Source organism: Culex pipiens, chromosome 3 (genome assembly GCF_016801865.2).
Source record: "Culex pipiens pallens isolate TS chromosome 3, TS_CPP_V2, whole genome shotgun sequence".
Lineage (NCBI taxonomy): Eukaryota > Metazoa > Arthropoda > Insecta > Diptera > Culicidae > Culex > Culex pipiens.
Genome location: NC_068939.1, coordinates 165556308 through 165628396, shown reverse-complemented (window position 1 = coordinate 165628396; position 72089 = coordinate 165556308). Strand labels below are relative to the sequence as shown.

General features: G+C 35.3%; 1 protein-coding gene across 2 annotated transcripts; it reads left to right on the top strand.

Annotated features, from left to right (window-relative positions):
• Window positions 1-16124: 16124 nt before the first annotated feature.
• LOC120419259 (uncharacterized) lies at window positions 16125-58337 on the top strand. 2 transcript variants are annotated; one of them, XM_039581917.2, is made up of 3 exons: window positions 16125-16280; window positions 40633-42287; window positions 58213-58337. In XM_039581917.2, exons 2-3 carry the CDS (start codon window positions 40815-40817, stop codon window positions 58237-58239), a joined length of 1500 nt encoding a protein of 499 aa, XP_039437851.1. In that variant the 5' UTR covers window positions 16125-16280; window positions 40633-40814; the 3' UTR covers window positions 58240-58337. The 2 variants fall into 2 exon arrangements, with proteins under 2 accessions (XP_039437851.1, XP_039437860.1); XM_039581926.2 differs by lacking the exon at window positions 58213-58337 and adding an exon at window positions 45266-45638.
• Window positions 58338-72089: the final 13752 nt, after the last annotated feature.

The following is a 72089-nucleotide window of genomic DNA, read 5'->3' as shown; positions in this document are numbered from 1 at the left end:
ACACTTTGATTTTTCTTCATTAAACTTTTCAAAATCTATGGAAATCTTTAAAAACATGAATTGGAAGTGATTTTGGCATATTTATTGAGTTTGAACTTCATTTAACCAAAAATATAAAGTTATTTGGTAAAATATATAGATTTTACAAAATTTAAATACTTTTTAGTATAATTTTTGTTAATTGAATTTTCGTGTTGACAAAATTGCTTGAAAATGTTCTAAGCAAGTCAATGGAACAATATAAAAACATGATGTTTTACTTGAAAAGTATTGATTTTTGTAGAGTGTCTCATTGTTCCCCAGCTGTCTCATTGTTCCTGCCAAGTGCGTCTACAATGAGACAGTTGAATAACTCTGGCTGTAGACGTCAGATCGATCTCATATTTTGGTCAATGTTAGATCAAGCTAAAAGAAAGAAAATGCAACAAAAAGCTCTTCAAAACATGCTTATGAAAAAAATACAAAAATCGTGGAAGTTTAACCCTCTACAACCCAACCCCGCCTTTAGACGGGCTTCGATTTAAAAAATCGCCCAAAATCAATTTTTCAACCAATTTTTGATCTTTAAAAAGTGTGTTTAGCAGTGTTTTTTACTAACATTTCATATATTTTAAGTAAAAAGAAGTATGCAGTAATTTTTCTAGTGCCCCATACTATGCCTCTATGCATTTATTTACAATTTAAATGATAATGGTGCCATTTTATAGCAAAAAAGGTGAAAAACATGCAAAAAATTGAAAAAGTTACTGTAAAAGTACGGTATGCTGATCGGAAGGAACGCGGTCAAGAAATGTTGCGTGTTCTTTTCGTGACCCCCCCAAGAAAAGTTGACAGCTCGGTTGACAGTTCGGTATGAGCGCGATTGACGGTGTGCGCGATTGAGGTTCTTTCGAGGAAAAAATAAAAAGATTAAAAATATTCAAAACTTAAAATTAAATAGATTAAAAATGTTTATTCAAAAACATTTAACAACAATTATAAACAAAATTAAGAAATCAATAAATAAAAGAAAATTTAGAAATTCTTATATTCTAAAACAAGAAAAACTGAAATAAAAAAAATGTAATTATGAAATAAGGAAATTAAAAAACTATGAAATTATGAAATAAGGAAATTAATATGTTAGGAAATTAGGAAACCAGGGAATTAGGAAATTTGGAAATTATGATAATAGCAAATTAGTAAAATAAAGAAAATAAGAAAATTAGGAAATTATGAAATTATGAAACAAGGAAATTAAGAAATTAGGAAATTAGAAAATTAATATGTAAGGAAATTAGAATGTTAGGAAGTTAGGAAATTAGGAAATGAGGAAATTAGGAAATGAGGAAATGAGGAAATTAGGAAATTAGGAAATTAGGAAGTAAGGAAATTAGAAAATTAGGAAATAAGGAAATAAAGAAATTTTTAAAATTAGGAAACAAGGAAATTAGGAAGTAAGGAAATTGGGAAATTACCATATCAGGAAACTAGGAAATTAGGAAGTTAGGATATTAGGAAAATTATAAATTAGGAAATTAGGAAACTAGGAAATTAGGAGTTTAGGAAGTTAGGAAGTTAAAAATTATGAAATTAATATGTTGGGAAATTAGGAAGCTAGGAAATTAGGAAATTATGAAATAAGGAAAAAAGGAAATTCAGAAATTAGAAAATCGTGAAATAAGGAAAATAATACGTTAGGAAATAAGGAAGTTAGGAAATTATAAAATTAGGAAGTTAGGATGTTAGGAAATTAAATTATGAAATCAGAAAATTAGGAAGTTAGGATGTTAGGAAATTAAATTATGAAATTAGAAAATTAGTAAGTTAGGATGTTAGGAAATTAAATTATGAAATTAGAATATTAGGAAGTGTGGAAGTTAGGAAGTTTGGAAATTGGGAAATTAGGATATCAGGAAACTAGGAAATTAAATTCTTAAATTCTTAAATTTTGAAATTTTGAAGTTTTGAAATTTTGAAATTCTTAAATTCTTAAATTCTTAAATTCTTAAATTCTTAAATTCTGAAATTCTGAAATTCTTAAATTCTTAAATTCTTAAATTCTTAAATTCTTAAATTCTTAAATTCTTAAATTCTTAAATTCTTAAATTCTTAAATTCTTAAATTCTTAAATTCTTAAATTCTTAAATTCTTAAATTCTTAAATTCTTAAATTCTTAAATTCTTAAATTCTTAAATTCTTAAATTCTTAAATTCTTAAATTCTTAAATTCTTAAATTCTTAAATTCTTAAATTCTTAAATTCTTAAATTCTTAAATTCTTAAATTCTTAAATTCTTAAATTCTTAAATTCTTAAATTCTTAAATTCTTAAATTCTTAAATTCTTAAATTCTTAAATTCTTAAATTCTTAAATTCTTAAATTCTTAAATTCTTAAATTCTTAAATTCTTAAATTCTTAAATTCTTAAATTCTTAAATTCTTAAATTCTTAAATTCTTAAATTCTTAAATTCTTAAATTCTTAAATTCTTAAATTCTTAAATTCTTAAATTCTTAAATTCTTAAATTCTTAAATTCTTAAATTCTTAAATTCTTAAATTCTTAAATTCTTAAATTCTTAAATTCTTAAATTCTTAAATTCTTAAATTCTTAAATTCTTAAATTCTTAAATTCTTAAATTCTTAAATTCTTAAATTCTTAAATTCTTAAATTCTTAAATTCTTAAATTCTTAAATTCTTAAATTCTTAAATTCTTAAATTCTTAAATTCTTAAATTCTTAAATTCTTAAATTCTTAAATTCTTAAATTCTTAAATTCTTAAATTCTTAAATTCTTAAATTCTTAAATTCTTAAATTCTTAAATTCTTAAATTCTTAAATTCTTAAATTCTTAAATTCTTAAATTCTTAAATTCTTAAATTCTTAAATTCTTAAATTCTTAAATTCTTAAATTCTTAAATTCTTAAATTCTTAAATTCTTAAATTCTTAAATTCTTAAATTCTTAAATTCTTAAATTCTTAAATTCTTAAATTCTTAAATTCTTAAATTCTTAAATTCTTAAATTCTTAAATTCTTAAATTCTTAAATTCTTAAATTCTTAAATTCTTAAATTCTTAAATTCTTAAATTCTTAAATTCTTAAATTCTTAAATTCTTAAATTCTTAAATTCTTAAATTCTTAAATTCTTAAATTCTTAAATTCTTAAATTCTTAAATTCTTAAATTCTTAAATTCTTAAATTCTTAAATTCTTAAATTCTTAAATTCTTAAATTCTTAAATTCTTAAATTCTTAAATTCTTAAATTCTTAAATTCTTAAATTCTTAAATTCTTAAATTCTTAAATTCTTAAATTCTTAAATTCTTAAATTCTTAAATTCTTAAATTCTTAAATTCTTAAATTCTTAAATTCTTAAATTCTTAAATTCTTAAATTCTTAAATTCTTAAATTCTTAAATTCTTAAATTCTTAAATTCTTAAATTCTTAAATTCTTAAATTCTTAAATTCTTAAATTCTTAAATTCTTAAATTCTTAAATTCTTAAATTCTTAAATTCTTAAATTCTTAAATTCTTAAATTCTTAAATTCTTAAATTCTTAAATTCTTAAATTCTTAAATTCTTAAATTCTTAAATTCTTAAATTCTTAAATTCTTAAATTCTTAAATTCTTAAATTCTTAAATTCTTAAATTCTTAAATTCTTAAATTCTTAAATTCTTAAATTCTTAAATTCTTAAATTCTTAAATTCTTAAATTCTTAAATTCTTAAATTCTTAAATTCTTAAATTCTTAAATTCTTAAATTCTTAAATTCTTAAATTCTTAAATTCTTAAATTCTTAAATTCTTAAATTCTTAAATTCTTAAATTCTTAAATTCTTAAATTCTTAAATTCTTAAATTCTTAAATTCTTAAATTCTTAAATTCTTAAATTCTTAAATTCTTAAATTCTTAAATTCTTAAATTCTTAAATTCTTAAATTCTTAAATTCTTAAATTCTTAAATTCTTAAATTCTTAAATTCTTAAATTCTTAAATTCTTAAATTCTTAAATTCTTAAATTCTTAAATTCTTAAATTCTTAAATTCTTAAATTCTTAAATTCTTAAATTCTTAAATTCTTAAATTCTTAAATTCTTAAATTCTTAAATTCTTAAATTCTTAAATTCTTAAATTCTTAAATTCTTAAATTCTTAAATTCTTAAATTCTTAAATTCTTAAATTCTTAAATTCTTAAATTCTTAAATTCTTAAATTCTTAAATTCTTAAATTCTTAAATTCTTAAATTCTTAAATTCTTAAATTCTTAAATTCTTAAATTCTTAAATTCTTAAATTCTTAAATTCTTAAATTCTTAAATTCTTAAATTCTTAAATTCTTAAATTCTTAAATTCTTAAATTCTTAAATTCTTAAATTCTTAAATTCTTAAATTCTTAAATTCTTAAATTCTTAAATTCTTAAATTCTTAAATTCTTAAATTCTTAAATTCTTAAATTCTTAAATTCTTAAATTCTTAAATTCTTAAATTCTTAAATTCTTAAATTCTTAAATTCTTAAATTCTTAAATTCTTAAATTCTTAAATTCTTAAATTCTTAAATTCTTAAATTCTTAAATTCTTAAATTCTTAAATTCTTAAATTCTTAAATTCTTAAATTCTTAAATTCTTAAATTCTTAAATTCTTAAATTCTTAAATTCTTAAATTCTTAAATTCTTAAATTCTTAAATTCTTAAATTCTTAAATTCTTAAATTCTTAAATTCTTAAATTCTTAAATTCTTAAATTCTTAAATTCTTAAATTCTTAAATTCTTAAATTCTTAAATTCTTAAATTCTTAAATTCTTAAATTCTTAAATTCTTAAATTCTTAAATTCTTAAATTCTTAAATTCTTAAATTCTTAAATTCTTAAATTCTTAAATTCTTAAATTCTTAAATTCTTAAATTCTTAAATTCTTAAATTCTTAAATTCTTAAATTCTTAAATTCTTAAATTCTTAAATTCTTAAATTCTTAAATTCTTAAATTCTTAAATTCTTAAATTCTTAAATTCTTAAATTCTTAAATTCTTAAATTCTTAAATTCTTAAATTCTTAAATTCTTAAATTCTTAAATTCTTAAATTCTTAAATTCTTAAATTCTTAAATTCTTAAATTCTTAAATTCTTAAATTCTTAAATTCTTAAATTCTTAAATTCTTAAATTCTTAAATTCTTAAATTCTTAAATTCTTAAATTCTTAAATTCTTAAATTCTTAAATTCTTAAATTCTTAAATTCTTAAATTCTTAAATTCTTAAATTCTTAAATTCTTAAATTCTTAAATTCTTAAATTCTTAAATTCTTAAATTCTTAAATTCTTAAATTCTTAAATTCTTAAATTCTTAAATTCTTAAATTCTTAAATTCTTAAATTCTTAAATTCTTAAATTCTTAAATTCTTAAATTCTTAAATTCTTAAATTCTTAAATTCTTAAATTCTTAAATTCTTAAATTCTTAAATTCTTAAATTCTTAAATTCTTAAATTCTTAAATTCTTAAATTCTTAAATTCTTAAATTCTTAAATTCTTAAATTCTTAAATTCTTAAATTCTTAAATTCTTAAATTCTTAAATTCTTAAATTCTTAAATTCTTAAATTCTTAAATTCTTAAATTCTTAAATTCTTAAATTCTTAAATTCTTAAATTCTTAAATTCTTAAATTCTTAAATTCTTAAATTCTTAAATTCTTAAATTCTTAAATTCTTAAATTCTTAAATTCTTAAATTCTTAAATTCTTAAATTCTTAAATTCTTAAATTCTTAAATTCTTAAATTCTTAAATTCTTAAATTCTTAAATTCTTAAATTCTTAAATTCTTAAATTCTTAAATTCTTAAATTCTTAAATTCTTAAATTCTTAAATTCTTAAATTCTTAAATTCTTAAATTCTTAAATTCTTAAATTCTTAAATTCTTAAATTCTTAAATTCTTAAATTCTTAAATTCTTAAATTCTTAAATTCTTAAATTCTTAAATTCTTAAATTCTTAAATTCTTAAATTCTTAAATTCTTAAATTCTTAAATTCTTAAATTCTTTAATTCTTAAATTCTTAAATTCTTTAATTCTTAAATTCTTAAATTCTTAAATTCTTAAATTCTTAAATTCTTAAATTCTTAAATTCTTAAATTCTTAAATTCTTAAATTCTTAAATTCTTAAATTCTTAAATTCTTAAATTCTTAAATTCTTAAATTCTTAAATTCTTAAATTCTTAAATTCTTAAATTCTTAAATTCTTAAATTCTTAAATTCTTAAATTGTTAAATTCTTAAATTCTTAAATTCTTAAATTCTTAAATTCTTAAATTCTTAAATTCTTAAATTCTTAAATTCTTAAATTCTTAAATTCTTAAATTCTTAAATTCTTAAATTCTTAAATTCTTAAATTCTTAAATTCTTAAATTCTTAAATTCTTAAATTCTTAAATTCTTAAATTCTTAAATTCTTAAATTCTTAAATTCTTAAATTCTTAAATTCTTAAATTCTTAAATTCTTAAATTCTTAAATTTTGAAATTCTTAAATTCTTAAATTTTTTAAATTTCTTAATTCTTATTTTTTTTTGAATTTCTATAATCTTAAATTTTCATTCTAGATTTTTTAATTTTGGAAGAAATAGAGTGTTTAATTTTTATAATTTCGAGGTTTTCGTAAATTTGTATTTACGAATTTCTATATTTCCGATTTTTAAAACTTTTGGAATTTCGACTTGTACATTCGTTTCGAATTTTAACATTTTGATCTATTGAATTTATAAAAACGTTAAAAATTAAAATTATTATTCATTTCTGCATATTTTTAATTTTCCAAATTTCTTATTTTTGTTGAAATTTTCTTTATTATTTAAAAAAAAATGTTATTTGAAATTTCTGGAATGTTTGTTGTTTTTCATATTTTTTAAATTTGTTGTTTGGTCGGATTTCAAAATTTCAGATTATTATTGTATTTTCAGTAAGAACATAGATATTTGTATGATTATTGTCAAGTTTAATTTCACTCTGATTTACTTCATTTTGGTCCCGCGAGTGTGGGTAAATCGGACTTAAATTCAGAGGTAGCTGGTTGGTACTAGCAATAAATTGTTGGTGACACGATGGCCGACATCTATAAAGACAACTTCTTTTTTTACTCCATTTCGACCAAAAAACTAAATCTCTCCTTTTAGTTTCAATATACTGTTTTTTGAGATTCGGCGGGAATTTTAAATATTATTATATCCAATTCTAAATTATTAAAACGTTTGTAATTATCCGTCGCATTCAAAAAGAAAAATAACAATTCTTTGATTTTTTCATCAAAACATATTACAAACAAGCACCGCGCGAAGAAACGTCAAACGCAATCTTTCCGTTTCTGTTACTTTTCAGCTGCGTACCGCTTAAGAAAAATCTTTTCGTGACCCTTTCCTTGACCGTTTCTTGGGCGTTTTTTTGTATGGAGTTTTGCGTTCCTTCCCATCTGCGTATCAGCCTAAAAACATGAAAAAATAAGATAGGCAAAATATAATGATAGGAGGTGGTAGAGTAGGCCAAATACTACCAAAAACAAACATAAACTTAGCAAGATAAATACAGATTAAAATACTTAAATAAAACAACAAAAACTTAAAACAAGATAAGTAAAGTTTTTCGTAGAACAAAAGTTGCTCAAAATGACCTCCTGAACACGGGGAAAAAAATCGAAAAACAAATTTGGGCAGTAGAGGGTTTTTGTTTAAAAAGTGCACCGTTTTCAAGATACAGCCACTTAAAGTTTAATTTCATAGCATAGCATAGCATAGCATTGGTGTCTACCCGTAGCTGCTACTTCGTTATTGACCAGGACCCCCAAGCATTGCTCCGTGAACCACAGATGAAAAGTAGGAACCAATCATCACCCCTTCGCAATTTTCAATGGTCCCTATCATGCTGATCAATACCGACGCCGGCCACGACCAGAGGTAAGACACGGGGAAGTGGATGGGAATGTTAGCCGATACTTGAGTGATGGGACCGCTAAATCAGCTGCGTCTCCGACAAAGTATCACATGAGTTTTGAGGGGTTAGTAAGATGGGTATGAGGTCTGGATTCACTGTGGTAGGTGATGCGACCATAAGCAATTTGTTTATCGGTTGAAATTTTAAAAATCTTAGGCAGCCGGCTGCGGAAAGATAGCTATCTAGGGATTTAAATATAGTATTAATTCGACCGCGATTCTCCAGAAATTCTCCGTCAGCGTGCCTTCCGATCAACGGTGATGTAGGAAGGGCTTCATTTATTAAAATTATTTTATATTATAAGCCTTAAAAATATTCGACGGCGTGCCTTCCAATGATCGATGATATAGAAAGGACTTAATCCAGCAATACGACTTGTTAGTCTCAAAAAATAGGTACGTTTTTATAGAAAACTATAAAAAGAGAACAACACAAGAAAACTCATCGACCAATGAACGCGAGTGAAAAAAAAACAATGAAAAAAGAAGAAGGTGCAAAAAAACAGAACTGCGCGTCCCGAAAAGCACCACACTAATGATGCTATTATTTAATTATAATGACCAATCACCCCATGCACTCGAACAGCGACACAAAAGAGACGGAAAATAACGCGAAAAAACAGGACTGCGCGTCTCCACAGGCACTGCACTACTAAAAAAAAGCCACTTAAGGGTGCACAGCAACCAAGGAAGTTGTTGTCTTCTTATTCCAAAATTGACAAACTTACGGACCCAATCCTGCAACAAACTGATTATAAAAATAAGCAAATTTTGTTGTAAATTGCTTAGTAGACAGTACTTTAGGGGATGAATATAAAATTATATCGATAGTTCCCGTAGTTTCAAAAATAATAAAATATCTGTAACAAAAATCTCGGTGCAAAAGCTCTGGTTGATGTGCACCGTTAAAGTTTAATTTCAACTGAAAAATTCCCTTTTTTCGTTTTTTTAATGTGTCCAAGATTGTCCATTCCTAAAATTATGTTTTTCGAAGAGCTGTCCAAATACTTTGATTTAAAAAATAATACTTCTCAGCAAAAAATACGAATGATAATTTGTTTATTTGGTATACGATTTGAAAGACAGCATATAAAATTATAAAATTCATATATTTTCCTTAAGATGAAACTTTGTAGACATGTTATCCTAGGCCTATATAAGTCATTTTTGTGTATATTGAGCCAATTGTACTCGAAAATGACATTTGAGAAGGGCGTAAGTTATTGAAATATTTCTGTATTTTGTAATTTAAAAATAATTGTATCTCAAAGCCGTTGCATCGTATCAAAAAGTGGTCAAAAGCAAACTTGAAGGAAATTGGACGGGCTTTCCGAAAAAAATACACTGAAAGAAAAAAACACGCCACTTTTATGAGATTTTCTTATTTTTAAGTTTAAAAGTCAAATTTGAAAGTGAGCCCAGGATTTTTTTTTTCAAATTTTTTGTGAAAATAACCTAAGATGTTACAAAAAAAACTCACGAAAAATGCAGGATAGTATTTCTCTCCTAAAAAAATACAAAAATCATTTACTGTTTTTCGAAAAGTTGTCTAAAAGACAAAATTTTCAAAAACCAATAGTGAGAATCGATTCTCCAGACAATTTACAAAAAAAGTCTCCATATTGACCATTGTTCTATGTCCTATCCTTGTTCAGTGGCTTTAAAAATAAAAATGTTGAAAAAATAGGTTTCTTTTGGGGTTTTTGGCAATTTTTAAATGCCAGGCTTGATTTTTTAGTCTCAAAAATATTTTACCGGAAAGCTCGTCAAATTTCCTATGAGTTAAAAGGCATAAAAGTGCTTAAATAACACACTTTTGGCTGTGAAGTTGTCGAGAAATTTTGCAGCAAGCCGCGAATTTTTTTTTTTATGCCTTGAAAAATCATTAGCCCTTTAAATTATGTTTCCTGTTGCATAGCACCACGTGGTCTTGAGCGCGCAATTCAAACTGAGAGAGAGAGTGAGAGAGATTGCAGGAGAATGAGTTCTCCGGTTCGGACTCTTTTGATAGTTTTCCAGAGAGTTGAGCACAAGCGCGTGGAGGATAGTGTTGCCTGAAGATTTTAATTTTGCTTATCAACCAAATGTAACGTTTCTAAAAAAAAAGTTTTTCAAGATTAAAAAATTACAAAAGTAATGATTCGATCATTTAAAAAAATATTAGTAAAAAAGTCATTAAGTCAAATGAAAATTTGTAAAGATAAAACAAGCCGAAATTTATACCGGTAATTCAAAAAAAAAAGTTTTGTAGTTAATTGAAACTTCTTTTTGTTTTGGCCGTATTTTTTTTGTTCAAAACTCCTTACTTTATTGTTTGTTTTTATTTACTGGCAACCACGAACGCCTGCCAACGCGATCGAGCCGATTCTGTAAGCTGGCCGATTTTCATTCATCAAACCGAAACCGAACTTCAGTTGATCGTCGGCTGCCCTCTCGATCGCAGAGTGTTTGCGGGCGCGCGCTTTGCGACGCGATCGTGTCTTGGAACAACAGTTTACGTTTCGCGCGGTTGCTACGATTGGCTGAAATTGAATAAAAGCGTACTTTTTTTTATCTGATAACGAAATCGAACAGCGTGTGGCTTACTGCGATTAGAAGGAAAATATTTTGAACAAGTGTATTTGTGAAGAATGATTCTCTTTTAAGAATTTGGCGGCTTATTTTAGCTTTTAAAATTTTCAACTGACTCGATAGAACAACGGTCAGACATTTTTTAAATCACTTTTGATGAAATAATGATTCCAGTGAGTTAGTGCAGCTCCCCCTGATACAGTTGGGCATTATTTTATTTATTTCATAAAATTGAAGATCACGCTCGCGTTCCACGCGAAGATTAAAAGAAAGTGTGGCGAAGTGGAAAATTGTGCTTTTTTTATTCGTTTCTTTTCGTTTGCGTGTGTGTTCACCTCTGTCTGACGTTTGTGGAATCGTGTGGAGGAGCTACCAATTCGTGGTGATCTTGAAAACTTTTCTACTAAACCACACTCAGACACACTTGTGCGGATTCCGGCAGACGGAGGTGAGTTGTGGTCGTCTAGCTATACATAGAGTAGGCTTCGATATCATCAAGGCAACAGCAAACGGAACGATAATTGCGCAAGTGACCCTATTTTGCAGACCGCGTTCGCCGCTCGCTTGTTTTAGATGAAGTCTCGCTTTGTGTGTTCAAGTTTTTCTTTGGTAAATAGTAGACTGCTTGTGTAGTTGGTTGTATTGTTTTTCGAGTTTTTTTTTCAACGTTGGAAAATTGTATTTTAGCTTACATTTTCTGTTTGACATCCGGTATATCTTCAAATGTATGTTTTTGAAAAATAACTCGACTTTTGAAAAAAATAGAAGACATATTTTTTCATTTAGCGGTGCACATCAACCAGAGCTTTTGTACCCAGATTTTTGTTACAGACATTTTAGTATCTTCAAAACTACGGGAACTATCGAGGATTGTTGCAGGATTGGGTCCGTAAGTTTGACAATTTTGGAATAATAAGACAACAACTTCCTTTGTTGCTGTGCACCCTTAAGCATTGTTTTTTTCAATATAGGGACCATCCATAAACCACGTGGACACATTAGGGGGGGGGGGTATGGCAATTGTCCACGCTCCATACAAAAAAGTTTTTTTTGTATGGTCAATTGTCCACGAGGGGGGGGGGGGGGGGGGGGTTGAGATTTCTAAAAAAGTGCCCACGTGGTTTGTGGATGGTCCCATATTGATATTGAGCCAACACATCCAGAGTTTTTTTTAAATGGTCCTAGGACACATTCTCCGGGCTAGTATACCAGTGAAATAGATCTTGTGATTGCATTCTGTAAAGTTTAAGGCTTTTAAAACCTACTTTGACAAACATTCAAAGATTTATAACCTCGACTTTTGACGCAAGTGAAGTATAAACTGCAATAATCCGAAATATCGTGTTTTCAGGCACCTCAATCAGCAAAAAAAAAAAAAAACTCCTAAAAACCACCTCCGGAAACCCAAAATATCTCCGGTGGTCAGGAACCTTTTTTCCAAAAAGCTGATCAAATCCTGAAAATATGATAAATTTCCCGTCGAATGCAACTGGGTAGATCGAAATTGGTCAATTTTTCGCAAAGACATGCAGCATTTAACATTTCAGTGGAAAAAGCTTTTTTTTAATGCGTAATGCACCTGTCAAGTTGTTTTGCAATCATTAGTTTAATAAATATCAAAGTATCGACGAAAATTTTATTTTTTTGCGAAAAAAAAAGGTTTTTGTGGTGCTGCACGTCGGAATTTTATAAAAATTCTGAACATTTTTAAACGAGCCCAAACATGCAAAATCTGATTATCAATGCAGAAAAATGCATTTTAGATTGTTTTTAGTTCATTCTCCTATTATTTTCATTTAAATTTTGAAGTTTTGAAAAATGCCCCCTAATTTTTTGGAATAATTTTGAACATGCTTTAAAGTTATTGAATTGTTAAATTCAAGATGGCGGCAATAATTAATACAAATTAATTAATAATTTGTCAACTTTGCAAAAGAGTCTCAAAGATAATTGAAGAGCAAAATATACTACCATATAAGTTTTGTTATCATTCTGATTTTTGAAAATTTCAAAAACTGTTCAGATAACAAATTTTAGTATTTTAGTGACTTTTCAGTATTTTACAAAATTTCTCTAGAACTATGGGAAATTTTTAATCAATTCTGAAATGGTCATTTTATTAGCATCAAAATAACATAAATGACATTTTAAAACGAACGCTTTCATTGAAAAAGAAAAAAAAATACTTTTTTTTATTTTTTTTTATTTTTGATAAATTTACCCCTTATGGAAAAATGCTAAATCGTTTAAAATTCTCTATGTTAAGATACCAAACATTGGTATTTTTATGATATTGCATCAAAATGCCATTTCAAAACGACAGCATTAATTGTAAATGATAAAAATATTTTGTTTCTGAATTTTTTAAAAATTATTTTTTACATTTTTTCTATTTACTTGGTATTATAATGACAAACAAGTGCTTTGATTAATGAGTCATTTGATAGTTTTGTTGAAACTTTTGGCGAACTTTTCAGATTTTGGTATGATTTTAATGGTACCGTAAACTGGGGTGACTTTGATAGCCCGAGGTGACATTGATAGAAATTTGATTTGGCCACTTATTTTGATACATCCAATGTAACAGTCACATTTTTGCATAAATGTTCGATAATAAGCTATCCCTTAATGCTTACATACTCAAAATTCTCAAAAATGTTTAGATGTTAATTTGACGCGCATTTGAAAAACCTATCAAAGTCACCCCGAGCTATCAAAGTCACCCCAGTTTACGGTATATATTTTAATATTTAGGGGAGAGTGGGGAGACTTGATCCCCGGTGACACTTGTTCCCAAGCCTGTATCTCGTCAGCATGTGGGTAAAACAATTAGCTTTGTTCTAGAAAGTTGTGCGAAATTAACTGAAAATCATTGTAGAAAACAAAGAAAAAATTAAAAAATGTTTAGATTGAGTTACACACATTTTTTAAAAACGAGCTGCAAAAACTTCCAAGAGATCTTTTTTTCTTTGTTTTGATATGTATAGAAAACACTCAAAAATTATTCAAAAAAATATTTTTTATGCATGAATTGTTTGATAAACTTATCAACTCCAAAACCCTTACGCATTTGATGTTAAATTTATCGTCATACTATTTTTACAATCAATTGTTTAAAAAAGTGCGTTTAGGGAGACTTGATCTCTGCATTTTTACAGTCACTGGAATCAGCCTCAAGATTAAATAATTGGGCTGGGTTTTCATACATAGTTTCCTTTAGTATATTTGTACATAACTTACAGCAGTTTGAACCTTTTTTCAAAAGTTTTGTAAAAAAAAAATTCCAGCTTTTGTAAACATGCTTAATTTTGGTCTAAAAAATAATATTTGAAGTTTTTAAATATTTTACATACTAAACTTGTTATATTTTGAACACAAACATACAGGTTTTATGTGAAATTGCTGTAACTTATAGAACATTAAAAGTTTGGACGAATAAGAAACATTTTGCTTAAGATTTCTTCAAAATGTTGAAAGGGGGTTACCCCTAACATGTTTAAAATGCCGGTTTAAAATATTTTTTTAAAACGCTTGGCATGATTCGAAGGGTTCATCTGATGAAATACCCTTATTAGCCAAACATAGATGAATGTTTAAGCTTTCAATTCATGCAAAAAGTTTATAGTTTTGTAAGAAATTGACAGAGTTATGTGCGATACAAAAAAAGGGGATCAAGTCTCCCTACTCTCCCCTAAACTGGGCAACTAAGGGCACATTTTGATCGCGGTTGCTTGCCCAATTAATATAAAAACTTGGCATTCCCGTGTTATTTTCTCCTGCTCGGGGCATGATGAATTTTTAGAAAACAATATTGAGAAAACAATCCAAAAACATTGATCTCACCAAGGATCTCACATTCTTTTTCGAATTATTAGACAAAATTAAGTATCTGCATTGGTTAGGACCACTAGCGTGCACAGGGTGGATCAACATGGGGCAACTGCCCCACCATCCTCGGAAATTTGCTCTAAATTTGGTCAGGGGGTGTCCATAAACGACGTATTATTGCCCCACCTTCCTCAAGGAGCTGGGCACGCTACTGGTTAGGACCTCGGTTAGGACTACTCAGATAACAACAGTTACACTCTTAAAAAATTACTCATTTTTTAATTAACTTTTCCGACTTCTAAAATCTGTACTATTATTTTAGATTTTAGAATTTTACATGATTTAGGGCAGCGATTCTCAACCTGGTACCCCCTGCCATGTAAATCAAGTAGGCTCGGTACCCCCGTTGAAAATCGCTTTTAAGAGTATCAAAAAAGGGATCTTTTTAAATTTATGTTGTTATGCCATGTTTTGATTTTTGAACCTCGCTTTTTTTTTAAATGACTATTTTAACAATTCTCAGCATAGTGCCAATTTTTTCCATCATACGTTTCTATGGCTCAAAAGATTCTTTTTTGATTCTCTAAAAAATATCGAAAACCTAAAAATACTGACTAAGGGGATAAAAATTTTTATAATAAAAAACTTATTTTGAAAATGGGTATTTTTTTTAAGAGTGTAACTTTTTTTCAGAATCATCCTAATTTGATCAGAAAATTCCTTCCAGATTAAAAATAATCCAGAGCAAAATAAAAAATGTAAAAAATAAATCTAATGAAATTTTGTCGAGAATTGATCTTTTGTGACTGTATTTCAGCTACTAGAGGTCCGATATTCAAAGTTTCTTAGACAAATGTAAAGGATTTTTTTTTTGAACTTTTCGATAATATTTTCAGGTTTCGGCAACCATTGACACTATTGAAAAAAAAAAAAAACAGAAAAAAATCTCAAAAATCTAACTTAAGATGGATTTGCCTCGAAAACGGTGCACTTTATCTGAATTTTTGTGAAGATTTTGGAGAAAAAGTCACCGGGTAGTAGGGGGTTGCAATTTAGCTTGATAATTTTTAATTTGAAGACCACGTGGTTTATGCAAGATTCTCTACTTTTTTTTACTTTTTTTTCAAACAACAAAAACCGCTAAACGTTTTATCTAAAAAAGTCCTCTACCCACAGGAGCTTCTGTAGCAAGTTCTGAACCAGACAAAAATGCAACTTTACTAAACAGTTTTTTTTTTCATTTTTCATTCTAGGTTATCCAGCTGACCACCGTGTACTGTGTGCTTTATTTTTCATTCATTAGCTGCATATATTCACGATCGACAACAACCTTACGTGCCCCCGTTGCTAGGGGTGTATTTGTGTACGTGTGCGCAGCCTACTACTCCGACCAACTGTCACCCGCAGCAGCTGCGGCGTTTGAAAAGCCGCACAATTTCTGTCAACGGATTGCTTGCGATCGCGAATATTGGATTGGTGACCTTCAGTCGGATGAGGAGAGCCTGCTTTGATGACTTTGCGGGTTCGGAATTGAAGATTCGGAAAAAAAGTATTGCAAATCGTGAGAAAAATTAGTGCGATTGACGCACGTGGGGTTGCGTGTGTGTGTGTGAGTGTTTTTTTTTTCGTGAGGTTCAGTTGAGAAGAAGATCCAAGTGAGAAGCCATTTTTCGAGAGAGAAAAAAAGTTTAATTATTGAAGTGTGGGTTTTGCAAATAAAGTCCAGGCAGCTGCTGCCGGTAATGATCGTGATGGTGCAAACGGAATAATATTGTTTTGTGGGAGTGTTTTTCTTCTTCTTTGAATGATATATTGGAAGAGATAAAAAAAGAGAAGAATCTGCTGTGTCATCTCACGTACAACTGTTGGATTACTTTCGTCATTTGTGCTAAAGTAAATCAGCGACCGGAAACAGAACAGTTGGGCGGATGTCGTGTGATTTGTTGGAAGGTAAGATTTGTTAATTTATTAGTTTTTAATTTGATATTCTCAATTTTTATTGCTTTGATTTTAAATACAAAATCAGGATTAAATAGAATTACACTTCAGTAAAAACATTTTTTTTTTGTAAATTTTACAGATATTTATGTAAAAATCTTTTCCCGCTTTATTTTTTTAAAATATTTTTAAGTTTTCAATTTTTTGTTTTCTTATAATATTTAAAATAAACTTTAATCAATTTATGTTTCTTTATTTTACTTTTTATTGGCACCTCAATATTATGTTTTTGTTTTTTTAATCATGAATTTTCTATTAATTTGAACCTAAAAACTTGTTGAATTGAGATTACTTCTCTAATCTAATCTAATCTAATCTAATCTAATCTAACCCTAGCGCAGCCAGTCTTTCGAGGGCATCCTGGAGAATGCCTTAGGTTGATTGACGCCTAGCATCTTCTTGTCATTATTAACAATTGCAGTGCCCCATTGCATTAGGTTGCATTGAAACATCACAAACGTTAAAGCGGCCAGGCCAACTGCGTAAAGTTCACCGCAAAGATGATTCGTTGAATTGAGATTACTTCTCAAGCAGTTAACACGTGTCCTTAATTGGCTTCCTGCGAAAATTGGTCAATTATGTTTATTATTGAGTGTTCGTGAAACCTTTCTGTGCCTCTTCAAAAAAAGTGCCTTAAAACAAATTATCTAGAGTGTTTTTGCAAAAGAACGTATTAATATCACTATCAATTTGATTTATCTTAATAAATTTCAGAAATTTAGTCTAAAAACACTAATTTCAAGTTTTGACACTCTTCGAAATACTTCAACTCAAATGACCACCGTCAACCACTTGTCACTTCAAGCTCCACAATTGACTTGTAGAACAAGTTTATTTTTTCATACGTGCAACACTTTAGCGTTGCAACTGGGCTCCATTTTTTGCTCCTTGATCGCAGAAAAAAAAATATCCTCACCGGCTAGAAAAGCAAGTACAACCACCTAAAAGTCGGAAGTCCGCCAAACCAGTTTGAACACATGTGGCCGGCAGTGTTGCCAGCAGCAGCCCCATAATTGTTCAATCAGCACTGACTTGTTTGGGCTAGTTCGCCTAATTGGCTTTGGCAGTGAGCCGAAAAGTGCAAATTTGGTCAACTTGGTGTGGGGGGACTCGCAGAAAAACGTGATCCGAACAAATTAAACAACTTGTTGTTATTCGGGCTTTGGGCAGCTGGACTAACTTGAAGTGACATAAGTCACGTTTTGGCGCCGCTGCGAGCTTTGTGAAATGGGGATTATGTTTTGTGAAAAGTAGCTTAAAGAATTTAATAGTTTTAACTTTACAACGTAAATAATAAAAAGAATATCAGTTTAACCTCAAAGTTTGCTGATAGCGTCGCAAACGTCACACGTTGCAACGTCACAACTCTGTAGATTGTGAGCTGAAGACGGCTAGTGGCGCTGTAAGTGTTTATATATAGTAAAATATATACATCTCACATTAACCCAGTGATAGTTCACTGCATAACGTGACCCCCCCTCATCTTTCGATTGTCGGCCGAGTTGAAGAAGCTGATAACATTGGTGAACTTTCAACGGCTGAAACGATGGCAGGCTTGCCGCCGTAATAACCATGGTTTTTGTTCTTTTTTTATTAGTTGTTTTAGCGGTGTGTTTCAGCTTTTTTTTTAAAGTCCACCCAGTACTGAAAATATTTAATTTTTAAAAGGAATAATAAATTAACTGAATTTAAGGGCCTATAGATATCAACGATATTAATATTAATTTCACCCGTTCTGTTTATCAGGCTAAATTTTTTTAAAGTGTTAAAAAAACTTAAATATCAAATTTCAGGCTCAAGCCAAATATTGTGGCTTGGGCATGAAATTTGAAAGCAAAAAGTATTAAAAAAAATGCTTTATACATGATTACAGTTATTCTACTACCACAAATAAGGAAATATCAATTAGTTTATGAAAATAATTTTTAAATTTGCCTAAAGTCTAAAAGTGCGTTATTAGCTTACAATGATTTGTAGACTTTTTTTTTCCAATGAAAATTGAAAATTTCAGGCAACACGTTTCTTTTTTTGAAAAAAAGTTTGCCCATATAATTTTACAAACTAAATTAGCAGCTGCCCAAACGATTTCACATGCCATTCAAAAATCTGTATCCCTTCGAAGGAATATTTTGATAGATTTGATGTCTTCGGCAAAAGATGTAGGTTTAAATGAGGACTACACCGAAAAAAAAAAATAATTCACTATAGAAATTTTTCGCTATTTTTTTTTCACTTTTTGTCATTAAATTTATATTACTAAAAAAAATATTAATTTTATCAAATGTTTTAGAGGACTTAAAATTCCATGTATCAGAAAATTTCCGGAAGAGCAATCAATCTAAAAAATAAAAAGAAAGAAAATTTTAGACTTAATTTTTAATGTTTAATTAAATTTGTAATCCAAAAGTACTTAACCCTCTACAACTCAACCTCGCCTCTAGGAGGGCATCGATCTAAAAATTCGCCCAAAATCAAGTTTTCAATTAATTTTTGATCTCAAAAAAGCATTGGGAACAAGAAATGTTGAAATTATTTTTAAGGGTTGATACAAGAAAAAAAATAAACAAGAGAGGTTAAGTTTTTGTAGAACAAAAGTTGCTTAAACACGGGAAAAATAAAAAAAAGCTTCTTAAAAAAATTGGACATTACAGGGTTAGTTGAAAATGTGAGAAAGTTCAAATTTTTTAAATGATAACGATTTTAGGTAACGTTTCTTTTAATAAATCGCAGTTTTTTATTTCCTTGAAATTTTTTATTAGAATTTTTTCCAGCATTTTGCTTTTTCGAACTTTTCTGATACGACCTTTGGTAGCCCTAGTTTATTTTTATCACCGATCTCGAGGACTAATAGTCCGACTTTCAATGTTGAAAATTGAAAGTTTCTGAAATGTAGTGCTATTTTCAATAAAAAATATTTCTAAATTTTGTAATCTGTTTGTATAACTGTTTATAAGGATTAAAAGCACTTATTTTTGACATTTTCAAATGTCAAGCAAAAACAAACCCGATTTAATATCACCAGAGGTGAAATATAGCCTTTCTTACAAAATAATGAAACTCCGAAAAATATATAAGTGCAATCAATTTTTCAGAAACATAATGATACCACCCAGTGTGAATTTGACCTAAAGCTTCGAATCTTTTTAGACTAAACCTCGAATGCATTTTTTTTAAATTTCAGAGGTTCATTATGGGACGCAAGATAATCATATTTAATTAAGAAAAACTAATTGGATTGAATTATTAGAAAAAATAAAATAAAGGGTACTCAGTCTTCAATGTTAGTCTATGATTAACAAAAAAAAAATATGTATCGATGTTGCACTTTGTTGATCTATTATGAGAAGCCAGAAAGAATACTTTCACGCGCAGCGTAAAACGCGCAAGCGTAAATGTGCTGGCGTAAATGTGCTGGCGTAAATGTGCTGGCGTAAATGTGCTGGCGTTTATGCTTCGACTTGACGACTTTTCGAGCGAGAACGAGCCGGAACTTCGAATTTGATGTTCAGTATATGATTCTGTATAAAACCAAAAAAATAATAGGAAAAAATAGGGTAAAAATAAGACGAAAAACACTAATATGGCTATATCTCTGGAAATACATTTTGGAAAAGCTTCAAATTTTGGGCCCAAGCAGTTTATGGCGCATGTTTTCGAATGGCTTTTTGTTTGAAACTGAATTCTTTTAATTTGATAGTGTTATCTGTAAAATTGTCCAAAAAATACCTCTAAAAATGGCTTTGACCGCATTTGCTGGTCGAAAATTGTGAATCGAAAATTAAATGTTCGTCTCCGACCCCACGGCTACAAATCTGAAATAAAAAATTGTGGGTTTTACGAGCGGTTTTCCAATGATGGAAGACACAAATTTTTAAGAGCGGATACAGACATCGCTCAAGTATTTCAGAAAAAGAGCTCTCAAAAATCAGACTTTGAGTTCCGGGTTTCGGGCCAAAATTCAATCGAAAGAGCGCATCTAAACCTTCAATTTAGTAATAGGATTTTTTTCTGGGACGATTCCTCGCCGTGCACGATTTTTTTAAGATTTCTGAGAAAAGCGTTTTTCCAAAAGCAAACCTTAAACCTTTCTTTTGTAAGAAAGGCAAAAGGTGTAATTTTTTTTTCGGTGTATTTCTCATCCGTACAGTACAGACTCGATTATCCGAAGCCTCCATTATCCGAAGTTTAGATTATCCGAAGTTCGATTATCCGAAGGTTTGTATAAAACTTCGGATAATCGAATCAAGAAAAAAAAATTTCTTGCTTTAAACATCAAATTCGAGTTCCGCGACCCCATTTTAGTCAAATTTGAATAGTTCGACGGCAACATTTCAAAAGGCATCATGTACATTTTGACACTTTCTGGGTTATTGCATATTCTGAAAGTACTCCTAATAAGCTACCTATCCTCCAAAATTGAGCAAAAGTTACTTCAGTAAAGTTAGCTTAATAATGATTTTAAATAAAGTAACAAAAACAAAATCTCTGGCATCAGCAGTGCCTGTTTATATAGCTCTGTCAACCTGTCAAATAAAAGACTACATGAACCTCGTGACGAAAAAAAGCATCATGAAAAAGACGCCATGTACATTTGCCGACGAAAAGCGAATCATAACAAAACTTCCCCTCCACTTGCAAAAGGCGCCATGTACATTCGGCGAAGAAAAACGAATCATAACAAAGGGTGATATAGACGTTGGTTATTTCAAAAGAAGTTATGTTTGTTTTTCTTAAATATAATGACGGAAATAATGGAGTAGTGCGGTGCCTGTGTGGACGCGCAGTCCGGTTTTTTTTCGTGTTATTTTCCGTCTCTTTTGTGTCGCTGTTCGAGTGCATGGGGTGATTGGTCATTATAATTAAATAATGGCATCAGTAGTGCGGTGCCTGTGTGGACGCGCAGTCCTGCTTTTTCGTGTTATTTTCCGTCTCTTTTGTGTCGCTGTTCGATTGCATGGGGTGATTGGTCATTATAATTAAATAATGGCATCAGTAGTGCGGTGCCTGTGTGGACGCGCAGTCCTGTTTTTTCGTGTTATTTTCCGTCTCTTTTGTGTCGCTGTTCGAGTGCATGGGGTGATTGGTCATTATAATTAAATAATAACATCAGTAGTGCGGTGCCTGTGTGGACGCGCAGTCCGGTTTTTTTCGTGTTATTTTCCGTCTCTTTTGTGTCGCTGTTCGAGTGCATGGGGTGATTGGTCATTATAATTAAATAATAGCATCATTAGTGTGGTGCTTTTCGGGACGCGCAGTTCTGTTTTTTTTACCTTCTTATTTTTTCATTGTTTTTTTTTTTCACTCGCGTTCGTTGGCCGATGAGTTTCTTTGTGTTGTTCTCTTTTTATAGTTTTTTTTTATAAAAACGTACCTATTTTTTTTGAGACTAGCAAGTCGTATTGCTGGATTAAGCCCTTTCTATATCATCGATGATTGGAAGGCACGCCGTCGAATATTTTTAAGGCTTATGATGTAAAATCATTTCAGTAAATGAAGCCCTTCCTACATCACCGATGATCGGAAGGCACGCCGACGGAGAATTTCTGGAGAATCTCGGTCGAATTAATACTATATTTAAATCCCTAGATAGCTATCTTTCCGCAGCCTGCTGCCTAAGATTTTTAAAATTTCAACCGATAAACAAATTGCTTATGGTCGCATCACCTACCACAGTGAATCCTGACCTCATACCCATCTAACTAACCCCTCAAAACTCATGTGATACTTTGTCGGAGACGCAGCTGATTTAGCGGTCCCATCACTCAAGTATCGGCTAACATTCCCATCCACTTCCCCGTGTCTTACCTCTGGTCGTGGCCGGCGTCGGTATTGATCAGCATGATAGGGACCTTTGAAAATTGCGAAGGGGTGATGATTGGTTCCTACTTTTCATCTGTGGTCCACGGAGCAATGTTTGGGGGTCCTGTTCAATAACGAAGTAGCAGCTACGGGTAGACACCAATGCTATGCTATGCTATGCTAATATAATGACGGAAATAATGTTTTATTGAATATGGATGATCAAGTATCAATAAAAGCAACGTTTTCATCGTTTGTTATCATTAGAACATTTTCTTTTGCCTTTATATTAAAATGGGAATTGAAAAATGATGCTCAACATTCAAATGCGTTTTTCTTGAAACGCATGGTTTGTACATGATGCTTTTTGAAATGTTGGCGTCGAGTTGTAAAATTGCCTGTAAAATAAAAAAATGCATTTTTTTTAAATATTTCATCATTGCTATTTTGACCGTCATCTCGGATTTGAAAATTCTAAACCACTTTAGAGTAGTTTAAGAGTAGTTTAGTATATATATACTAAAGCTCAACAATCAAAAATAAGACAACGAAAAAAATATCGGAAGTGAAATTTAGCCAAGGCCTTCGGATAATCGAGTCTAAACTGCACTATTTTTGTATGGACATCTTCAAATTTGTATGGAAAACGGTAACGGTAAATTGATTGCAAAACAGCTTCGAAGGGCACTAACAGTTTCAGACAAATAAAAAAAAAAAATGCAAAAACAAAAAAAGGATGGCTGAAATCTCAGATAATTGCTCAACACAATTCTCAATCAACGATGCAAGATTATTTTATGGAGGATTTGTATTTTCTTAAAAATAAGTCTGTATTTGATCTGTATCATGTTGAATTCGGAGCCATAGAGGAAACGTTTGTACTTTTAACAGCAGATTTAAGTTTTTAATAATTTTAAAACAGAATCCAGATACTAAATTGTCGAAATTTTTAAATGCAGTCATTTTTCAAAATTCTGTAAACACAGATATTTGTGATTTTCGGGATCGAAACAGACAATCAACCAGTGAAATTTTACAAATAAACTTCGGATAATTGAGTCTGGACGAGAAACGAGAGACAAACTGCCAAACAAATCATCAAATCGGAAATTCCATTTCCAGTTGTAAACTGAATGGCTCCCGCGCTGAATTACGAGAGCAAGTCGCACTTTACGCCACCGGAGAGTTCAAGGTCGTCCGCTCTTTCCGATCTAGTGGGCCGGGCCGGAGTATAGAGAAACCGCACAAACCACGTTCGCTCGGTCGCGTTCAGACCTCAGCAGACGTTATTGACACCACGCTCCGCGCCGCCTGCTATGTCACCCCTTGGACAGGTTCTCCGCGGAGTTGTTATCTGGTAGTGTGCTCTTGTCTGGGATGGTTTTGCGAAATTTTTGAGTTGAAAGTTTCTTTTTAATTTTGAATTTTTATGGTAGAAAAAACAAATATATTTCGACAAAATGTAAAATTTGATTCTATTATCTCCATGAGCTCCCACTTCGGTTCAAATAAAACTGACAGAACGTCTGCGACTAGAACAGCGCTAATAAGATCACCTAACGATTCAACTATTGACACACTCGCGGATCTAACGAGGCTGTGCCAACCAGCAGCTACTCACACTGTCTTTGTAGTCTCTGTTGACTTGCCAACAGAACAAAAGGGGTGTCTGCCAGTCAGTGATGCAAATGCAAGGCCTACTGGGGGTTCAATCACAAACTATCAGACGTGAAACTGTAATTTATTGACGAGGTCAAGAAAATAACGGTTATTTCAAATCTAGAAAATTCTTGGACGTTTTTGTTTCGCATTTTTTATTCTATTTTAAAGTTAAGAGAATTTTCTAATTTAATACTTGAAGTCTATGATATTGATTAGTAGGAGGGGGTGCTATTCTAAAGTGTGATCTGAATTCATTCGATTACAATATTCCGGCGGCGTATAAAACTGGGTTGGTTCCATCCAAGGACACCGATTAGAATGATCCGATTTCAATCTCTTCCACAATGAGATAAGTAGTTCACGTGGATCACGCGACACCAGCAGGTAGTTAACCCGTTTGAGCGGGACACAGATTAGACGCGGTTCGCTCGAGTGCGGCAAATTAACATATCAATACAGACGGATGATTTACGACGTGTCAAAAGGTGGCTGCCTCCTGTCGGCATTAGCGTCATCACGACCGTGTTAGGTGATGGGACGGAGCAAATATGGAGAAGCCCCGGTTGTTTACGGTTGCGCTACATCATCGTCGTTACACCTTGCAACACCACCTGAGGAGGACAGCTGATCCAAGCTGTGAGTCGCGAAAGAGCGGAGCAGATCTGCCGTACGTTGGGTACACTTTGTTGCAGATCAGATCATTATTAGAACTAATAGTAATAAAATTAAGCCAAAGTTTTTGCCTTCCTCACCTTACTGAGGAAAGGCTATAAAATCACTCGGAAAATGAACTTCTTACTTCGACCTTGTAGACCCACCTTCACGTATACCTATCGACTCAGAATCAAATTCTGAGCAAATGTCTGTGTGTGTGTGTGTGTGTAGGGATGTGGATCTGTGCATCAAAAAATATGCACTCGATTATCTCAGCACTGGCTTAACCGATTTGGACCGTTTTGGTCTTATTCGATTTGTCTTGGGGTCCCATAAGTCCCTATTGAAAATTATGAAGTTTAGTAAAGTACTTTAAAAGTTATGCTAAATAAACGATTTTGGCGTATGTCCGGAAGATTGTAAAAAGGGTGGTTTTTGCAAGAAACCCTATCATGTTATACATTTTCAGAAAGGTATTTAAAAGACCATTCCAATGAGCCCAAAACATTGAAGATCTGACAACCCTATCAAAAGTTATTAGCACTTAAGTGTTATTTATACACTTTTTGGAGGCCGGATCTCAGATATTTCAACGAAAATGATGTCCGGGTCCATCATGCGACCCATCGTTAGTTAGATAATCAAAAGACCTTTCAAATGAGCCTAAAACATCAAGGATCTGAAAACCCTATCAAAAGTTATTAGCACTTAAGTGTTATTTATAAACTTTTTGGTGGTCGGATCTCAGATATTTTAGTAAAAATGATGTCCGGGTCCATCATGCGACCTGTCGTTAGTTAGATAATCAAAAGACCTTTCAAATGAGCCTAAAACATCAAGGATCTGACAACCCTATCAAAAGTTATTAGCACTTAACTGTTATTTATACACTTTTTGGTGGCCGGATCTCAGATATTTCAGTAAAAATGATGTCCGGGTCCATCATGCGACCCAACGTTAGTTAGATAATCAAAAGACCTTTCAAATGAAATGCGAACTATCGTTGGATAGGTTTTTTTATCAGACCTTGCCGATGAGCCAGAAAAATTGAAGGTCTGCGAACCCTATCAAAAGAAATTATTAATAAAGTTGATTTGTTAAACATGTTAAGGGAATGTTGATATTTTTACTGAATGTATTGACTTTATGAATGTGAGGAAGGCACCAACCACCTAAAGGTGGATTAAGTAACGTTTTAAGATGAAAATTATCCATTTTCACTATTTCCAGCCAAGACGATCATTATAATACTCATTCCCATCACTCTAAGCGGTGGTGTCTGAAAGATGCTAGATATTTCAGGAAGTTCCATGAAATTTACTAAAACCAAAACACCAACAATTAGAGCAACTTTTTGTGAACATTTCTATTTAATTTGGCTTTTATCAAAAGTTATTGCTACTTCTTTTACAAGCATTTTACAAAAATATGTTTAAAGTCTATTCTCGTCTGAGTAGAATTCTGTGTTGCCCACGCAACTTCTATTATCGGCCTACATTTGTTTTCTTTCAGCGCACTTTTATTGATGCCAGTTTATGTTATTTGAAACAAACATTTAGGATTAAACTAACAAAATGTAGCGTTTCCTGAGGAAGTCACCTGGCATCACTCGCTCACTCTTAACGCTGTTTTTGGTGGTGGTGGTGGTGGTGGTAGAGGCCTTTGTTCTTTATTTGCCTTCGCTTCTCGCTCAGTTTTGACGAGAATAGGCAAAACGTCAAGTTGCTTAGGGCGTTTGTTTTTTTTTATAGCGCCTGATTAAAAATTAATAACATAAAATTTAGTTTCACAGATTAACATTTTACAATTTCCTCTGCAACAGAGTGTACCAAACCGTGCCAACGTTCTCATCATCCTCAATCCACAAGTCACTTCACTTTTGAGAAGAGCTTGTTTCGCGTAAAGTTCGCCGTTGACCTTGCTTTGGCGATGCCGCACTATCGGTGAGAACAAATCTTCGAATTATCACGCCTCCTCGCGTCAAGGATTTGAATTGGACGACGAACACGATACTCAGCGCAACAAGTCAAGTGCAACTTCCTTCTTCCGAATTTGGCTTGGCTCTTTTTGTTGGTGGGATTTGCACATCCAACGCCGCCGCCGCTTGATTGGTTTTACACCGGAGATCGCGAAAATGAGACCATCGATTAGGAAGAGTTTCGAATGATCGCGAACGATTGAATCATCGACGAAAATATCATCGCTGAGCGATGACACCGTTGTCATGGACTACTTGATATTCTTTTTGAAGGTATTTTTTCTGATAGGTCGATAATAGGATGCTGGTTGGTGCTACTGCACCCTTTCCGATCGATCAAGTGACCACAAGTGTGCAGACAAGTAGTTTCAACCAAGTGAACCATACTCGCAGCAGTGAAGCAGCGTCGGAACCCCATTTTGACACCTTGCCAACTCTTGAGAGTCGTTGACTGACGCTATCGCGCAGCTTTGATCTGTTCGTTGACCAACTCGAGGGGAAACTTGTTTTGTGGCGATGCCTGCAGGCCATTGGCCACCATTAGGAAGCGAACCGAGCGTCACACGCGAGTTTGGCTCCGAAATCGGAACTGACTGAGCAACCATGTTTGGGTAATGATCCGGGGCGAGCTTGCGAAAAGTTTGGCGGATCGGATTACCTGCAAATCGCAAATACCTTTAATCCTTTCCGACGAAGATCTTACAAATCATTGCTTAATCGGTTCAGACCATTTCTTCACCGGTGAGCTTCGCTGTACTCACTTCATAATCCGACTCCAAAGAGAACGTATCGAGCCTGTTCAAAAGGTCACCACCAATGCGATTCAAGGAACCTCTGCACCTCGAAGGAGGCGCAGCCTTCTAATATTATTTGATCTGTCAAAACATTCAAGGTGATGAATTTATAGGTTGACACATTTTATATTTTGCGATTTTCGAACTCAATTTTGTTTTGTGTCCGATTAAAGGTTCCTCACGGCAAAGCCGTGCCGACGAAGTAAAAGGGCGTATCCATCGCGCAGGGCATACTTTATTGGCCCTTGTAACTCTTGGCTTGTCGAACAGAGTGTTTTCGCCGTGTAGCACAAAACGTCGTCATGACTTCTGAACTTTTGTCGTCGTGGACGTATCAATGGAATCAATTTGCATTGCTCCTTCGGAGCCATTCTCTCCAGGTATAATCCACCTCTTGGGTCCTCCATTATATGCAGATTTCTTGTGATCTTCGTTCCCAGCAGCGCGCTGTAGTACTTCCTTCGGGTTGGTCCGTTTAAAATTGGATGTTGTAAATATAAAATAATCACCTCGTTCGTGTCGGTCGTTGTCGTTCACCGTGAACAAAATAATAACAATACGAAGCCGTTCCGATGTAAATTACAATCGCAAATATCGACGCACTGTGGTTTTGGACAGTTCGGGAGGGAAAAAAGTGTTTATTTTGTTTCGTTCTTGTGGCCGAGTCAGCTCCCAAAACGTGATTGGTCACGTTTTGGGCGAAGAGAACGGTCGAAAAGGGACATCTGTTGTTTTGTTCAAATATGTAAACACAACTTAATTCACTCTCGAGAAGAATGCTTTGAATGTTTTCGTGGTAAATGTAACTATACAAATGTATAATAGAGCTTTATGACGTTTCGCGTACGCACACTAGCGCACCATTTGGTTTTGCTGGCTGACAAAATTTAACCTCACTTTATTTTCGTGTACGTACACGCAATACATACGCAAGTAGAATGCTCTATAGGGCGTAACTTTCGATGTAAACAATCAGCTTATCCCGCTCACGCCTAATGTAAACATTACAATCTTTTCCCTTTTTCGAACTCTCACTAGAGCGTCCAATTTCCCGTCCCGGGAAAAAAATTCCCGGGAATTCCCGGGATTTCCCGAAAAAAAATATTTCCCGTATTACAAATTTCCCGGGAATTCCCGAAATTCAAGCGGAAGTATACATTTTCTTAAATTTAAGGAACTTTTTTTTGAAAATTCTCTGAAAAAATAATAAATGAATAAACTCAACATGATTTTGTCCAAATAAATGTATTGTTTGGTTTATATATAATTCATCAGATTATCAGAAATTATGATGTCAGAATTATTTCTGATAATATTAATTTTTGAAGCAACTGGGAATAGATCTTGCTTAATGAGTATTAAATTATAACAATTAGGTAAGCTTTTAACAGATTGATGTTATTTCATCAAAACAATATTAACTCCTTAGCTCCAAATTAAAATTGAGATTTTTTACGTTTTTGTTTACCATGATCAAATGAGATGAAAATCGAATTTGTGCAAAAATAATTAATTCAATTGGTTGAATACCTAGTACTAAAGAAATTACAATTTGAAGTAAAAGAATTATGGAGCACTGGTGCAACTACAGGTGTAAGAGGGTTAAATGTGAAAAAATAGAAGACTTTTTGTGAAATGATATTAATTTATCGTATAATATAAATCATGTTGCATAATAATACAAAAAAAAAACATTGAAAAATTACTTTCTATTGTTTGTTCTCAAAAAATGCAAAAATATATTCAAAGCTTGCTTCAAATATTTGAAAACATTGGGTTGTTTGAGGTAAAAAACGAAGTTGACTTTATAGCTGTCGGCCACCATTGCTAGTACCAACCACTAGTGTCTTCCTTTTTATCTACAAGGACTTCGCCGCCCTGGGCTCCTAAGTGTATGAAAGTATGGCACGGAGCGACGGCGCCGAATACCCATATTTACACAAAGAATTTTAGAGCGCCCGCCGCGGGATTCGAACCGGCGACCTCTGGATTGTGAGTCCAGTGCGCGGTCCGATTGATCCACACGGGCGGGCGAGGTAAAACCAACACTAAAAAGCATTACCATTTGATCAAGAGCTGAAACCAGTATTTGTCATGAAAGACATGTTTTTTTTTCTCAATTCAATAAACTTGTCACAGAGGCAAGTTTAAAATAAATTTTATGATTATGGATTATGGATTCATTTTACTCACAGTTTAAACACATTAATAAAACATATTTCTCATCAAAAAATACCAAAATACATTTTCTTGTAGTTGAATGATTATTTAGATGCAGTCAAGCTGTTAATTGATCTTCACACTTATTTAAACCATTAATGTTGATGTCCTATACAATTTTGTTGCATAATATTAATCAAAACCATGATCATAACAATTTTCAATAAATTTAAAATTTCCCGGGAATTCCCGGGAAATTGGCTGAAAATTTCCCGTTTCCCGGGAAATTTGTAACCCCGGGAAATTGGACGCTCTAACTCTCACCAATTCTGCTGAAGGCGCTCTGTACGTGCTTCTGAATAGTTGTCAGTAGTTCGATGTCGTTGGTCAGTGGCAGCGTAATTGCCTCTCACCTCAACTGGGCTAGGTTCAATCCCAGTAGAAACCGATGAGCATTTCTTGAGACATGTTTGGTCACGTCAGATAAGGAAGTAAATGTAAACAAATAGTCTGTACCTTTTTCGCAAGTGACAGTTCACGTTAAGTATGAGTAAGGATCCAAGGTATGTAGATTAGATAAGGTAAGGCGGGATTTCCCAACTGTCAAAATAGTTTGCACAAAATCCGAATTTGACATGGAGATTTTTAGAAAAGTGAAAATTTTACCATTTTCCGGGCAAATTTCACCGGATTTTTTTCTGTAGGGTTGTTAAGTATGCCAAACTTAACCGAAAAACGCGTTTAGTTGAATTTATTTTTTTGAAAAAATATTTTTGTTTTAAAAGCGTATTTCGGTTCAGTTTGGCATGCTTAACAACCCTACAGAAAAAAATCCGGTGAAATTTGCCCGGAAAATGGTCAAATTTTCACTTTTCTGAAAATCACAGCTGGAAAACCCGCCTTACCTTACTAATCTACATACCTTTGGTTAGGATCAAGGGAATGATGGAAGGAGAAGAATCTTGAAACCTCATAATTCTGATTGGTGAGCACCTATGCCAAAAACCAAGATTGTTTATTTTTCACTCTTTGGTTTGACAGTCTTGGTCTGACAGTTTTGGTCTGACAGATTTATCAGGGATTTTAGTCTGGACAAGGCGAGGGATAGGACACAGCTCCCTCTTGGTTAGGATAGGCTGCTTGTTTACAATCAAGGCCCGTTTATATTAAGTATGGTCATAAACATAAGTCATTAGTTAGAATCCAAAAGTCATCAGTTCTTAAACCTTCGTTCTGAACAGTCGCCACCTTCAGCGCATCATTTTCCACATCCGTCACGTTGACTCGCCGTGACAGTCTGTGACGTCAATCTGGCCAATTTGCTGGAATCTTTGTGGTCCACACAATTTATCCGAATGACACTATACTCACACACATCAATGTGATGATCTTCTTTTTTTCACACCACAATATTATCATCACCATCATCGTCGTCGTCGCAATTGGTGTTCCCCATTCGACTTAGCACAAAAGTCTTGGGCTGGACATCCTCCGTGTGGAGACGATACAATTTTTCTATTTAGCATGATCTTTACGCCCAAGTGCAATTTACTTCAGCCGCGACGCGGCACGACAGCCAATTTTTGAGTTGAGGAGAGTAATTTTCACGATGAGTAACGCTCGGTTCACGTGATCCAGCGGTCAAGTCTCGACTTGGAGACTTTTTTAGTCGAAAATAGTTTGATGTTTCATTTTGACAGTGTGTGTAAGCACCATGTAAAAAGTGACAGTTCTTAAAAAAATGTGTCAAACTACCATGGTTTTATTGTAGTACTTTGTTAGTGTAGAATGTGACAGCACTTTGTTTACATCGCTGCACTCTAACGAAAAGTTACCTACTTTTGTTAGTTAAACAACTTCCATCATTCTTTTTTCAGCAGGTTGGATTAACTTTCGTCGTTAAATGGTAATGAAACCTCCCACATACCAATAAGTTCTGTAATTAATAAACAAAAGTGATCCCTCTCTCTGACACGCACCCAGTTTGACGACAGTCTACTAGATCGAGTGGTGACGGAACAACATAAGAGACTTGCTCGATTGTGTGCGTGTGTGTGACAAGACAGCCGGTTGACCGTGATCTTGAATGATCGATCATCGAGTGTGCTGTCATTCAGTTAAAAACTCGATTTCTTCACTGGGAATCGATTCCACGATCCACGATCACTCACACACACGTCTCAAATTGGATGGCATTTTTAGGCTTCTTGAAATTACTTTACCACCACGAATGCGTTGCAGACACTCACATGTGGTGCGGGGGGAAACATTTTGCAACGATGTTGATTTATGGCTCGATGAGGTCAACCGGTGTAATACCTCTATACACCGCGTGTATAGTAAGGCTCCGCGGTGGAACCGGTGTGCGCACGTGAACCAATTCTCATCAGAACGGAACTGCCCACCTTGCTGCAGGTCGACGATAATATGCATACATCCTAAGCTGCAGTGACGCACTGAGACAAGACTTAACTAGTCATTTTTACAGCTAGGTTTACACAGTTGATTCAAGAAAACTATAAATTTGAATAGAACTTAGTTTTTGGTTGCTACTCGCAATTCAACTTTCATAAAGTTTCACAAAAATAAAAAATTTAAAAGTTCTTTCGGAATCGTTCGATTTCGTGAATTGGGTTCTAAAATTGAGTTCTGATCGATTATTTAAGTAATAACATACAACCAAATGTTGCAACGCTTCAGCATATTTTTCTGAGCATAATGGCATTTTTACATAATCAAAACTTTTAAAATTATTTTTTTAATTTATTTAGAACTTGTTTTAAAACAGTCCAGACTCGATTATCCGAAGGCCTTGGAAAAAATTCACATTGGATAATAGAACTTCGGATAACCGAATCACAAAAAAATCCTTTGTCTTATTTTTGATTGACAAGCTTAAGTATGACTTCTTAACTACTCTAAAGTAATTTATAATTTTTAAATCCAAGATGGCGGCCAAAATGGTGGTGATGAACAATTGCAAAAATGCATTTTGTAATTTAATAAGCAATTCACTATTCAAATATGACTAAAATTGGATCGCATAACTCGAATTTGATGTTAAAAAAAAGAAAATGAAAAAAATACGATTTTTTCATTATCCATAGTTCCATACAAACCTTCGGATAATCGAATTTCGGATAATCGAGGCTTCGGATAATCCAGTCTGGACTGTGGCAGCCTTTTTTGACAGTTTGACGAGTATATTGCATGACAGCTCGTTTCAAGGGGACTATAGTTGATCCAGCGCATAATGTTGACTACTCGAGTTATTTATTTTTGCATGGAAATTTAAAAAAAAATTCATAAATGAATGGTTCTCTAGCAAGCCTTTTATAGTTGTATTTAAAAATGTCCAAAGGCTTTAGGACCATATTCAAACAAATATTTTAAATATAAAAAATGTGTAAATAAAAAAAACTTAAAAATTTTACAATCAGATTTAGAAACTAAGTTATTCAAAAATAAAAATATTAAAATCTTCAAATCGAAAAAAAATTCAAAAAAGAATACATTCAGATATTTAGAAATTCTAAGAAATCTAAAATCCAATCATCAAAAAGATACTAAATTTCTTGAAATATTTTAAGTTCAAAAACCAATAATTTTAAATTTAAAGCTTTGAAAAACTTAAAATTCTAAAATAAAACAAAACAAAAATTTCCTTATTTTAAATCCTTTGAATTTAAAAATTTGGTAATTACGGACATTCTCAAAACTTCAAAATTCCACATTTCTTAATTTAAAAAAAATATGAAAATTTGCTAATTTAAAATTCTAAATTTGAAAAATTTAAGAAGACAGTTCGTACTCGATTATCCGAAGACCTCGCCAAAAATTTCAGTCCTCGAATCGCTAAAATATTATTTTCTTAAAATTCTGAACTCTAACCTAAAATAAGGCTCCAGATAAGCTCCAAAGTTATCTGATTGTCTGTTATCTAAGATGTTGACAAAGATGGTGGCATAATTTATGAATTTAAAATTTTTGATCAAGGTTATTTTTTTTATCTTGAAATAAAAAATAAATAAAAATAAGATACCTATTTTTTTTTTTTCAATTTAGAGTTATGAATTTTTGGAAGATTTCTAAAATCTAAATTTGAATTTTTACATTTTGAATTTCTGAATATTCTCATCCCCCTCCATCTCAAAGCGTACGCCCTTTTTAATTTTTGATGAAGAACGGTGAACAAACACGCTTTAAAACGATTTTTCTGCAAAATACTTTCTGTTGAGAAAGGACACCTTGTAAATTTTTAAAATTTGAATTGGTAATTTTTAATTGCTTGAAGATTGGATATTTGGTTTTTTCATCCAAAATTACTAAATTTTGAAAAGTTTGAATATCTATCTATATTTTTTTTTAAAAGGTTCTATAAGCTATTGTGTTTCATATGTGTTATAGGACCTATTAAAAACTAGATCTGTATTTTAGAATTTCTAAATTTCCTAATTAATTATTTTAAAAGTTTATAAATCGAGTTTTTCGTTCTTTCCGCGGTCCCTCATAGGCTAAAGCCGCCTCAAAGTTTCAGCCAAATAAAAAAATACAAAAAAAATAATTTCTTGAAATCGGCCGATTTCGTGAAGAGGTATAGAATATCGACAAACAGAGAGTCGACTTTAAATAATGATAACAATATTACAGCCCTGATTCGGTTTTTCGAAGCCACGATTATCTGAAGTTTAAAATATCTGAAATTCTATTATACAAGGTCTTCAAAGGAACTTCAAAACCCGTCAACTGGGACTTATCGGGACTACAGATTGTTGTTCTGTATTGTCCGTTTCTCTCGAAATGCCGCGCGGCATTTCAGAATATGCCGTAAACATTGTTGCCAGCGATTTTCGGCATTTTTGGTGCAATAAAAAACATACCTGGCAAAATGCCCAGTGATTCGAAGAAGAAGATCAACAAAAACAAAACGTGCAGTATGGGATTTAACAGCGCGCATTTGCTGTAAGTGCGGCGCGCCGTTCGAGGCTGGTTTGCCGCGTGTCTTTTTGGGCAATACGCGTAATATATGTTCTTGCCGAAACCATTTCTTTTTTTGGACTATTTTGCTAATCCATTTAACCGTGCTTTACGATAAAGCAAGGTGACAGGTATAATTGCCATTGGCCACGCGAAAGCGATCCACCGTCGGGGCAAATAAGAAGGCTCATAAAATCGGAATAAATTTAATGGGTATGGATATTGGGCATTGCAGTCAACGTCGGGAATAAGTATTGAGTCGATATTTTTTTATGATCAGCTCTACATTTTGACTTTCCTGCTGTTCAGTCAGAGTGAATTAAAAAAAAAAGTTAAGTTAAACAACTTTGTGAATATTTGATTGAATTTTTGAGAACTTCCGGTTCAAACTTTACATAACCTATAAACAGTATAAACAGAATGCGACCGCGCCAAAGGTGAACCGGAGGGGTAAATTTAATTAAATATTTACACCTACGATTCTCACCACACTCTCTGGACGTGTTTGCACTCGCACCGCCGAGACTGCTAAAAAACAGAGCAAACTTCGTGTGTCGGTCGGTATAAACAAATACGTCCGGAATTGTTTGTTTGGGGCGGCGACACAGCGGGATGCTGATGAGCGCGGTTCCAATTAAGTGGCCGCCGCCACCGCCGCCATCTTTGTTATTGTTTTGCTCGTTTCGATTCTCAAGGTTGACAGCGGGGCCTAATTGAAAGATTCGATAATTTTATTTTAGTGTGCACTTTTATGAGCGATAAATTTGCGCGGTTTTATGCTTGCAAGTGTAGTGGAGAGGGTTTGACACTTGACGTAAAAAGGAATCTTTAACTTGCTTTTTGTAGTTTGAGTTTTCTGTCTTCTATTTTCGTCAACCTCTTGGTACAAATGAGTCAAATGTTTCATAAGCTACCGATTTTAAAGGTGAAAATACGTCTACAAAGTACAAACTAAATCTAATCAGCAGCCAATTTGCCAATCAAAACTGTTTATAAATAGTAGCATTCGATTGGCCGATCCCAAGTTTGTTTTGCAAACTAAAATTGTGTAAATTAAACATGCCAAAAAAGTAGTACACAAACTATCAAATTGGCACATTGTATTCGCAAGAAGCACACGCCATCAAAAATGATTGACGTCTGTATCAGTTGGTTGTGCCTGATGCAGCGAAAATATTTATAAATTTTTATTTTTATTGCCCACAATAAATGACGACGGGCACAATCCCGAGGGGAGTACATCATTAAATAATTGGGTAATATTACGCAATGGTATGTGTTTTCGGAATCCGTACAAATTTATCATTTTTGATCCATCAGATTTTTTTTTTAAATTTGTTTTGTCTTAAAAATAAAAATAACATTTTCTTATCTGTTTGCAAATCGTTTATGAAAAAGGTGCCAATCAAGTAAGGGAAAAGAATCAGACCCCCCAGTCAGCGGAGGTTTGCGAATATTATTGATTGGAGTCAATTGAACCACGCAAACAAAGTGCCTGTTTCGCAGTTCTTAATATAGCTTAATTCGATTTCCACTCACGATTCGATTCCGATCGATCGTTTCGCCGCAAAAGGGTTCCCTTGTTTGTTTTGATTACTAATTTTAAAAATTAAAACTTGCATTGTGTTTATCTTTTTTACATTTGAGAACAGAACAATTAAAAAAAGTTTTATCTAATTCCATCAGAGAATGCTAAAATTATTGATAAAATTGTAGGATGACCCTATTACTCACCCAAATTCTGGAAGGCACGTGCCACTACCTGTGCAATAGTGAGTAGGTGAGGGGAAATTCCTGCTGTTGAACCCCTCGTTCTGTGTGGCGATCAAATTTGTCAAAACAATCGGCCCACCCCCCTCGCTGTCAATCACGAGGGGTGGCCCATTTCCTGGAATCGCGAAAAAAAAAAAGAATGTGCGCAATTTCGTTACGTTCTGTGGAATGTGTTTTTTGGTCGGTCAAATTTTTGGCTTTGATTCATGCAAATCTTGTCCAAGTGCCGCAACTGAGAGGGCAATACTAATTGCCCCGGCGCGATTGGCGTCGAATGCAAATTGATTGAATTTGATTGAACCGCACTGCTGCTGCTGACCGACTCTATTGCTGGATTGGCAGCGGATCAGAGGATGGGTTGATGGTCAACGATAGCCATGTGAATGAAGGAGAGTCGTAATTTTTGCATTGTTGGTTGTGTTTTATTTATTCGATGGGTTTGATATCGTATCGTGTAGGTAGAATGATGCACTGATATCCGATGATTTGATGAAAGTCGAATGTCACAAGGAGGTTGATTATTAAAAAATATTACAACCGAAAGTATAATATTTTTGATTAAAAATTCATATTTATAGCAATAAATAACTGTATTGGTCTATGTAACACTCTCCACTTCAGTGGTATTCGTGTCATATCAAAGTACACGGAGAATAATCTGTTCCCGAAATCGTGAACAAGTGTTAATGAAATTATGAACCACGAACAAACTGTTCAAATTGCATGGTTTGTTCTGAATTTCATTAACACTTGTTCACGATTTCATGGACAGATGAACATATCTTTTTTATAAAAGATGTTTAATCAATTTTAGAGTACAACTATTTTGTTCTGAACTGTTCTCATAATTTTCTACAACCTTGCTAAAGACACCAAAATCAATCAGAACATTTATGGAGTCAATCTTTCGTAGCTGTCATTTTACCAAAACACAGAAGGTTGACAGAAAAAAAAAACCCCACGTTGCACTCGAAAACTTTCCTCAATGAGGACAAAAGGCAAAAAAATCAAAAGTTGCGTCAACAGACCATTTCTAGAGTTTTTTTTGTTGAAAAGGTGCTATTGTGTTTCATATGTTTGCAGGACCTATAAAAAACTCTAGATTTTGTAAAATCATTCGTCCAAAACCCTACAGAGCAATTCCAGCTTACATCGGGAATTTTTCTGGTACTTTTGTACCCGACTCTCTCCGATTTCAATGAAACCTTGTAGACATGTTATGCTAGGCCTATATAAGCCATTTTTGTGTATATGGAGCCAATTGTACCCAAATATAACAAAGACAAACTTATGGGAAATTGGACGAGCTTTCCGATAAAAATATTTACGAGACTGAAAAATCAAGTCTGTCATATAGAAATTTCCCAAAAACAACCAAAAAACCTATTTTTTCAACATATTATTTTTAAAACCATTGTATCTTCACAAGGATTGGACATAGAACAATGGTCAATATGAAGACTTTAAAAAAAAAAGTTTAAGTAAATGATTTTTGTATTTTTTTTTAGAACAGACATACCATCCTGCATTTTTTGCGAGTCTTTTTGTAACATCTTACACACTTAGTTTTTTCTGCCGAACTTCGGCAGAATTCTGCCGAAATCAGAACAACTGAGCGCTCGGCAGACTGTTCGGCAGAAAATTAAGCTGCCGAGCGCTCGGCATTTTAATTTTGACAGCGGTTTTAGTTGTGCCGAAAATCTCGGCATTTTCAAAAACACTTTTTACCGAGATTCTTGGCAGTTTTCAATCAATTTTGAATTAGGTAATAAAGAAAACTTTAAATTGTTTTGTCAACTTAAACATTACCATTTATTTGAGCTACAAGAAAAAATAACGTAAAAGACACTGAAAACTGTAAATTAACTCTTTGCTCCAGAAGACATCGTCATTTGTTCATGGAAAAAATGATTCCCATAAAGTTGTTCCGCAACAGGCTTTTTCTTGACGGAAGCTTGAGGACGTTGTATCGATTGTGCAGTCCTGTTTTTTAGAGATAAAATTAAAATTAGCAAATGTTAGTTTCTGGACAACATAAAGAATACTTACCATTTCTAATTTCAGTATGTGCAATTTGCTCTGGCACAACTTAATCAGAAAATAAACATGGCTGTTCTGATTTTAGCTTAGCTCGGCACTTTTATATAATTTGGAAGATACTTCTGCCGAACTCGGAAGATTCTGATGGTACCGAAGTGCTCGGCACACTTTGAAACCGAAAATCGGCATTTTAATTTGAATTAACTGAGTACTCGGCATAATTTGACAGAAATTGTCATTTTCTTCCGAGACTTCGGCAGAATATTGTTTTGCCGAATATAATAACCTCGGCATACTATTCTGTCGAACTCAAAAATTGATTTCGAGGGTGTAGGCTATTTCCTCAAAAATTGAGAACGAAAAAAAATCGTGACATCACCTTAATATTTAACTTTTAAACCTTAAATTCAAAAAATCTCATAGATGTGGTGTGCATTTTTTTTCTGTGTAATTTTTTTTCAGAAAGCTCGTCCAATTTCCTACAAGTTTGTCTTTGACCACTTTTCGATACGATGCAACGGCTTCGAGATACAGTAATTTTTAAATTACAAAATAGAAAAATATTTAAAAAACTTACGCCCTTCTCAAATGTTGTTTTCGAGTACAATTGGCTCCATACACACAAAAGTGGCTTATATAGGCCTAGGATAACATGTCTACAAAGTTTCATTGAAATCGGAGTGGGTCGGGTACAAAAGTATCGGAAAAATTCCTATTTAAGCTGGAACTGCTCTACACTGAAATAAAAAAAACGATCAAATTCCTAAATTCTAGGAATTTTGCCTCCTTTTCTTATTACCATTGAATACTAATCCAAAAAAATCCCAATTGCTAAATAAGGAAAGGAGGCAATTTTCGTAGAATTTAGGAATTTGGTACTTTTTTATTTCAGTGTTTTTTTTTTCATTTTGTTGAAAAAGGTTGGAAACAAGAAACCGCATGCGTTTCCCAAAAATGGTTTCGCGAAAACGAGAATTTTAAGCGCCAGCCCAAAATTCGATTCAGTGAAGCCCCTTTCGGAAGGGGGCACGCCCCGACTCTTCGCGTGACCTTGGGAAGCCGGTCGCGCGAGCGCTGTCTACGCTCCATGGCCTACTAGTTATGCCGGCCTGGTTTAGACACGTACACACTAATACGGGCTTAATTCGTACCAATACATAGAGTAGGGATGATCGGTTAAGAGCGATCGTGTTTTCGAACATTTCAAGATGATCGAGGTTCAACGGACGGAAGGCTTTTCGTTTTTTGTCGGATATTGTCGGTTTCATTGAAATTTCAACTACGATTGGGAGTCATCCACAAATAACGTAGTCTTTTTTTTTAACGATTTTTGATATATTTTTTACATATTTTTCATATTGTTTTTATTTTTTATCAGTCCCTGTTATCGCTTGTTCCACTCAAATGTACCGACACTAAATACTAAGAGTTGCTCATATCTCCCCGACCACTCACTCTCTTTGAGCTACTGAAAGCTTCTCTCTGCTCTCCGACAAGCCAAGCGCACTCTCACTTTCCGCTATTTCTTCACGTGGACAGAAAAGCCGGCCGGCATCTGACCTGATGATGTTTGAAACGTGATCGTACAAAAAAACAGTGACATTCCCCTCGGCCAAACTTTTTTTCCGTTTGACAGATCAAGCTGTCAACCGAGGGGCGCATCAAGTAGTAATTAAAGATCCGGTCAGCTGGTCAAACCCCCCCACCAAAACCTGACCACTTGACCCCAATTTTATGGTGGCTTAAGTGGCGATGAGTAAGCTCACGGTAATTAACCAAACGAGCCGTACTGATGCCGTGCCGCGGCGGTTAAGTTGCTCAACTGACCGCGTACACACGGTTCTCATTCGCTCTGGTGGAAGTCATTCACTTCTCCGGTTGGTGCTGGGTCTGATGAACATTGTTGATAATCAGGGGGCAGGCTTTTGACGTGTTCTGATGCTGTCTGGCCGAAGGGGGGGTTGATGGTACAGATGGTACACGAAACGGCCTGGGGGTACTTCTAGCTTAAGCTGGATGTCTGACGCGTTTAGTACCCACGCGCAGTCATGCTCTGACTTTGACAGACTGATGGCCAATTGAAGGCGATTGGAGATGTTGTTGATTGTTGTGTTCTTTTTTGGGTTGTTGAAGAACTTGCCAGGTCGCAGCATGCTGCGTTTACAGCACCGTCTCGGTCAAGGTTGTTTTTGGGTGAACAACGGTTAGCGTTAGCGATCTCATTGATTTAGCGTTAGCAACGTTGGCGTTGACTTCAATCGATTTTACTTCTTTGTTCGACAAATTTCTAATTGACCTGTCGTCTTATCTGTTCAAAATTGTCATCAAACACAATTTCGATATCGCACAACGAAAAAAGAAACCATATAAAATACCCCCTCACCATGACCATCATTACGGGCCGGGTCCCCACACCACAGCAAGGCACTAATTATACTCTTATCTTTCTCTCTATGTTTCATTTCAGATTTATTCGTGTCAAGATAAGAGTCCGATTTTTACCGGTTTTGCGAACGCAACAAGTAGTCACAACCCTCCCCGGATCAATCGTAATGACACAGTCCCGGTTTTGGGAATTTCCCTGCCGATATCGGACTTGGAAATGCACCAGCGGTTTTATCTAGTCATCCCTTGCCGCGTCGGATTAGAATGACCGATCCGCCGTTGACGTCCTGCAAATTAGACGAGCAGGCCACTGACGTCAAACCGAAGACAAGTGCCTGCCGTGGTTGCTCTGATAAGAAACGTCGCGGGCTAGACAACGACAACGGCAAGATGACCGGGGTGACAACGGCTACTGCGATGAAGGGTAGTAGGCTACGGCAGCGAAAGACCGCTGTTTACAAGCGATTCTGGGCCGAGGACACCGCGGATGATGATGATGGTGGTGGCGGGGATGGAGATGACGGGACGGCGGGTCAACGCATCTCCGGAAGGTCGGGCTCGGGGTCCTTTTCTTCCGGGGTGGAAAGTGACGAAGAGATGATCCGGTTTCCGTGCGTTGAACGGCTAATTGAGCTGTACGCAAACATTATCAAGCAGAAGGAAGCCGAGACGGCGCGGTTCGCGAGCCGGGTGGTGGCGGGACGAACGGCTGGCGATGGTGATAAAAGACGATTAGATAAGACGGCTGGGACGTTGCCGGGCGATAAGACGACCGCGAACGTTCCAACCGAGCTGCAGTCCAGCACGGTAAGCAGTACCAGCGTGGACGCGTCCAGTAGCGGCAGACTACGGGCACAGAACAAGAGTTCCGCTCCGGAAGAAGACGGTTGGAGCGCTACCAGACAGAGTCCGTACTGTTCCAGCGACGAGGAAGACGAAACCGTGCTTGCCAAGATGAAACCCCGCGATAAAGTGACCCGATCGTCCAGCTCGGACTCGGCACTCGGCTTGGACGAAGATCTGACCCAACAGGAGCAGCAGCAGATCATCAGCAGTGTCGGGAAGGCTCGCCGTATGACACTCGGAGTCTCGGACATCCCACTCCGTTCAGCTCTGCTACCCGTCCCGGAACCTGCTCTTCTCCCAACCTCCGACTGTCCCATCCTCACCAGCGACCACAACCAATGTCCGGCCGTCGTCCGCAGTAAGATGATCCTGGAGGCTCAGCTCATCGAGCTGCCTCAAACACAACCCACAGACGGCTCCACGGAGGCGCTCGGCTGTCTCAGCAATTCGATCTCGCGGCGAGAGTCCGCCCAAAGTTACGTAAGCGATTCCGGCATGGACGGCGTCCGGTACGTCCGCACACCGTCCGTCGTAGTGTCGGACTATTCGGACGACACCATGTGCGGTATCACGCTGGAGGAGATCGAGTACCTGCGCCGGCATCGGCTCCGTCGGGCCTCCACCGACTGCGAGTCGGACGTCAGTGCGGCTTCCTCCTGTAGCAACCTCAACTACTGCGGATCGTCGATCAGCGCGCTGGAGGGTTGTGACTACCAGTGCGGGCTGCGGACACCTGAGCGGAAGGTTTCCGACTGTTCGACCTGCTCGACGCTTAGCTGCGAAGACGCAGACGATGCCGCCCTGCGGAACCAGCTGCAGGATCTGGGGCTGCGGTCGGGCCAGACGGTCGACTCAGCGGACCCGGAGGGGCGGAGACGCACCAAAAAGAAGGTTTGTGAGGGTGTTCCATGATGAGACAAGGTTCAAATCGGTGTGTGTACATATTATTATTGTTATGAATTATTTTGTTTGACAGCTTAAAATAAAGATAATCGACGTCATTCGAAAAATAACTAGGTTGAAGATTACTTTCAGTTAAAATTGAACAACAAAATAATCTTTCTACTCTCATTTGCTTCATCAACCGTGCCCAAACTTAACCCATTTCAACGAATCATCGTTGCGGCTAACTCAGTACAGTAAGCCTGGCGCAATGCTTGAAAACAGAGTCTCGGCCCGAAATTTCAAACACGAACAAAAGCAGCGAACCGAAGATTGGCAATGACGTTTTGGAATTTTGACAGTTTGGAATGCATAAATCACGCTATTATCGGTTTGCCGCATGGGTGATGTGGAAATTGTTGCACATGGCTGAAGTTGGGAATTTTGCAACTTATTTTAATTTATGTTAAATTTCAAAATTTAAATACGAATCTACAGCGAATCAATGTGGAAACTAAAGATACTCTAAAGGCACGATAATTTGCTGTGCAACCTTGATCAGAATTGCGATAAAAGAGGTTAAAATTGAAAAATAATAATAAAGCAAATTCTGGTCTAGAATTTGTCAAAATTTTGTCTGTTTTGTAAGACCTAATGTTATTGCACAATAATTATAGATTTTTTTTACAAAAAAGTAAATTTTTCGGTTCGTCCACAATCAATCTCATGTTTGTAAACAAACGACGCCATATTGCCAATGTTGTTCGGTAGCTCATATCAGGCCATCACCGGGGCCCTGCTTGAAAAGGGATCTGACACTGATTGGGAATGCTCGATATTCGAAAGAACTTTCTGTCAGTGATCATTTCCGAACAACGAAATTTGATCGCTGACACACAGCGCCTAACATGATTGTCATTGCTTGGTGACGACGGTCGGTGAACGTAAACACAAAGACGAAACGAACGAAAAATGAGCTCCACTCAAGCAGCCGCCTGAACGAGGTTGCTCTTTCTCTTCCCTCGTTTTCGTCTCTTTCTTCCTTGTGTTTGCTGCGTGGTGACAGAAGTAATCTGAATGCGATCAAGAGAGAGATGATCGGAATCTCAGTAGAATGTCAAACGACCTCTAAGCGAATGTATTTCTAGAGAGCAGTCAATGACTGTGTGAGTGAAGACGATTGGAGTGTTCTGTCACTTATCACAAACCAAATCGAAATTTCGTAAGTACTGGCTTGGCGAACTGAGATCATCTTGAAATTCTACAAACTTCGGTGGTTTAATTGACTACGTTTCGGTTAAATTGGATGAGATAAGATTAGAATTCGCACGAAGTATGTCATGGCTTTTTGAATGTATACAATGGCTTACCAAATTGTATAATTTCATGAAAATTTGGTTTGACTTAAATGGTTTCCTCAAGAAATACCTTGTTTTTTTTTATCTCAGAACATGCGTTCTTCAGAAGTATTTTACTAATTCTTTTTAAATCACACTTTCTCCTCATTTCCCTCGACAAATCAAGTATAAAAAAATCTCAAATTTAAAAATAGCTCCCTTTTCCGACAACCTCCAACCCCACAAAAAAAGACCCATCAATTTCACTCAACATATTGAACCCGCGCAGATCCGCGGGAAACAACAAGCCCCCGACATCGGAGATAAGACCGGCAAACAAGTGGTGTGCGAGGGAAGGCGATTGCTTCTTCTTTTGAGCGTGTTTTTTCCTTTTTTTGATATGCCATCACTCACATTGGATCGCTCCCCGCACTGACGTCAATGGAGTGGAATTGGTGATTCCGCGCGGAGTAATTCGGTTCATGCGGCGAATGAGAATGATGCCGGCGAAGAATGGTTGGGACTGCTTGGGCGACTGAAGGATGAGCCTTTTTTCAAATCTTCTGGCTCAACTTTTTTTTTTCAAAATTTATTGTTGTTGAAAACAGAACAAAAATTGTATTTTTTTAAGCAGCATTGAAAAATTTGGCAAATTTAGCTCTGAAAAGATCAAGATCAAGATCATCAAAACAAGAGTTGTTGCGAACAGGCAACAGTCGTTGGTCACCAACGGCGCCCACCATGTCAGTTTGTAGATCGTGGACGTTCAAGATTACGTGAATAGAGTCATAATAGATTTTAAAATATGTTTCAAATAAACTCAATTAAACCAGGTGGGTGAAGATGGCTCACAAAGTAGGCTCGGCGTTAGGATCCGTATATCCGTTGGATCAACCCCTCTCTCCTGTGAGAAAACGAAAGAACTAGCAAGAATTCCTCTAGCTCCTACAAATCGGTGCTGGTGCGCGCAATGACGTCAATCTGTAGAGTACCGATGACCGGTTCAAGTGGATTGCGCTGAAACAGCTGAGCTGGCCGGGAGTTGGGGCGAAATTGCCGAAGAGAATCGACTGAACAAGAAGGATGATGACTTAGAAGAAAGTACGCTTTCCATCGATTACGGTTCTTTGCGTTACGTGAACCAGGAATGTGTTCCCCTTTGGGCTTTGAGTTGTTGGTTTTTTTTTGCAGAAAGTTTTAAAAAAGTTAATTTTTGTCAAAATGTTAATTGCGTCACGAACACACTACAATATCAAAATGTCACCTTGACAGCCTTCCTTGATATGACGCATTTTTAAACCCAAAAGACGTCAAAGTCAACGCAGCCGAATCAGTGCACTGCCTACTACGATAGGCTCCATGGTGTAATCATGCTATCATTCTCGCACTGTACAAACTTAATCAAAGTTGTGCACCTCAAAGCGATAAGCTCGACTTTGTTTTTGTTTTGCGCACACCTGATTGTCGCACATATTGCGAGTGTTGTGGTAAATTCCGTGCGTCAATGTTCGTCCACCAATATTCGCGCTCGTGGATTTGTTTGAGGTTAGGACCAATAAAACCCCTTTATAACAACCTCCCGCTTCCCCTTCGAATAAAGACGATCAATCCTTGCGTTATTTTTTTAATCTTGTAAATTTGCTTATCCAGAATAACCAGATTTGATGGCACACGTCCGATTGACGTCAAGTGAAAAAAGAAGGAGGAATCCAGTTTCGTCGGTGGTCCGAATCGCGGCAGGGACACATCTTGAACTCTGAAGACGTCAATCGGGAGGATGATAAAAATCGTGGCCACAACAACGACGACGACGACGTCCGTGGGATTCCACGGCAACAACACACTACCTATTTGATCACGAGAAAGCTCTTGAGGCAGAAGAGGGTATACGATGTCGATATTTTAATGCAAATATTTGTCACTTTAGCGTAAAGGGTAGTTTTCCGCGGGATGTTATCTAAGTTGAAAACAATAAATGTTGTTCAGGGAGATCTTCTTAAATGTACAGTCCAGACTTAATTATCCGAACTCCTCGCAAATGTTTTAACACGGACGAACGGAGATGACACCAGGAACAAATTTTCTTCAAATTTCTGAAACAAACTATCACTAGCACCATCTTCATTCAAGTTGTCGAAGTAGCATCGAGCGATTACGCATGATTTCTAATAATGTCTTATGAAATAATTAATTAAAATATTCAGCATTTGTTTAGAAACAGTTTTTTGGCATTGAGTTTTCCTTTATGATTCTAGGTAAATCATCTTTATACTGAAATTGCTGAAAACTTTATAAAAATTTAATTTTTATTATAAATTCATACAACCATTTCAAAAAGTGCTCATGAATTTGTGGCATCAGCTGGCTTTGTTTACGTTTGAAACCACGTGGCGCGATGATTTTGACACAAGCGATCTCGCTTGCGCAGGATTGCGCTAAGAAGAAGTAAAAAGAAAACCAGCTTCACTTTTTGAAACTTCGTGTCATGTCCGTTCGTCCGTGGTTTTAATTTGATTATTCGTATATTTAGATAAGCGGTTCATGATTTTTTTTCGTTATCTTATTTCTGGACGTTGAGCAAAAATATGACCTTAACGTTCCAAATAATGATCTAGAACATGTAAATCATGATGTCGACCAAAATAACTTGATGAAATAATTCAATCATTAGAATTCTACCAGAAAACTATTTTTTTATGATTTTATAAAGCCATAGCAAATTTATAAAATAATTTAAATAATTGTTAAATAAACTTGTTAAGTAAAAAAAATAGTTAAAAAGCACATTTAAAAACGCGTGTGCATTTGACTGGAAGTCCTTATATGGAAAATAAAAAGAAATGATCAAATCAAACTAGAACAAAGTTTTTTTGTATGCCTTTTGGGCCTCAAAACAACACCCTAAAATTTTAGAGCGATTGGTTCCGTCCACACTTAGCGTATTGCATTAAATTTTGTATAGGAATTAGTATAGAAAATCCTTCTTTTTAACATTTTTATTTGCATCATTTTTATTTTCCTTTAAATTTTTCAAACCAACACAATAGCGTTAAAATTGAGAAAATTCTCTAAAACTAACCCGAAGAAAGTATGGCGCTACCTTGCTCCTGTCAAAAGATACAGCGTGCTCGCAACTGGCCTAAAACGATTTTTTTTGCTCGGAAATCACGTTTTAGATCAGTTTTGAACACGCTGTATCATTTGACAGGAGCAAGATAGCACAATACTTTCTTGGGGAAAGTTTTAAAGAATTTTCTCAATTTTTACGCTATTGTGTAGGTTTAAAATTTTCATAATTAGCCATATGGTTATTAATAAAACCGATATTTTGAACGCATTTAAATTTTTTTAAATACTAAATTTTTCACAAGATACAGTATTACTTTTATTACACTCAAATTTGTATGATCTGCGATATTATATCTTAAGAGCAATTCTCTACCAAAACCTGAAATGGATTCTATTTGTATTTTTTTTATTTGGCTCAAACTTTGTGGGGGCCTTCCCTATGACCAAATATGCTATTTTGTGTCATTGGTTCACCCATACAAGTCTCCATACAATTTTGGCAGCTGTCCATACAAAAATGGTATGTAAATATTCAAACAGCTGTAACTTTTAAGTGAATTTTCTGATCAATTTGGTGTCTTCGGTAAAGTTGTAGGTATTGTTGAGGACTTTTGAGAAAAAATAGGTACACGGAAATTTTTTTTTGCAGATTTTTTTATCAACTTTTTTTTTACTAAAACTCAATTTCCCAAAATACTTATTTTTTTTATTTTCGAGATTTTTTGATATGTTTTAGGGGACAAAAATCCGCAACTTTTGAGCCATAGAGAAACATGGTCAAAAAATCTGCCGCCGAGTTATGAATTTAAAAAAAAATAGTGATTTTTGAAAAAAATCGGAGTTTCATGCAAAAACAAGTTTGACATTATTTTTTAATGCTAAATTGAATTTGCAATCAAAATAGTAGTTTATGCAACAAGTTGCAAAAAGTGGATTTTCTCAGCACGAGTCGTACATTTATCCAACGAGGTTCACCGAGTTGGATAAATACGAAGAGTGCTGAAAAAATCAAGTTTTGCAACGAGTTCCATACAACATTTTTTGCAATTCCAAAAAACACACACTGAGTGAAATTTTAAGTCAAATTTTCATGTATTTTGTCAATAAATCGTTTAAATCAAAAAAATGTTGAAAAGTGTTACTTTTCGAAACAAGTGCTGAAAAGTTCAACTTTTCAGCACCCATTTGAGTGCTGAAAAGTAGAACTTTTCAGCATTTATTTTGAAAAGTGTTGCTATTCGATTCTGTTATTTTTGGTACAGAAAAGTAGGCTATTTCGTCGTTCAAGAATGACAGGAAAAGTATGTAGTTTCACGACGGAATTGCAAAAAGTACTTTACAGATTTTTTGATAAAGGGCTCCGTTTTCAAGATATAGCCACCGAAAGTTTGATTTTAGCGAAATATTTGCATTTTTTAAATTTTTAAAAATAGTGACCAAGAGTGACCATTTCTAAAAATATTTTTTTTTTAAAGTTCAGAAAATTTGCTATACAATTGTCTTAGAGACATTGAACATTGGACCACTGGTTGCTGAGATACTGCGGCTTAAATAAAAAGAAACACGAAAATTTAAGTTTTTTAAGTCTCACCCAAACAGCCCACCATTTTCTAATGACGATATCTCAGCAATTAATGATCCGATTTTCAATGTTAATACATGGAACATTCGTAAAATTTTCCGATCTTTTCGAAAAAAATATTTTGAAATTTTTTAAATCAAGGCTAGCATTTTAAATGGGCGTAATATTAAATATTTGGCCATTTTTAAATGTTAGTCTTGATTTAAAAAAATTCAAAATATTTTTCTCAAAAAGATCGGAAAATTTCACGAATGTTTCATGTGTTAACATTGAAAATCGAATCATTAATTGCTGAGATATCGTCATTAGAAAATGGTGGGCTGTTTGGGTGAGACTTAGAAAACTTCAATTTTCGTGTTTCTTTTTATTTAAGCCGCAGTATCTCAGCAACCAGAGGTCCAATCTTCAATGTCTCTTAGACAATTTTATAGCAAATTTTCTGAACTTTAAAAAAAATATTTTTAGAAATGGTCACTCTTGGTCACTATTTTTAAAAATTTAAAAAATGCAAATATTTCGCTAAAATCAAACTTTCGGTGGCTATATCTTGAAAACGGAGCCTTTTATCAAAAAATCTGTAATGTACTTTTCGATTGCAAATTCAATTTTGCATTAAAAAATAATGTCAAACTTGTTTTTGCATAAAACTTCGATTATTTTCCAAAAATCACTATTTTTTCAAAAATTCATAACTCGGCGGCAGATTGACTATGTTTCTCTATGGCTCAAAAGTTGCGGATTTTTGTCCCCTAAAACATATTAAAAAATCTCGAAAATCAAAAAATACGTATTTTGGGAAATTGAGATTTAGTAGAAAAAATGTTGATAAAAAAATCTGCAAATTTTTTTTCCGTGTACCTATTTTTTTCTCAAAAGTCCTCAACAATACCTACAACTTTGCCGAAGACACCAAATTGATCAGAAAATTCACTCAAAAGTTACAGCTGTTTGAATATTTACATACCATTTTTGTATGGACAGCTGCCAAAATTGTATGGAGACTTGTATGGGTGAACCAATGACACAAAATAGCATATTTGGCCATAGGGAAGGCCCCCACAAAGTTTGAGCCAAATCAAAAAATACAAATTAAATCCATTTCCGGTTTTGGTAGAGAATTGCTCATATCAAATATATATATTGGCTCTAAAACATATAAAAAATAGTGTTTTTTTTGCAATTCAAGTTTTAGTAACAAAAAGTTAAATAAAAAATCACCAAGTTTTTTTTTTACAGTGTATCATTTTTTCCAGTGTAGTCCGTGTCCATACCTACAACTTTGCCGAAGACACCAAATCGATCAAAAAATTCCTTCAAAAGATACAGATTTTTGAATGTTCATACAGCATTTTGTATGGCCAGCTGTCAAATTATATGGACAAACCAATGATGCAAAATTGCTTCTTTGGGCATACCGAAGGCACCAAAAAAGTTTCAGTCCAATTAAAAAATACAAAAAATATCGAATGACCGAAATCTGAGAGAACTGCTCTATTGTGTAGGTTTCAAATTTTCATAATTAGCCATACGGTTATAAATAGAACCGATATTTTGTATGAATTTTAATTTTTTTAATACTAAATTTTTCACAAGATATGGTATTATTTGTATTACACTCAAAATTGTATGATCTGCTATATTTTATCTTTATCAATGTTTTGTTTGTAAAATCCTCAATTTCCAAAAATGCCGTATTTTTTTTTATTAAATGCTCACGATTTATTTAACAAAAACGGTACTTTAAAAAAAATATGGCATTTTGTGAAAATTTGGATTTTTAACATTTTTTTTTTAATTAAGTGAAAATACATGCATAATTTCGCTTCGCCTTCATTTAAGTTTTCCGAAAAAATTTCAAGTATTTTTCAAAAAAAGGTGCAGTGGTAATGCTACAGGCATAACCATCATGACGAAGAACTTCGGACACAAAAGTTAATGATTTTTTTATAGTTTTATTATTTGCGTTTCTTGGTCACAAAATCAATCACGAAACGGTTATTTCTTAAGATCTATTTATTTCTGCTTTAAGATCTTATGGTATTTCTGCTCTAAGATCTTATGGTATTTTGACGTTGAATAACGTCTAAAGTTTTGAAACGCTTCACAGCTAATCGTAATGTCAAGATTTGCGTGCCAGTTGATTTGAAATCATTTCATCAATTAAACTTTTGGGATTGAACAATTTTTTAGAAATATTTTGAAATAATAAAAAGCCATTATCAGGACTCCAATTCATTACAGAGAGCCAGTCTGAACCATGTGTTAAAGATTTTCTTTGCGTCACAACAAATTTGAATCACATTAAACGATTTATTCCCACACATTACAAGACTTTTTTCTCGTTTTGACGTTTCTACGGCGTCCTCTCTGCCTTCCTACGGCATTCGCCACCTAGATTTCTTCGTTCCACGAAATCCCAAAACAAAAATCTATTTCATTTGCGTACTCAAATCACTCTCGACAGTCTACGAGGAAGGGACGACACAGCTGCAACAAAGATAGCTGAAGGCGGAGAAGCATCGCGGCGAAGGGGCAGACCGAACCTGGAAGGGTTCAATGTTGTTCGCGATGGGGAAATGTTTTGGCAAGGCTCTTGCCAGCCATCGGCGACAGCCAAGTAAATTTCAACAGCAAGCATTAAAAAGCCCTTTTTAGGGCTCAAATTGATTACGAAAGAGTTATTCTCAATTTCAATAATTTCGCAATTATCGATTTATTACCCCCAGCGATTTATTACTCATATTGCCAAAAAGTTCAAGATGGTATGTCAGAGACATAACCGAAAGACATAGGGTCAAACATTTTGAATGAGTTTTTGGATTGCTAGTGAAATCTGGGATAAGATTATTGTATTTTGTTACCGTAATCTGGGGTGAATCGGGACTACAGTCTGAATAGGGACAGCAGTTTTTAGAGCACTTAAAGCTTTTAAATTTGGAAATGGATGTACATATATTGTTGGCCAGAGTCTGTTCTAACCGAAACCCACCAGAAAAATTAAAATATTGTGCTCTAACATGGTTAAAACTGCTGTCCCAATTCGCCCCATGTGTCCCGATTGACCCCAGTTTACGGTACATAGATTTGTCGGCAAAATTGTCCTAAATGTTCCCCCAAGGTGAACTTTCCATGAGGGCACCGGCAACTCCAGGTTGTGGCCACTACTGTCGAAATGGCCATTTGCAGGTTCAATATCAAAACAATGAATTTTGATACCCATATTGCAACAACCCGTATGTTTCGGTTAATGTTACCCTGAGCCCAAGAGGAACCTGCTTTGAAGGCACCGGCCACTCCAGGTTGTGGCCACTACTGTCGAAATGTCAATTTTAGTTCAGTATCAAAAACCATGAATTTTGATACCCATATTGCCAAAACTCGTATGGTTCTGTAAAAGGCCCTCCGAGCCGCGGGGGAACCTTCTTTGAGGGCACCGGCCACTCCAGGTTTTAGCCACCACTGCCGAAATGGCCATTATCATGTTCAGTATCAAAAACCATGAATTTTGATACCCATATTGCCACAACTCATATGGTTCTGTAAATGTCCCCCCAGGCCCCGGGGGAACCTGCTTTGAAATCACCGGCCACTCCAGGTTTTGGCCACCACTGTCGAAATGGCCATTTTCATGTTCAGTATCAAAAACCATAAATTTTGATACCCATATTGCCAAAACTCGTATGGTTCTGTAAAAGGCCCTCCGAGCCCCGGGGGTACCTTCTTTGAGGGCACCGGCCACTCCAGGTTTTGGCCACCACTGTCGAAATGGCCATTTTCATGTTCAGTATCAAAAACCATGAATTTTGATACCCATATTGCCACAACTCATATGGTTCTGTAAATGTCCCCCCAGGCCCGGGGGAACCTGCTTTGAGATCACCGGCCACTCCAGGTTTTGGCCACCACTGTCGAAATGGCCATTTTCATGTTCAGTATCAAAAACCATAAATTTTGATACCCATATTGCCAAAACTCGTATGGTTCTGTAAATGTCCCCCCAGGCCCCAGGGGAACCTTCTTTGAGGGCACCGGCCACTCTAGGTTTTGGCCACCACTGTCGAAATGGCCATTTTCATGTTCCTGACTGACCCGGATGTGCATCCCGGGGCCGTGACCAATTACACGAGCTCGTAGTAGATTCGTTGTACTAACCCATACAACAGGGCTACAACAATTTTCACACAGTCTACTAGGTTAAACGATTTTACTCCATTGCCTAAAAGTTGCCTCCGCTGGCGGTTTTGCTCGTCCCCGGGTGTATCTGTAGTTGGTCGCAGTCTTTGATGGCCTTTTCAGGTGACGAATTTAGATACATCAATCGAACATCCGTGGAAGGGAAACTCGACGCATCGAACCCAATCAGCGTGTACCATGAAACGGGAGTGTGTATGTATGGTGTGTCATTCTACGGCATTCGCACACAATTTGCCCTCTTCGGTGCTGCTCTCCGATTCTCTCTCTCTCTCTCTCTCTCTCTCTCTCTCTAGAAAATAAAGGTAATTTTTCAGAAGAAATCCTTCTCCGGAAGAGAGAATTTGGGGCTCTCTCTCTCCCTGCTGCTGCTGCTTCACCCGTCTGCGGCTCAGATATTATGAGCCGACCCGACTTGTTCAGCATCTCGGTGGCAACTAAGTGGAGTGGAAAGGGTAGAACGCATTTTTATACTTCTACTTCGCTATTACTTCCCCTCTTTTCACAAGCACGCAAGATTTGTTTCCTCATTTTGCCGTTCCTACTGCATTCTCCCTGCCTTCCTACTGCATTCGCCACCAAGATTTGATCGTTCCGCGATATGCCAAAACAAAAATCTATAAATATAGGTCGATTTGTCATTTTCGCAATCATTTCACTCTCGACTTTCAACGAGGAAGGGACGACGCGTCAGCAAATGAGGAAAGGTGAAGGCGAGAAACAGACACGGTAGTCTCGAGCTGGGCCGCAGTTCCCGGTCGGACGAGTCAACCAAACCGGGAATACCTGACGGCGGAGATGCTTGAGCTGAGGATAAAGTTGAAGCGTTCAACGTCGTTTCGATGGGGCTTTTTCTGAGCCAGTGTTTTTTGAAGGCTGTTGCCAGCAATCGGCGACGGCTCCAAATTTTCGAAAAAGTTATTCTGACTTGTGCATTTTTGCAGCAGGCGATTTTTCCCTCTCCGTGCTCACACACATACACACACACACACACACAAGCGCGTATGACATTCTACCACACAGAAACAGTGGTTTCATGCTAACTCTGTGGTGAAATGATTTTTATTCGATCTTTTTTTAAATTTTTAGGGAACATTCTTAGAGGGAAATTTTGAAGGAACAACTCTCTCGTGAGATATTTGGTGGCCCTGAAAAGGGCCGTTTGTTTATCAAATCTTTCGCGAGGTGTAGTGCTTCATTCGGGCCGCTTCTCCGGTCAACGTTGAGGAAGATGTCCATGGCTTTGGTCTGGGTCAACCTGAATCAGCACCACGTTCCTAAGTGCTACTTGCGGCGGGGCTTTTGCTTCTTGTCCGTTACACTTGCGATGGTGGAGGAGCTGCTCTTCTTCTTTCCCGATGGTCTGCAGTGGCGATTCGTTCCGAAGTTCCGATCCTTCGGGGTGATGGCGGCCAGATTCGTTTCGTCAACCAGCGGACGGGCCGCGGGCTTGGCCGGTTTCCTCTCTCCTTCGGAACCTTGGCCTGTGGTTTGCTTCTCCTGCGGTGCAGCGGTTGTTCTTCGTTGTTTGTCCGTTGGGCTACCTAGGGAAATTTTCGCCTTCTGCGCCCTCTTCTGCTTCAGCTGATGTGGCCTCGACGACGATCCAAAAATTATGAGCTGAAGTGGGGCGCAGCAGGCTGAGATTTTTGGACTGCACGCGCTTACACTCACACACACACATATGTAATCGCTCGTAAATTTCGAGGTGATTCTGATAGAGTTATCTAAGCCCGCTCTCACGCACACTAGCACGCCATTTGTTTTGCTGGACTGTACAAAATTTAACCTCAATCTTTTTCGTGTACGTACACGCAATACATACGCACGTAGATAACACTACTCCGAGGCTGGATTTAATTTCATTTCCGTTTTGCGTAACCGTGCAGCAACATCACAGAGGAGCAGCTACATTTTGATACCTTTATTGCCCCAACTCTTATGGTTCCGCCAATTTCAAATTTCATGTCTAGTATCAAAAACCCTGAAGTTTGATACTTATATTGCCGCAACTCGTATGGTTCCACAAATGTCCCCCCATCGGAACACGCCCGAGGGATCCGGTCATTCCGGATTGTGGCCACTACTGCCGAAATGTCAAATTTCATGTCCAGTATCAAAAACCCTGAAGTTTGATACCCATATTGCCCCAACTCTTATGGTTCCGCAAATGTCCCCTCATCGGAACACCCCCGAGGGCTCCGGTCACTCCGGATTGCGGTCACTACAAATTTCAAGTCCAGTATCAAAAACCCTGAAGTTTGATACCCATATTGCCCCAACTCTTATGGTTCCGCAAATGTCCCCTCATCGGAACACCCCCGAGGGCTCCGGTCACTCCGGATTGCGGTCACTACAAATTTCAAGTCCAGTATCAAAAACCCTGAAGTTTGATACCCATATTGCCCCAACTCGTATGGTTCCGCAAATGTCCCCCCATCGGAACATCCCCGGGGCCTATGGCCACTCCAGGTGGTGGCCACTACTGCCAAAATGTCAAATTTCATGTCCAGTATCAAAAACCCTGAAGTTTGATACTTATATTGCCCCAACTTTTATGGTTCCGCAAATGTCCCCTTATCGGAACATCCCCGGGGCCTCCGGCCACTCCAGGTGGTGGCCACTACTGCCAAAATGTCAAATTTCATGTCCAGTATCAAAATCCCTAAAGTTTGATACCCATATTCCCCCAACTCTTATGGTTCCGCAAATGTCCCCCTATCGGAACACCCCCGGGGCCTCCGGCCACTCCAGGTGGTGGCCACTACTGCCGAAATGTCAAATTTCATGTCCAGTATCAAAAACCCTAAAGTTTGATACCCATATTGCCCCAACTCTTATGGTTCCGCAAATGTCCCCTTATCGGAACATCCCCGGGGCCTCCGGCCACTCCAGGTGGTGGCCACTACTACCAAAATGTCAAATTTCATGTCCAGTATCAAAAACCCTAAAGTTTGATACTTATATTGCCCCAACTTTTATGGTTCCGCAAATGTCCCCTTATCGGAACATCCCCGGGGCCTCCGGCCACTTTAGGTTGCGGCCATTACTGCCAAAATGTCAAATTTCATGTCCAGTATCAAAATCCCTAAAGTATGATACCAATATTGCCCCCACACTTATGGTTCCGCAAATGTCCCCTTATCGGAACATTCCCGGGGCCTCCAGGTGGTGGCCACTACTGCCAAGCGCTTGGTGGCGCTTGCGAGAGGAGCTGAGCTCCTCTCGCTTCGGTGGTAGACCACCGACTGAAGCCAGCCATCAAATTTCCCGTGGTTTTGTAGGGAAGAGAGAAGGCTGGCGCTCGCGAGAAGAGCTGAGCTCCTCTCGCTTCGGTGGTAGACCACCGACTAAACTAATGCTGTGGAGGGGGTGGCGTTTATATTTATATCAAAACAGTCGGCCGCGCTGCTTCTGTGATTTTCCCCTCTGCTTGGGGAAGGCGTTTCATTTTTCGGTTTCATTTCGCTTCGCGAAATTTTGGATTGCTACCCTGTATAGAGCCCTAAGACGAAGTTCTTCGTCAAAACTTGAATAAATTTAAAATGCATACAAAATTCTGCTTCGTTTGATACCCATATGGCTGATTATGAATATTTGAGTTTTATCAGAAACTACAATATTTTTGAAAGTGTTAACATCTCAAAAAAAAAACATTAGTCAAACGAATATGCATACAACGTGACTATACATTTGATATTGCATATTGCAAATAAAAAAAAACATTTTTTAAAACACGGTATTTTGTGAATATTTATGTTTTTTTTTAAATAAACTGTAATAAAGTGAAAATACATATAAAATTTCGCTTCGTAAGATATTTGTGAGAATTTTTGTGTACATATTTAAACTATTATTGCAACAACTTGAATTCAAGCAAGTCAATGTGATGTGAATGACCAGAGAATATTTGTAAACAAACAGGTCATTATTCTTGTGTCTAATGTAAACATCTACTGACATGAACAGGGTTAGTGATCGTTTACATTTCTCGAGTTTTATTTTCAAGAATTCCAATATTCGAAATTGTCATGTTTTGCTTTCTGGGCGTTTTTAAGTACACTCAAACCCCGATGGTTTGACACCAACTGTTGTCAAACGAACGGGGTCACTTTTTAGTTTGACACCCCTTTTACACGGAGTTCACACACACTACCAAACGTGTGTTTTGATTTTTCAAAGGTCCAATAAACCAAATTTCCAGCTTTTTGCTTTTTGGGTATTTTTGAAACCGCCTTGAGTCAGCTTTTCAAAAAAATAAAAAAACTCAAGATTTCTTGGTAGATAAATTCTAGTTTTTTTAAAGGTCCAGTAAATATTTTTTTTTGTTTTTTTTTGTGTTTTTAGTGTACCCTCTTACACAAGTTGCTAAATTTTCAAATCGCAATTCAGGCGTTTTCATCCACGCCAACACTCTTTTCCTGCCCTAACCAGTTGTGCTTTGCTGAATGAGAAAAGCTCTCTCTTTCCAGATGTTTCATTGAGCAACACTCTCGCTCTGTTTTCCATCACCAGAGAGAGTTCAAAAAGTGAGTGAGAGGGTGAGAGAAAAGTTTGCTGGATGCTTAGTTTTAGGATGCTTTGAACTAGAGGCATGCTTTGATTGAGTTATTTGATGTGGGATAATTATTGTTTGGTAAAATTTTGAAATTTTTCTTATGTTTTCAAAAGACTATTATTTCAAAGCAAAATGTTATATTTTTTTTTGAGTTTTTATATTCCAACAAAGCATTAAAATCTTGCAGAAAAGTGAGTAGAAAAAAAAAGAAGTTAAACAGCACTCGGTTGAAGTGCGTATGTTCCAACACCTGGTGTTGATTGTTGATTCTACTGCCAAGTCCAGTTTGCCAAGTGTCTCTTCTTCAGCATCAGGGTGGTCTAAAAATGGAAAAGCCCACTTACGAATGCAAATTAAGATTTTTTCTGGTGAGACATACGAGAAACATAAAAATACATATTTATATAGATAATGTAGGTCGTTTGAAAGTTTATCAAAAAAGATTTCAAACTCAAATTAATTGATGAGTATTTTATTTTCAACTTTATCATGTTAGGACCATGTTTTTCGTGGCTCGGCACACTTTGATTGCCAAAACAAAAGCCTTTTCACGCCTAATTTGCTTTGCACAAGACCAGACAAAACAAAAGTCACGCATCAACCGAACAAACGAATCCCGAAAATTGATGATCATGCTTCATCATAGTTCACTCGCGTCACCTTTGACTGGTATCCATTACACAAGGAAGGGGGGGTTCACCGCTTGGAGTCCATTTTTGGGGGGTGATCCACTGGGGAAGAAAGTGTTAGTTTGAAAAGGCGTTTTCTTTTCAAAGCCCAATCAAAGGTCGTTTAACGAATGTTACACTGGATCACAAAACATTTTTTTTTGAAAAAAGTTTAAAATTAAATTATTTATAAGTATTTTGTAGTGGAATTTGAAACCTTATCAAATGTCTATAGTAAAATTATTGAATATAGCTAAAAAATATTTATAAAATGTGGCATATTTTTTGTGACCAAGTGTACCACATGACCTTTGGCGGCATCCGTCACCGTGCCAAAAAGGAGGAGACAAAATGTGACCATCGTTATTATGATTACGCGAAAAAATTTCACCGATTTGAACTTTGAAGACGCCAAGTCGTCTTTTGATAATTGCCAAGCTTATTAAGTGACTTGTCGTTTTCCTCCTCCCTTTTTTCCCCCCGTTATTTTCTCGATTAATTTTTAATCTTTTCTTTCTTTTTTTTTCAGGTTGGTCCCGGGCGACATGTCACGTAACTTCTTCCTTTTCTTCCCTTCCCAAAAGGACCAGCAGCAGCAGCAGCAGGTTTGCAAATCCGCCCCGGAGACTTGTTCCAAGTGACGAACCTTTGCTTCGTTGAAAAATGTCCAAAAAAGTCGCTCACGTGTGATGTGCGGATTTATTTGTTTCTCCTTGTCTGGCAAAAGCAAAAAAAAAAAGAGTTTGGCCAAGTCACCTGTCATCTGGTTCCGCTCATCCGTCCATATCGAAAGGTGATCGGAGACGCAGCAGCTGGGAGAGTGTGAACAAACGGGTTCGTCACCTTATTTCGGTGGAGTCTCGCATTTTGGGACTTTCCACGGCGTGGAGGGATTCTTTGGCGTTCGCGTTTTTCGACCGACGTTGGTTTTGTTCTCACGAGTGTTGGCTTTTCGGAGGGGAACTGGAATTTTTGACACCACTAATGAGACAGTTATTACAGTGCGTGAAGATATTTTGAAAGTTTTATTTGTCTTGTTAAATTTTGCTTTGAGTTTTTTTGTATCATAAAAGTTACGAAAAAGTTTTAACCTAAAGTAATTTTTGTGTTTACTCTTCTGGCTTAAAGCAATGCAAAAAAAAAACTATTATTTTATGGAAATATTAGAAAATAGATAAATCAAACCTCTTAATTGCCTCTCAGTGTGCTGTTTAGCTTGATTACCATCGAAAAGGTGTTTGTTTTGTAATGTTCCTTTCCAGTTGATTTGCTGGTGTGAAACTTGATCCCCAGCCCACTTGAGAGTTGGCGTTCAGAGTTCACGGATGAATGGTTGGATTTCATGCACTATTAAACTGTTGATTTGATGAATAAGCTGTAGTTTTGAAATTGAGTTGAAGATTTTTCATCTCAAACAAAAATATTTTTTTTCATACGCGCTTCTTAAAGTTTAGTCTCGCCAAAAGTCAAAATGATGCTCAACGTTAAGGTGACGAAACACATGTTTGAGAAAAAAATATGAAATTTCGAAAAATGGTTTTGAGCGCCCGCGGGACTTTTTTATATATCTAATTTAATTTATCTACACCCAATTTTGGAGTTGGAGGTTGTTTGTTGTGTAAGACAGGTTGTCGAGAATTGGAGGGCTGCTGGTGGCAGGTGTTATTAATCGTGAAACCGTTTGTCGTCATCACCGACCAACCGACGGTTGTGAGGAGTGACAATTTGACGAGATTTGGACGCTTTCGCGCTAAAGAGTTTGTTGCGGACAAGGATTAATGGACGTTGAGAAGCGATAGAGATCTTCTGCCTCAAACGCGTGTGCCGCGATTTGTGGTGGCGAGAAGTGCGTTAATAGAGAGGGATAATTGGAGATAAATGGTTAGTAATTTTTAAGTTTTCGGCATTTTGGAAAGATTTGAAATTGTTCAAAAATAGCTTTGCTTCCAATTAATTTTGTCAAACATGAATGATAATGAAACAGATAATTTTCAATGGAGTTGAGATACCTTATTGTCTCATCTTGATCAGATGAAAACTTTTTCGAAGTTGTTAACAAGGTGGCTTATTGTACGTAATAATGGATATTTGACCCTTTTAAAATGTTAGTCTTGACTCTTGATTCAAACAACTAAGAAGTTTTTTTTCGAAAATATCAGAAAATTTACAAATGTTTCCCTTTTTTACTTTGAGACTTGTACAGTTGCTGCAATATTGACATTTGAAAATGGCGGGCTGTTTAGGTGATAATTAGAAAACTTCATTTTTCTTGTTTGTTTTTCTCTCGTCCGTTGTATCTCAGCAACCAGAGGTCTTTCTTAGATGAAATTTTAGAAAATTCGTATGAACTTTTCGAAAAAAATAGAGAGAGAAGAGATGATTATTCATGATTTCTGTAAAGTACTTTTTGATTGCAAATTCGATTTTACATTGAAAACTGTAGTTGAAACAATGTGATGGGTATGATTTCTAGTTTTTCTCTCTATGTCTCACAAGTTGTGGTTTTTTTTTTCTTGTAAAACATATTAAAAAATGAAAAATAAAATACGGATTTAGGGAAAACAATAAAAATAAAATAAAAAAAGTGCACAAATCGGACGATTTTGTAGAGAATTGCTCTTTTCGATGGAAATTTTTTGGAAAAAAAATTACATAAAAAATTCAAAAATCGATTCAAAGATGCAAATCAAATTTGCAACTGAAAATGAATTTACACCATATTTTGATGAATTGCACCGTTTTCATATACTATGCATTTGAAAGTATTTTTTTTTAAAGAAAAATTATTTTCTTGTAATTTAGAAATACTTTATGAATATTGTTTAAAAGCTGAGAAAAATGTCCATAACACTACTTTCTGGACTGCTGGTTGGTGAGATACAGCCTATAGAAGTTTGTGAAAATGTTTTTTTTCTCAGTGTCAGTGTCTCGTGATCAGCTTTTATTTTTCGACTGGCGATGTCTTGGAAGAATGGGTTAGATTTTGCAATGTTAAAAAATGAAACTATTGTACAGAGCAATTCCAGATGTCAAAGGCAAACTAATGGGAAATTGGACGAGCTTTCCGGTAAAAATATTAACGAGACTGAAAAACCAAGTCTGTCATATAGAAATTGCCAAAAACCACCAAAAACCCTATTTTTTCGACATTTTTATTTGTAAAACCGCTGTATCTTCCCAAGGATTGGACATAGGACAATGGTCAATATGGAGACATTTAGGTAAAATTGTCTGGGGAATCGATTCCCACAATCGTTTTTTTTTTTAAATTTGACGTTTAGACCACTTTTCAAAAACACAGTTTCAGTAAATGATTTTTTTAATTTTTAGGTGAGACATACCATCCTGCATTTTTCATTAGTCTTTTTATATCATCTTAGACTATGTTCTCAAAAATTTTGAACGAAAAAAAACCGTGACATCACCTTTAAATTTAACTTTTAAACTTCAAATTGAAAAATCTCAAAAATCTCAGCGTGTGTTTTTCTTTCAGTGTATTTGTTTTTGCAAAAAGCCCGTCAAATTTCCTACAAGTTTGTCTCTGACCACTTTTTGATACGATGCAACGGCTTCGAGATACAGTAATTTTCAAATTGCAAAATACAAAAATATTTAAATACCTTACGCCCTTCTCAAATTTTATTTTCGAGTACTATTGGCTCCATATACACAAAAATGGCTTATATAGGCCTAGGATAACATGTTTACAAAGTTTCATTGAAATCGGAGAGGGTCGGGTACAAAAGTACCAGAAAAAATCCTGATTTGAACTGGAATCGCTCAACATTTTCTACTCTTTTTTATGAAAATAATTTTACAAAAATCAAACCAATGGTTTCCGTGGAATTGAAAAACGAAGGCATATTAGACTAAGTAAAACTGAACTAAAACTGAAAATTTTTTGGAAAAAAAAATAAAAAATGTCAAGTTATAGCAACTCCAACTATAACTTGAAAACGGTGCACTTTATCAAAACATGTGTTTGGGTTTTTTCGACTGCAAATTTGATTTTGTGTCCAAACATAATTTTTGAAATTTCGTATTACCTTTTTTATTTCCAGAAATCGATTTTGCACCTTCCTATACTGTAGCGCCTGTCCCGCCCGTGTTAGAGCGTCCAATTTCCCGTAACGAGAAAAAATTTCCCGGGAATTCCCGGGATTTCCCGAAAAAAAATATTTCCCGTTTCCCGGGAAATTTGTTCATTTCCCGGGAATTCCCGAAATTCAAGCGGAAGTATACATTTTCTTAAATTTTGGGAACTATTTTTTGAAAATTCTCTGAAAAAATAATAAATGAACAAACTCGACATGATTTTGTTCAATTAAATGTTTTGTTTGGTTTCTATATAATTAATCAGCTTATCAGAAATTATGACATCAGAATTATTTCTGATTATATTAATTTTTGAAGCAACTGGGAATAGATCTTGCTTAATGAGTATTAAATTATTACAATTAGATAAGCTTTTAACAGATTGATGTTTTTTCATCAAAACAATATTAACTCGTTACCTTCAAATAAAAAATGAGATTTTTTTACGTATTTGTTTACCATGATCAAATGAGATGAAAATCGAATTTGTGCAAAAAGAATTAATTCAATTGGTTGAATACCTAGTACTAAAGAAATTACAATTTGAAGTAAAAGAATTATGGAGCACTGGTGCAACTACAGGTGTTAGAGGGTAAATGTGAAAAAATAGAAGACTTTGTGTGGAATGGTGTTAATTTATCGTATAATTTAAATCATGTGGCATAATAATACAAAAAAAAAAATCATTGAAAAATTACTTTCTATTGTTTGTTCTCAAAAAATGCAAAAATATATTCAAAGCTTGCTTCAAATATTTGAAAACATTGGGTTGTTTGGAGTAAAACCAACACTAAAAAGCTTTACCATTTGTTCAAGAGCTGAAACCAGTAGTAGTCATGAAAAACATAATATCTGCATGTTTTTTTTTCTAATTTCAATAAACTGGTCACTGAGGCAAATTTAAAATTTCTCACCAAAAAATACTAAAATACATTTTCTTGTAGTTGAATGATTTTTTACATGCAGTCAACCTGTAATTTGATATTTACACTTATTTAAACCATTAATGTTGATGTCCTATACAATTTTGTTGCATAATATTAATTAAAACCAAGATCATAACCATTTTCAATAAATTAAAATTTCCCGGGAATTCCCGGGATTTCCCGGGAAATTGTCTGAGAATTTCTCGTTTCCCGGGAAATTTGTAACCCCGGGAAATTGGACGCTCTAGCCCGTGTGGATCAATCGGACCGCGCACTGGACTCACAACCCAGAGGCCGTCGGTTCGAATCCCGCGGCGGGTACTCTAAAATTCTTTGTGTAAATATGGGTATTCGGCGCCGTCGCTCCGTGGCATACTTTCATACACTTAGGAGCCCAGGGCGGCGAAGTCCTTGTAGATAAAAGGAAGACACTAGTGGTTGGTACTAGCAATGGTGGCCGACAGCTATAAAGTCAACTTCGTTTCATTCTGTAGCGCCAAGGATGCCTTTTAGAGTCCCCTAAACAGGGTTGCCAGGTCCTTATTGAAAAAATCTGGCAAAATTCAGAAAAAAATCTGGCGAAATCTGGTAAACGAAAATTAAACAATTTTCAATAGGGAAGAGGAGGAAGGATATGAATTTACTCAAAAAAATGTAATAATCAGATTGATATTTTTCGCCCCTTAAAAAGGTTGAATTTACATTTTCAATAAAATAAATTCCTACTATTTTGCATCTTTTTGTTAAAATCGTTCAATTTAATAAAAAAAATTGTTCAAAATTGACAGAAAATGAAAAATTTGGCAAAATCTGTCGAAATCTGGCACAGATCATGGTTAATCTTTATTCTGGCTGACCCTTGAAAAATTTGTCATTCCCAGATTTATCTGGCAACCTGGCAACCCTGCCCCTAAAACACACGAAAAAAATTGAAAATAAAAAAAACTATTTCGGGAATTCAAATTTTAGTTATTAGAAGTAGATAAAAATCGGGGATTTTTTTCAGTGTACTGTTTTTCCTAGGGTGTCTTGATCGTAACCTACAACCTACAACTTTGCCGAAGACACCGAATCGAGCAGGAAATCTTTTCTCAAGTTACAGATTTTTGAACACACAAAATGCCTATATTGAATGACCAGCCCGCATAATTGTATGGAGTATGGGAATATTAAATAATGGTTTCATTTGAGAAGGGGGGGAACAAAGTGACCATTTTCATACAACATCAAAAATACAAAATTATAGATATCGAAATTTTTGAAAAAATAGTTTTTGTCAGTGTTATCTAGTTAACCCTCATTTTTAAACTAATGATATCTCAGAAACTATTGGTTCGATATTTTAAAATTAAAAATGTAAATAAAATGAAAAAATAACTTTTATTTGCACACTTGTTTTAGACTTGTGCTTTTAAAATTGAAAAAAAAGATTATTTATATAGAGAAACTAGCAGAAAATTTCACAACAGTTTCATTTTTTTTAAATTGAAAATCTAACAAATAGTTTCAGATACAGAATCGATTGGTGAGAATTGATAAATGAGGGCTAACGCTAAGTAGGCCATGGCTAATTTTATTTCAAGTTTTTGTCCCCCCCCATTTAAAAATGATCCAACTGATGGAAAAAAAAAATTATTGCTGAAAATTTTAATTTTTATTGAAAAAACTTGAACAATTGTTTGTAAACTATTTCCAATACATTTTATATTTTTGTATTTGATATTCCCACCCGCCTCGAGCTTGACAAGAGTCGTGGGACAAAAATTTGATTAAATTTGTACCACACTTAGGGGCAGCCATGCCAGAAATACAGATAAATCTGTATTTGACAGATTTTTCGATCCCAAAAATCACAAAAATCTGTATATACAGATTTTTTTAAAATGATTATGTTTGAAAATTTCAACAATTTAGTGATTGAATTATGCTTTAATATGATTAAAAAGCCTAAATCTACTGTTAAAAATTTAAAAATGTCTTCCATGGCTCCGAATTCGACATGATACAGATAAAATACAGATTTATTTTTAAGAAAATACAGATCTGTCATAAAATAATCTGGCATCGTTGCTTAGGGGACACACAAAATCGATCATAATATTCCTTCTCAAGATACAGATTCCCGTATGTTCGTATGCCAATTTTGTATGACCAGCCCTCAAAATGTTAAGAAACATGTATGAAGAAAATAATAATGCAAAATGACTTTGTCTGCATAGGGAATGTATGGACTAAGTTTCATAAAAAATCACCAACAAGAAATTGTTTCATGGAGACGCATGGCAAATATTTCTGTTATATCAAGTATACTGAAATGCGTTCGCGAAACATTGTTTCAAAAGGGCGTAAATGACGAAAAAAATTGTTTTTTTTTTTAAAAAGGTCCAATAAACCAAATTTTCAGTTTTTGCTTTTTAGGTGTTTTTTTAATACCCCTGACGTTTCAACACCCAAAAAGCAAAAACTGAAAATTTGGTTTATTGGACCTTTTTTTAAAAAAAAAACTCCAGAATTGTCCAACTCGCGCATTCTAATCCAGTCGCTCGATCGCATCCCGATTTTTCAACCTTTTTTTGTGCCATTCAGGAAGCTAAAGAGAACGAGATAAATTTGAGAGCAAATCGAACTTCCCGCGAGACAGAGAGAGCAGCAAGCTTTGGGGTCAACTTGAAAGCTGCACTCGGCGCTGCTCCCTTCGAACAGGGAAAAAAGGGGGTCCATTGATCATGCGAGAGCAATCCCCCTCGGGTTCGGAGATCTCCGTTCGCACGAGTCGCGCTCAGTCGATCGGTGACTTTGGCGAAAGATCGTCGTGTTTTTGTTCGTGTTCGCGCCAACGATTCAATGTGCCTGTGTGTGTCTGTGTTTTGTTCGATCGCGCGCTGATTCTCCGCTTAGGATTGATGTGAATTGGGACGAAATTTGATTTCGGCTGATTAGTGGGACCACCAAAGGACCCTTCGGCTCACCCGCCCCCCGTCGTGATCGCGATCTTGTTTGTGTATTGTTCGAAATCTCGTTTCGCGCCGACGATCGGTCGGTCAAAGTTGGCGCGCGGTAGCGATCGTTTGTTGTCGTTCGTCATCGTCGTCGCCTGCTTAGTCGTGGTGTTGTTGTTGTTGTTGTTGTTGTGGGCACCCGATTATAGGCCACGGCGAGATTCTTATTTTTGTTTTATCACTGCCGGATCGGATCCGAGAGAAAAGGCAGCAAAGAAGAAAACGACGACCAAGGGGAGGAAAATGGAGATCGACACCCGATCGGCCGTTAGACCTAAAGCCGATTGATCGATCAATCGGCCTACTGCGACGGTGTGACCGTGTGTGTGTGTGTGTGCGTGTTTGTCTACGTAATGCATTGGGTGCTGCGTCGATCGGCCCCGTAGAGTTGTGTGTGATCGTAATAATCAATTTACATTTATGAAATGTATCAACCAGTTTCCAGCTCCCATGATTGATTTTGATCGAATGCTTGTAGGTTCGATCTTGGTTGGTCTTTCCTCGGCGGGATCGGCGTGGTCAACATTCATCAACTTTGAATTGTGAAGAAAACTGAATATATTTTTGCGAAAACAATCAAGTTTAGATGAAAATTTCGAAAAACATCTTAACTACAGTATCTCTGTAAGGGTAAGTGCCACTTTTTGTGTCGCAAACAGCCAGCTGAGCAACCAAGCGTCACACACACACACACACACACACACATTCCTTAATCACGCATAAAAACTGCCATTCATCATTGTTTACGATTTCATTTGAGAGACTCCTCGCAACAGTAGGCTGTGCGTGTGTGTGTGTTGCTTGGTTTTTTGGTTACTTGTTTGTTTGTTTACTGACGTGAGCGCGCGCGTTTGTTTTGAGTTCATTCTTTTGACACCTCTCACTGTAATGTGCCACCACCTGTTGCTGAACGGTGTAAACAAATTGAGTTGCGAAAATTAAAAAAGGGGTTGCTTATTGAAGTTTTCGGTCAGCACCTTAAGCATTTGGTTTCAAACTGTTGTTTGTTCGCAAAAACTACATAATATATTGTCTCTAAGACCAACAATTTTTTTTGTTGAAATCCGATTTCGTCCTGATTTTCTTATATCTCAAGTTCATGAACGTTGTTTGTGTTTTTGCAAACGGATTTTTTTCAGTGCATGTAAATCGGCTGTTTATTTGTGATTTCGAGCCAATTTTTTAAAAAATGTAATTTTTGGGAAATTTAGCAAATTTCCTACAAGATTTTGATTTTGTAAAAAAAAGGAACATTTTTTAGGAGCTTTTCAGATTTTGCCTGACAAGCTAAATAACATATTTTTTTGGTCATTTACATCGCCTAGCAAAGCAATTGTAAGTGTAATTGTTCATATAAAAATAACATAAAATCGACGTTGTCGTGCTTTTATGTTTTAAGTCGCTTTTTGACGTTCCGAGGAAAAACGCTTCTTAATGTTTGACACGTTTGTTTTGTTTGGTTGATCATTCTGTGCATTGCCCCGAAGTTTGGTTGAATTTGGTTGCCGGAGTCTCGAGTTATAATTAAAAATGTTTACGGTAGTCAGGCATGTACGTGTGTCAAACGCGTTCTGACAGCAAAATTCATGGTGTGTCAATATAGCACGCCAAGATTGAAACTTCTTTCATATGAAGAGTGACAATAATGCACGGAGTTTTTTTTCGGTTTTAATTGAATATCTCAGGATTAAAGTCAAATTTTGGGGATTTGTGAAGGTCAAAAGGGCATTGTGAGCTGAGCAATGTGGCCAAAAATGCATGTGTGAAAAGAAAGAAAAAAAATTTGCTCAAAATGACCGGGAACCGGGCAAATAAAACTGAATTGAGCATGAGCATGAGCATGGTTGACTGCCAATGAGCTGCTACTCCGTTATTGACAGATCAGCTGAAGTTAAACAATGAATCAAAAATGATCAGTGGGAGCCAACCATTCGTTCACTGTTTAACCTCTGAAGATCCCTACTTTATTAGTCAATACCGGCGCCCTCCCAAGAAGCCTGCAGTTCAACGAAAGGGAGGAATGTTAGTCCGATAGTTGAAGTTGCAGACTCATCAAGCACATAGTTTTTCGCTATATACTTGTTGATACCGCATGAGACCGTTGAATCCACAGCATCTCCTTCAAGCATCACGTGATAAATATTTTTTTTTGGGTTAGTAGGATAAGGTATTGGCTTTTCGATGCCTCCCGAGCTACGACGCTATGGGGAGGACTTTCATAACAGACCCGTCGGCGAGCCTTCCGAGCAACGATGCTATGGGAAGGTCTTTCTGGTTAACACACAAAATCACTCACTCACAAATTATCTCACTCCACTATTAATTAATCCAAAATGTCAGTGCTTCTTTCGATCATTATATAGAAATGGCTTTTTCACAGCAAAATAATAAAACCTTATTCGAAAAATCTAAGCACAATCCACCCGACGTCGTGCCTTCTGATCAACGATGATATAGGAAGGGCTTAGAAAATCACAAAACTATTAATTAAGTTTACAAAAGCACAAAAAAAAACACCAATTACTCAACGAAAAAGACAAAAATAATTCAGTAAGGCAAGCGCGTGGCCTCACCGCCCGCAATCGACTGAAGTACTAAACACAATTAACACCCAGTTACTTTGGAACACAATTAATACGACAAACCCAACCGGCGGCGTGCCCTCCGATCAACGATGATAAAGGAAGGACTGATATTATTATTACTAGCAAGAAACACACACAATTCACGACAAAAGGCACACAAAAAAATCACTTTTCACTCCGAATATTTTTTACGACCACGAACATACGAACAGCGACACAAAAGCACACCAAAAAATTAACCTAAATAATCACGACTTCGCGTCCCCACTTCCAGCGCACCAATGATGCTATTATTCGATTAGCACAATCACTCATCCCATACGAACCGCGACACAAAAGCACACCAAAAAATTAACCTGAATAATCACGATTTCGCGTCCCCACTTCCAGCGCACCAATGATGCTATTATTTGATTAGCACAATCACTCATCCCATACGAACCGCGACACAAAAGCACACCAAAAAATTAACCTGAATAATCACGATTTCGCGTCCCCACTTCCAGCACACCAATGATGCCATTATTCGATTAGCACAATCACTCATCCCATACGAACCGCGACACAAAAGCACACCAAAAAATAAACCTGAATAATCACGACTTCGCGTCCCCACTTCCAGCGCACCAATGATGCCATTATTCGATTAGCACAATCACTCATCCTATACGAACAGCGACACAAAAGCACACCAAAAAATAAACCTGAATAATCACGACTTCGCGTCCCCACTTCCAGCGCACCAATGATGCCATTATTCGATTAGCACAATCACTCATCCCATACGAACCGCGACACAAAAGCACACCAAAAAATTAACCTGAATAATCACGATTTCGCGTCCCCACTTCCAGCGCACCAATCCCGGGCAAATAAAACTGAATTACTAAAAAACCTTCAAAAGTTCTATAAAACTAGATTTGCATCAACTAAAAATCATCAAAAAATGATTGATGTGTTTTGAAATACTTTTGGCAGTAGTAAAATTACGAACCTTGAATACTTCTGAGTGGCGATGTAATCTCTTAAATCCTATTGGGTTTTTAATTTTTGATTTAAATTGAGGGCATAAACTTTAACAAAATAATAAATTAAATGTGTTTCTTTTTCTTTTAAAAATTTTCCAGAAAAATGGCTATTTAGGTACACATTTTAAATTTTTTAAAGGTTTTTTTAGCTGAAAAAATATTTTTTGAAAGAAAAGCACCTCTCAAAAAAATTTTTTTTTTTGGAAGCTGAAAAAATCTTGTTTTTGTTTCGCTATTTATAATTTGGTATAAATTATGAAATCAGTAAGATTATTTATTTAAGTCTTTAGCGAAAGTTAAGCCTGATTTCGACATTTTGAAATGATTTTTATTGAAAAGAACGACAAATTTTGCAATTGTTTCAATTTTTAACATTGAAAATCGAACCAATAGTTTACGAGATATCGTCAATTGATATTTACAGGCTAATTAGGTGACACTTAGAAAAAACATTTTCATCGATTTTAACTATTTGTGAGGCTGCATCTCAGAAACTAATTGCCCGATTTTCAAAGTTCAATAGCGAAAGTTATATGAAATTTTCTAAGCTTTTCAAAAACATTATTTTTGTTGTTTCTTTTTTTTTTCAAAAAAGGGGTTTAAAATGCAATAAAAAACGAAATAAATTTATAACCTTACAACGTTACATTTTATTTTAAAAATCGTAATATACTTTTTGATTGCAAATTCGGTACTGCTTTAAAAAATATTTTTTAGTAGTTTTAGTAGATTGTTTTTTGTTTTGGATATTTTTCAAACCTTACTTACTTTACTTTATTAAAGCGGCCAGCCCTACAGCGTTGTGTTTACCGCATAGAGGAAGGATGCGTGGACATACCGTATCAAACGCGGTCGACAATCCGTAGTCGATTATCGATAACTTGGGGGCGTGTTTGAGGAATTCAAATTTTAGTCATAAAAAATTGAAAAAAATCATACATTTTCTGAATTTATTTAGTTACTAAATTAAATAATTTTATAATAAATTTATTTTATTTTGATTTACCTGCTGAAAAATAATTATTTTATATTGAACAGAAACCCAGTAGAAATTAATTCTGATTATGACATTTCAACAGTTTATTCGTGGTTTCGAATTTCACGAAATAAATAAATAAATTATGTTTCTAAATTTAATGTATGTGTTTTCTATTTTTTTAAGTATTTGTAGCTTAAAAAAACAGCTTATACCATGCATCTTACCCCGCGCATTAAATCAAGTCCACTTATGCAGTAGTGTACACACAACTCCCTACAGCTTTCAGCCCCAAGAGCTTAAATCTGACGCAGATTATCCCGCTAAGCAGACCCGAGCGCTGCTGGGGCTGCAGCCGTCAAAGTTCACGCTGAGCGTTGTTTTTTGTCGCCACTCCACGCTGCGTCCGACTGGTTGCTTAGATCTAGATGAAGACAGCGAAAAGTCGAGATAGTTGTGAGAAACGGGGTGGCGAGGGGTCAATACGTGTAGTTTAGGGTACCATTGTAGACTTATAACTTTCAAGTTTTGTGTTTGAATTTTGAAATAAAAATAGGTTCGTGTTTTTTTTAAGTTTCTGAAGAATGTTGCAATTACAAAAGTTTTGGCCGCATTTTTTTTTTCGAACCAACTCCCTTTAGCCACGCAAAGAAAACCCGATTGGCCAAAGGTAACCAGCTTTTATTATTATAATTTCATCCGTCTCATGCAAAACACAAACTCCTAAATGCTCTTTTCTCTTTCACCCTTATGCTCTGGAGCTGCTAAAAGCTTCTCTCCAGCTTTTATGCTGCCAAGCCAGGGAGAGATTGTCTCTTCTAATGCAGTAAGCCGACTGGGACACACACACAAACTTATTCATGGAAATTATTATCTTTCACTTCGGCCGTGGCTAACTTTGATTGAGATTGTGCGTCATTAGTCGTTTAAGCAGTTAAGCCCTTTTGCAGTCTGATTCGTCAATTCTGCTTAAATTTTAAATTAATTAAATTTACAAAATATTTTGATTTAAAAAAAAAACAGTATACGAAATATACCAAAAACTTAGTTTTTTTTTCAGTGTGTCCCATCCGCCACACGGGAGGAACTTCGTGATCAATAGATCATTATTCGATGTGCATGTGTGTGTGTTAGTGTGTGAGTCACGCCGGCGATGGTTTAAAGGTGCACCTAGCAAATCTTTCGTATCCCAACAAGACTGACTAAATGACTTTTTAATCATACGGTTCATGCATGTGGTACATGAAAAATTAAGTCAAATTGTACGGTTGTTGTTTGATTTTGAAGTTATAATCAAGTAACAATTATTATTCATCTCAAAGAGTTTAGTTAAGTTGATGAATACTTAAATAAACATATTCGTTAATAAATCGTTTTAATCCCTTTTGCTTTGTTATGCTCTTTTGTCGCACAAACAATTATTTGCATTTGCAAACACACAGTCTCAAGAGTCTTGAGACAACAATCGGCTGAAGGGGGAAAATTACTCTTTAACCAATTTGTCGCCTGCGAGTAGAGAGATTGCATAAAATTCCTAACAAGCTTACGAAGCAGGTCTGATGTAAACAAACGTTAGCTCGTGGGTTCGATATCAATTATTTTTTTAATAAATCTTATCAAAATTATTTTTTTCCCTCCGTGCATCCTATTTGGGAGCGTTCTTTTATTACGTAACGCAAAAAATCAGATTTTTAAACCCCCCCCCCCTCGTAACAAAATTTCCACACAAATTTTAAAAAATTTGTATGGAGTGTAACCCCCCTCCCCCCCAACTGCGTTACGTAATAAAAGAACGCT

What these genes read in the sequence shown, in the direction of transcription:
- LOC120419259 (XM_039581917.2), top strand. Translation starts at nt 40,815, where the DNA reads ATGACCGATCCGCCGTTGACGTCCTGCAAATTAGACGAGCAGGCCACT. An exon ending in GGAGACGCACCAAAAAGAAG is followed by an intron (nt 42,288 to 58,212) that starts GTTTGTGAGGGT and finishes TTTTTTTTTCAG; the next exon opens with GTTGGTCCCGGGCGACATGT.